Below are 70,349 nucleotides of genomic sequence, written 5' to 3'. Positions count from 1 at the left end.
GAGGCTATCGTCCGCCTGCAAAGATAGATTTTTGCAGACAAACGGCATGTCCTTGGTACTAATTAATAGTACATGTGTTTGTGTTTGTTTTAATATCATTAAATTGTTGTGTGTTTTAGTTATGGCTTTCTTCGGCGTCAGACACACTTTGCCACCATTTGCCAATAAAAAATATCATACTTGTTTAAATTCAGGTGATCAGTTTTGTTTCATATGAGCAAACCTAAGAAAAATCTTGTTGCATACTTTTGAGTCCCTGACTTATGTATGGGATTTAATTTGTGGGGAAGGAAATTTTGTTCCAACCATGACCCCAACCAATCAGTCGTCAAATAAGTCAGACTTGTTTAAACTTAGGTCCCATTCTTTTCTCCAATAAGACTTAGATTAAAATTAAGATTTTCGTGGCACGCTTTCCAAACTACTAAACGGTGTGTTTCGTGCGAAAACTTTCTATATGAAACTTGCTCTCAAATATTATATTAATATATTTTTCAAGTTTGTAACAATTAAAACTCAATCAATCATATGTTAATACCATCTCATTTTGCGTAAAAAACTCAATCTTCATCTTCGTGAGAAAAGAACACCACCTTAGATGTAGCAAATACAGTAAGTGTGGCCGACAACAAAAACATCCCCTTAGTTAATCCTACTATTCCATATTAGTATAAGCCATTTTAGTTTTGTCTGAAGTTTTAATCAAGTTTGTAGGATAATATATCAACATCCACGTTAACAAATAAATACACTATGAAGATATATTTTGCAGTGGATTAATGAAACTAATTTGACTCTTTTTTCAATAAACTCGGTCAAAGTAGTTTGACTTATTTGATCGACTTATCATGAGGAAATTAGAATAACTTACAATCACTGAGAGAGTACTACGAATTGTTCAGGTTAGAGATCGAACATGCGTCGTACCCAATTGGGGAGGAAATTAAAGGAGTGCATATATGCATCGATCGATCTATACTGTCGGCACCACACTCACCACACACCTTGATACCTAAAGCTTAATTATGCCTATGTTCGTCACGCTGTGACAAATTAAAGAATATAGTATCGTTTCAATTATACTTTTCAAAGTTAATAAGGCATAACTTTAATTACCTAGCTAATTATTGAATTAATTAAAAACGTAATATTATGAAAGGTTTTGCTGCATGAAGTAAGGAAAGGGATAAAGGGTTAAAAAAGTTAGTTTGGTGGATTATATGTTTATAGCTTTTGTTTCTCAAGTGTTGTGTATAGAATGGTGCCTAGATAGATGACATGCACTTAATTATATATTATCCAAAAGGAAGGAGCTCCTCTAACTTAAAAGTTAGAGGGCTGATACATGTCCAGGAGCCTCCTCCTACCCAAGAGTCTATGCTAGGCTAAACTGTTGGACTTGGTCTAAGAAAAAAAGTGCAGGTATATTTTAAATCAGTAAAAATATTGATCAATTCAGATAAATGATTATGCTAACTACGAGTAGCTAGCTAATAACCTACTCATACAGCTCTATCGTTTGCTTTTACTCCCTCCATCCCATAATTTAAGGGATTTTGAGTTTTTGCTTATATTGTTTGACCACTCATCTTATTAAAAAAATTAGAATTTTTTTTGACTTACTTTATTATCCAAAGTACTTTAAGCACAACTTTTCGTTTTTTTATATTTGCACAAATTTTTTGAATAAGACGAGTGGTCAAATAATACAAACAAAAACTCAAAATCCCTTATATTATAGGACAGAGGGAGTAGCTTATTGGACGCAACCAAAATTTTAAATCTTAATTTTACAGTTGATTTTGTTTGTTTTTTCATCATACATTAATTGTTGTCCAGCATTGTTTTTAAGCTGTAAGAACATAATCTAAAAATTTTACTTATAAAATATTTTTACTGCTAATTAATAGGCATAATATATATGGCTTATAGTTAATTAGTTGTAAGCAAAACAATGGTACTTATTTGGCCTGTACGGCTGTACTTAAACATCGATCAGTTGGCGGCTTGATCTCTACAAATTAAAGAGCAAAGTACATGAAGACCACAGTTTTTCATTATACATGCATATGTGTCCATGTCCATCTGATAAAGTAGGTCGATATGCGCGTACAACCGGATAACGTTTAAAACAACTTTAAATGGGGACTATAGCTAGCAAGATATATGGGGAATATTGGGATATTTTTGGATGCCAACAACTGAAAAAAATTAAAAAATATATGGAATCCCAGCAAAGCTTGAAAGATCCCTACATACGATTATGATAAGGTTTGAATCTGCCATAACTTTTTCAAGACCAGGGCCACATACAAGCATTAGATGCTGATGTATGTGTATCAGTTCATCGTGCACATACACGTATGTATACATATGCATGATTGAATGATTTGTTTAACTAGTATGGTGGTTGCGCAGATTTCGTGGCTACTGTCATTACAAATATTATTCTCACATAAAGGCAAATATACTTTGACAATTTATCATGAAAAGTATATGTATGATATATAGAAATAATGTCTATGTCCAAGAAGCAAATGTGATGGAGTATTACTTTAATAATACAATAGATCAGTGACAGTACAGAAACCTTGCAGTAAATTTGTTTATCTTCTTCCCCATCTTTACCTTTAAACTAATATAGTGCCATTTTCTCAGCACCTCTGATCATGACATCTCAATTATGATTTTTTTTTAGAAAAAAAAGCTAGATACATGTATTATGAACCTCAATAGCATTACTTAAAAAAATAAAATTAAGTATGCTAAGACTGTGTATATTAGTTTAGTTTAATTAGAAATTCTGCCAATTTATCTTATATAATTGTTTTTTTTGTTTCGTTGTGTTTGTCCATTGAAGAAACTAAAGTACAGTAATTGCTATATTTTACAATTTCTGTCACTAACTTAATGCTGGAAAGTTGCCCATTTACATGCATTATTCACTTGGGCAAGCATGTATATTCATGTTGTGTGACCCGATAAGATCGATTTATCAAACGCATACATAACACATACTAACCCCTTCCTAATCAAGTTCCTACTATATATATGTACATCAAACATACTAGCCTATTAAGTCGCGCATTCGCACGACTATAGCTTATTTTTCATATATAATATTATAATATTTTATTTGGATATATACTTATTGGTTTTCATGACACATGACGTTTCACGTTTCTCTGACCATAACTGTTGTCTAGAATTTTTTTTATTTTATCTTCTTTCTTAATTTTATTTGATTGGCCTTCTGTACCAAGGTCCATTCGGCCTAATTGGCCTAATTATTTTGCACTTATCTATATTTGCTCTTACGCTATTTATTTCCAAATATTTAATTTAGCGCAATAGAATAGTATTATATTAGCTTCCATCCAATTTGTTATAAGGATCGAATAACTGATTCATATGTGTTTGGACATAATTTGAATTGGAATTGTGGCATACATTCGTATATTCAGTACTCCCATTTTGAATTGTTGCACGTGTAGAAGCATTAAAAGGTATGTAGTAGAAATCATTTTGAATGGTTGCACGTGTAGAAGCATTAAAAGGTATGTAGGCCGTGTTTAATTAGTTCCTTTTCAAAAAAAAAATTAAGTATACGAACACACATTTGAAATATTAAACATAGACCAATAACAAAACAAATTATATATTCTGCCTATAAATTGCGAGACGAATCTATTAAGCCTAATTAATTCATCATTAACAAATATTTACTGTAGCATCACATTATCAAATTAGGCTCAAAAGATTCGTCTCGAAATTTACATGAAAACTGTGTAATTGGTTTTTTTTCGTCCACATTTAATGCTCCATGCATGTGTCCAAGCATTTAATGTGACAGAATTTTTGGAAGTTTGAAGGGAACTAAACATAGCCGTAGTAGAAATTGCTGGTTTCAGCAAAAAGGAAAGAGCAAGTAAAGAGTACCTTTGTCAGTTAGGAGTACGATATAACTCAAGCGAAAAACTTCCATGCCATTTGGCACAAATTTGCTAGGCTTAATTAGATCAACATAGATTGTTTTAAATACTTTTATTTAGAGGAGATATAGGATAAAGAATATTGATAGGGGCTGAAGTGCAAAAATGGCATAGGCATCACCCTTTTTCCATGAGAGATTCTACTCATTACCACTGAGTTTGGTGCAGTCCAACGATATACCGCTGACTTTATCGACATCCATAATATACCATCGTCTTTCCATTAATATCTACGATTTACTATCACAGCCACAGACGGTTAGTTTGCATTGAGGAAAAGACAAATATGCCCTTAGGAACATGAAGACCAGTGGCACTGAGACCAAGACCAGTGGCACTGAGACCATACCTTGTGGGGCGATATTTCCCCTTGGTTGTGACACGGCGGCGCTAACAACGATAGCAGCGCCAGCAGCAACTCTCCAACAGGGGCATCGTCTCCCGTCGGTTGCGATGGCGGTACTGACGACGACGACGACTCTTCAGCAGAAGCGCCATCTCCCGTTGGTTGCAACGGCGGCGCTGATGACAACATGACTTCAGCAGGGGCGTCGTCTCCTATTTGGGCTAGCGCCGGTGTTGGGGATGGTAATCGGGCCGCCGCTTGGGATGGTGGTCGGGCTAGTGCTAGGGATGGTAGCGCTGGGGATGGCGCGTTGGGGATGGTGGCGCTAGGGATGGCGCGTTGGGGATGGTGGTTGGGCCAGCGCTGAGGAAGGTTGGTGGGGTAGCTGGGTGGAGGGGGGAGGGGCGGGAGGCTCCTCCGGCGAGGGCATACAAGCGGCCGCGGGCGGAGATGCGCGTGGCGGCGCTGGGAAGGGAGGCGGCGTGGTGGTGCTAGGAAGGGCAGCGCTCGAAGAGAAAAAAAAGGCACCGAGGCATCGAACGATTCGTGCTAGGGTTAGATGACTCGAATGTTATTTCGGTTATTACAAAAAAAACTTAACAGTACAAACAGCGCGTAGCTGACAGACCATGGACACGATGATAAATTGTAGAGATTAAGGGAAAGGCGATGGTATATTATGGACGTCGACAAAGTCAGTGGCATATTGTTGAACCGTGCCCCTAACTAAGTGGTACTAAATAGATTCTCTCTTTTTTCTGTTAAAAGCCACTCTGATCAGTAAAATACTCCTTGTTTCTTTCTTGAGTGCCTTTAGTCGTAGAGCAAAGAGCGAGCTCTTTTCTTGCCCCTATATATCTCTATCCCTTCGTTGTTGGTAGCTACTACTCACTCTTTTCTTTTCTTCTACAGTTCCACTGTTGCTGGCGAGCTCTCCTTGAACTCACTGGTTGGCAGGGAGCTATTTCCAAGCTCGTCGGTTGCCGGGAGTGAGATATGCGTTCCGATGAGCATGTATATTCATGTTGTGTGACCCGATAAGATCGATTTATCAAGTGCATACATAACACATACTAACCCCTTCCTAATCAAGTTCCTACTATATGTACATCAATACATATATGAGAGTCCAAGATTTTCTTTATTAAAATGACACATTGGCATATTATAGATTCTTTCCGGCCATTTTATAATTGATTTAATTGTTATTAATGTTCAGTTCGAATCTTTGACCAACAGTATATATATAGTGTGAACGTATTAAATTTTATGCAATTAATATAATCAATGTTGATTATATTTCTAGTACTATAGTATCGAATTGTTATTTCTGAAAAAAGAACTCTTCGGATAATATTTATTTTTAATCTAAAGATATTTCTAACTTGTATTTCTACGTGGACTCTTTCTCTCAATATTATTTATTTATTAAATTTTAAATTTATATATTCTATATTGTAATTTTAATTACATCGATTCTTATTTCAATATTATTTTATTTGTAATCCAAATTTAAGATATTTTAACTTGTATTTCTACGTACGTGGACTCTTTCATTTAATATTATTTATCTTTTAAGTTCTAATTTCATATATTTCTAAATTATATTTTTGTACGAACTCTTCTCTCAATACTATTTAATTTTTAATCCGAATTTTAGATATTTCTAAATTATATTTCTACATGGGCTATTCTTTTAATTTTATTTATCTATTATTCCGAATTTTAGGTATTTTAAATCATATTTCTATGTGGACTCAAAATTTTCTTTCTCTCTAATTAGTGTAAAAAATTTTAAGCCGTGAGAGCGAATGTGATGGCTCTTTTTTCTATTAATTTATTAAGATAATAGATTATTGTTCGTATATATATATGTTTTCCCCCTTTGTTTTGGATTGAAGTTTTCCCGTTGGTTGTCCCCTGCACATGCGGATCGAAGTTATAACTTTAATGTGTTTAGGTGTTTGATTTTCACACCCATATAAAATGATATTATTATGATTATCACTAGAGAAATACACAAGCCGAATTCTAAATGAACAGTCGAATAAGACTAGATAAACACAACCAATTTTATTGGCATCGACATGATTTATATAGAACATACGAGGAAAATAGGCGTATGAATGCACATCATTTGTTGAGATCAGGCAATAATATACAGCTACACCCCTGGGACTTGAATCAGGCAAAAAGAAAATCATATGGTGATTTCTTACCCTTTATGTTCTATAGGTTGCAAGGATCAACAACTATACATTTATAAGCCGTGGTATACAAGACTGATCTGTAATGAGTCCAAACTGACTATACCGGGATTGATATATACGGGAAACACTGACCGATCCCTTCCTGCCTTCCTTGTCATGATCTCCATTGGCACTTGTGTAACCAGACATATATAGGCCCTGTTTAGTTCCAAAGTTTTTTTCCAAACTTTCAATTTTCCATCACATCAAACATTTCATACACACACAACTTTTCTATCACATCGTACCAATTTCAACCAAACTTTCAAACTTCAGTGTGAACTTTTAACTTCTTGTTCTTGCCATCATATATACCTGGTCCTCTGACCACCTAGTCATGAAGAACATGAACAAGCTAGCCATGATCAAACGTTGTTTTTCTCCAAATAAAGGCACAACCTAGAAACACAACAAATTCTCTTTGAACAAAATGTCCACATAATTGACAATTAATTGTGTGTTCATGCGTGTGGATTACCATATATAAAATTAAATCCAATAGTAAAATTTATTGGGTATTTTGTATGGTCAGTCAAATTAGGGCCATACTATATATATTACTCTTATTGTATGCAGATGAATGCTTTCGCCTTACTATATTACTGCATCTCATCTTAAAAAAAGTGGGGGAAAAAAAACTAAAAAACACATTGATTATATCATTGACAATGATGCCCACTAGGAAGGCCAAAGCACATGGCATCGTTCGTACAATACGTTACACGACACAAGATAAATATGTGCATTGCATCACCGTCGACCTATACCCATCAATCGATTAGTCATCACATGTACAGGTACGGAATAAAATTTGATTCCACAATAAAAATAAAACAAAAGCAAAATAGAAAGTCAAAACTAAAGTGATTCCACAATAGAAGATCGATTGAGCCCTAGCTACCATATAAGAATTGAGCTCTTCATGCTCATAATGTGGCGCCCAACAAGCCACGCCTTTGGATATGTAGCCTGCATATGCTCCATCTATATCACCTATCCATTCCACTGTGGTTTTGGAATCCATCAAAATAAAGTTGTTGATGCAGAAAAACAATAAAAAAGAAATGATAAAGTAGCTAGTCACCAAGTGCAAGTAGCTAGAGGGATCTCTCTCTCTCTCTCTCTCTCTCTCTCTCATCCCATCACCATTACCTCACTAGGATAGTGAGTGCATACAGTGTATGTGTGATGCTGCGATCCGAGACCGATCACGATATATTATATCCTATTCATGGATGCTAATCACCTTTATATCTATCTATCACTCTATCTTAGTTGTATGTGTGTACACCCTGATCTCTTGTAAAAGCATACATTTAAATGGATCAAGTAGGAGTTTTGGGGCTTTCCGCACATGCATGAGATCAACTGCAACTTGCTAAATATAATCCAAGCCGCGGTCCATGATGGACTTTAGGCCTAGCTACTTTCATATAATTTAAAACGTGGCTGAGGATAAAAGGGAAATATTGTTAATCTACCAATATGTTGTTTATTATGGTCATAAATAGTAAAAAAACAAAGAATAACTTGTATGTCATAGAAATTTGCTATTAAATTGTCATTTGTTGTCCCATCAAATATATAGATTGGCACTAGGACAATATATAGTAAGTTAACATTGTGACTTTTGAGAATAAGTATATATCTTAACCTGCTCATATATGACATTATGTTTTTGACTAGTTAGTGGCCCGATTAGTTTTTATAGCTACCTGATCATGCACCCAACATATATAAAAGAGACATTTTGCCTTTGAACTTTATTTCCATTTTCAGGATGAACTTTAAGCCTAGATATATGATTAGAAGACTAAAGTAGAGCATGCACATATAGTTAAAACAGATTCTGAACAGAGAAATAAATAAATACTACCTTTGTGGATATTAAAGTGGTTCTTTCTTGCTTTGTTCTTGACTATATTACTTTTGCTCACTCCATATTGTAGTACTTCTTTTTTGCTTTGGCTCCTCTTGAGTCTTGACTTTGGTAGAAAGAACAGGGTTCTTTTAATTAAACAAATATATATATCCCCTTCAGTTGTGAAGAGATCGATGTTATAGAATGCCTTTGTAACTGAAAACAAGGAAGAACTACATGCATGGTGCATTACTGATTTCAAAATTATTTTGGAAGGATAACTTGCATTTTGTGAAATATAACTTAACTGCATTTTGTGGTTTTATTAGCTAGGAGCTCTCGTCTTATCTGAACAAATATTGTTATGGCAATATTTATGACAGACAAACGATGGTGCCAGGAATCTTGACAATTATGAGGTCAAATCTTGCATATATACGCATCATGTGAAGCCCAATATATACTGGCCTTTCAGCATGTAATACAGGATGTGCTCATTTCCTCACTATAGCGCGCAGGTTGGAAAAAAAGATGTAGAGACTTAATTAAGTATCAGAAAAATATTAATATTTGAATTCTCGACTTCCCTACAGAAAATGCAGGTATATATTAATTATAATCGGAACCGTGAACACTCGCGCATATGCAATTGTTTAATCGATGCGTATGTATGCAATATTAATTGATTTTGTTTCCGCTTTTTTGAACTCTTCTTTACATGTACACATGTTTTCTCCATGCATGTCTATCTTGGCTTTCAACCCACTGCAAGTGATGTATAAAAGCCTGCATAATTCAATTAAATCCCCACTCTACAACAAGATGGTAATATTTGTATATCATCACTACTAAAATCCAATAGTTTCTCTATTTATCCCTACCTGGTGTTAACACTAGGCTCTCTAGGGAACAAATTCACGGGAAAATTAATAAAGCGCTTTCTAGAATATATATATGCATCTCAAGAGGTGTGCAATGTATATATGAACACACACGCAAACCCTACCCCTATGAGCATCTTCGAAAACTGGGCCGACAAATCCTGGAGAGATTGACGAAGTCACCACAGGCCGACAAATCCTAGAGAGATTGACGAAGTCACCACAGGCGCCTCGCTGTCGACGGGTACGTCTCCTACCACTGAAAGCACAACGTTGTTAAATCCTGAAAAATTCACTCCCATGGGTAGTTGAACCCAAGACCTCATAGGCTCTTGTAACCACTAGGCTACAGGCCCTTTCGCGTATGAGTAATTATTCTGATATATGTATAAGTGTTTGGTTTGATTTTATATACTCGTTTTCTAATCTGTTTTGATTAATATGCAGGATATAACAAATCTTACAAACATAAGAACATGTATAAGTAATGCATGTGATGGTAGTAAAAAAATAGATCAACATGTGTGTGCGTGACAATTAATTAAAGGATGATCAATGCAATGCAATGCAAGTTTGTACATATATTTAACATGCAATTATCATTGATTATCAACTCTCATACATAATATGTGTACTCACTACTCGTGGGAAAAAGGGCGAGTACACGTGATACATATACATCGACTGGAACTAAACAGGAACATCAAAAATGAAGTTTACACAAACCACACATATGTAGCATGTGAATCTCACTCGGTGCTCGCAAGCTAATCAACCTTATTATTGTCAGAGCAGGATTGAAAAAACCTGCCCTAACGCAAAAGTTGCATGCTAGCGCCACATGTTATTCTATGTAAACACACACTTCACGCTCTCCAGCTATATACTTTTTTATTTTGTTTTCCTGAATGGTACCATAGTCTAGTCTCTCTCTCTCTCTATCTCACGCATGATGACACGGCCTTGATCTACAGCCAGAGGGCTCCCGCATTCTTGAGCATGGGGATCAGCTCACCTCCAAGGTGGAGGGACATGATCTTGTTGGTTCCCCCAACGAGCTTCCCACCAATGAACACCACCGGCACAGGCGGCCCCCTTCCGAGCAGCTTGAGGAGTGCCCTCTCCATCTCCTTGCCCCTAGGGTCTTGGTCCAGCTCATGCACTAGCGCGTTGACACCGAGATCACAGAAGAGGCGTGTCACGGTGTGGCACATGCAGCATGAGCTCAAGGTGAAGATCACCACCGCACGCTCGGATGCTAGCTTCATCACACGGTCCATTTGTGTTGTCTTTCTAACAGCAAGCTAGGTTTGAAACTTAGGGAGTGTGCTCTAGTGAGCTTGTGTAGTAGGCTTATAGCACCTGGTTGCTAGTAGATGTGGTAACTTGGGATGGATTGGTACAACAGGGGGTAGCTTCCTTTTATAGAGTTGCAAAAGATGTTGCTAGGGTTTCCTTAACGGGTTTTGGATCCAGCACAAGCAATAACAAGAAGTGTTTCGAACAGGCCAGCATGATCTAGCTCTAGCTAGAGAGTTATGTTGTACTATACGTACACCCTTGAACATATTATTCTGAAAAGCAATATACTTTAGATTGGATGTTTCTAGACAAATATAAAAATGTTCCTAGGAATAAGCTACTTGCTAACTAAGGTAGGGCCATTCACAACATATCTTTGCCTTAGATTGGTCTACATATTAAAATAAAGTGAAGGGTACGTATATGTACAATATATTTGTGCAGATGGTTTTGGACACAAAAGTTGTGCCCATTGGATAGATTGCTAGAAGGGTTGGCATGCATGAGATCAATTCGGATCATGCATCGAATCGTCTTTTCAACAGGGGCCAAAGAATATTGGAATATTTTGTTTGCGTTGGCCTACAATGAATCTCATATATATGTATGCTTATGGGTGGGAGTCCTTTTCTTTTCCTTTGACATGGCTAAATCTGGCAGGTTAAGCTTTCTCAAGAAGTTGCCTACATTCTTGCAAGTACATACTAATTCTTGCAAAAATTGCACATATATATAGAATTTGAATTTTTTTAGCTTACTCTCCTATCATCTATATGCTAGTTCATCTGTGGATTTTCAGAGGAATTACATGGTTAAGGGTAAGGGTTAACTCGCACTTCATTTGTTTTCTTGATTACATCGTGTTCTGTTCAAGCTAAGCGGTGAAAAGTTTATAAACAATAGCACAAATTCTCGTACTTTTACCATCGTCGATCATGCAAAAGTTTACCAATCTCTTGATCAATCCTTTTTGTTCACCATCAAAATCGTCACCCATATAGCTGAGAATTTTTCTACTATAGCTGGGGGTACATGTATCATGGGCAATTAATTATTAATGGCATATAATTTGGTCCATTTTTTTGATAAATAATATATCTAAAATAAAAGTTATTAAGGATCTACATACTTCGATGAGCTCTCAGTTAGCTTATAAAAGTTATATATATATATATTAATCTAGTCCATTATATTCATTTTTGTACCTTCACTACGTACTTAGATTTGTGGGCTTAATTTCCTGTGGGTGACAATATTTTCTGATAGTCCTGCAGCTGTCCTACAGGAAAAAAAAAACTCATAACCATAACCATATAGAAACCTTCAGACGCGCCAAAATGCTTGGTACAAAGCAGCATGTTCCATATTATGAGCAGTTCATTTTTGGCTAGTTTCAGAACTTCAGATCATTCAGGCCAATTAATTGCAGTGTTGAGCATGCATGCATGCATGCATGCACCTCAGTGTTAGAATGCTACGCTATTAAGCCTGCTAGCTGGTTTCTCTGCTTTCAATAATTCTAGTAGTCCCAAAATATGGTTCATGTATATTACAAGCTAACTCAAGACTGTTTCCTTTTGCTACAACAATTGCATAGAAATATAGATCTCATCTCCTTTATATTCAGTGATGGGTGATAAAACAAGATTACTAAAGCACTATACTGGCTACCATAGAAAGCATATATGGCATTAATTAATTTTCCCAGTTTCATTTGTCTACACCTACCATGCATATATGCACCCCCTTTTGTATTGCCAATATTTAATATCAGTAGTAGTGATACCTTTTGCCTCTTGCAACAGATAGCTTCCTGATGGTATCTAAATTGTTGTACTTTTTAGGAATTTTGGATATTGATATATATGCACAATTTTATCTATCGATCAAATAAAGTTTATAACGTACTTTTCTTTGAATTATGCATATATTTTGATTATGAAGTTCCCTTACTATCAAAACCAATCAAGTACTTGGGTTGAGAACTGAAAATCCCCAATTTCAATTTTTTATATATATTTAGTGATAGTGAAGAAAATTAACAAACACAACATATATATGCACACTAACATTATACAGTAATGTATCACTTTTTATTTTGTTTCCTCCCCTCTATGAAATACATTATGTCAGTTTCATGTCAACTCCAGATGTGCCTAGCTAGCTAGATACTACCTAAGAGATCAAAAGCTATAGCAAAGCACAATCAAGATTCTGCAAAGATATATAGATAGAGCCAAAGCATATATTATATAGCAGTACTTTGGTTCCATCCAAAGACAAGCCACTCACACACAAGAATCAATTGGTCGATTAATTCACAAAGAAACCTAAAAGAAAAGAAAGATGACGATCAAGAAAAGAATCCACCCAATTGGCAGTGTCGTTATCTCGCAGAGGCGAGTGCAAGGCCACCTGTGCAGTGCTGCATATCACATGTGTTGGTCGGTTGATGAACTCGATCTATCGATCGATCTCAAAGGTTAATCGGAATAAATTAGATACATACGATCTCTTATTTTGTGACTCATCAATTGGTATTAATTAGCTCATGTTACTAAAATAGATCATTGGGACATTATGTACAAAAACCATATTTTTGCTATAATGGTACTGCATTTTATTATTGCAGCAGCAGACACAAAGCATTGTCCACACAGGAGGCCTCTACATCATAGGAGAGGATCCATGACTGGCCAGTTGACATAACTCTCATGATCCTTCATATATAGAGCATGGTGAGCCTTTAAAAGCATGCATGTACCAACACTCCCCCCAAGTTGTTTGTACTAGCTAGCCATGATTTATTTTTTTTTTGCAAATTATTGCATTAAATTGTATCCAATCGCCAAGTTATTATATACACGCAACACAATTTACTATCATAAGAATATGCATTGACATTTTTTATTTATTTTTCTCAAATGCATAGTAAGTAATAGTCAAAAAGGCCTATAATTCAGGGAGGTGCTTATGTGTCCCCCCCCCCCCCCCAAAAAAAAAAAAGAGGAAAATGTTTTTCTCTAGTTTTAAAAGCTTGAGTAAATGTTGGAGACTACCACTTGCCCCTTCAGATTATTTTAGATGTATTATATTATAGAGATGCTAAAAGGATCGACCACATTCGCTTTAATATTAGTAGCAAATACACTCTAGTTTTTTGAATAAGCCATAGTCTCTAGCTCTGCACAAAATTCAGCTAGTTAATTCAATTGAAGGGTGAGAGTACACATGAGTACTTCTCATTATATATAATTTATGGGATATATATAGATATCCTTATTCTCCTTGGTGAGATCCACTACATTATTGTAATTTTTTTTCTCGAAAAATACATGTGGATTATTATTGTGTTTCGATTCATTAAAAAGAAGAATATGGCTGGCTAAGTAAACTTAAGTTTATTGTGAGTTCAACTCCATGACTTTCTCATAGGATGTTCTAACCTCTAAAAAAAGGATATTTATTTATTTGAATTAATATATGGACTGTATATAAGATGTTCTGAGTGCCTAGCTCTTTGACAAATGACGATCGAGATAGTCGAAGAGTATTAATTTAGAGTAGAGCACTACATATATACTGCAGCTGTGCAGCAAGTGGCCGGCCTGGATAGCGATGGACAGCACCCATCCATACCGGCCAGAATGATGTACTTGACGTGACTACGTACGTGTAAAGATATGCTCGATCAATCTGATGAGATTTTAGCTTAATTAGAATATCTATCATCAAGATATTATTCTAGAGTTCATAGTCAACAGAAAACCTGAAGCAGACATAGCCTCGTATTTTCGCTTATACTTATATTTATATATAAGCCAAAATTTAAATTTTTAACTTTAAATTTAGAATTGATTTTAGAGTTTTCTCATCGTAGTTTATTTTTCAGTCTTTGCTTTTAGATCGCTAAGAATATGTATATAAAGTTTTATATACAAATTATTTTTCATTTGGAAATATGTCATTTGGCTTATTCCGTGAATAAGCCAAACGATAGAGTCCTCAGTCCTCACACCTTCTCATGCTTAGGTAACATAAAGTGGCCAGTTTGTTCTAGAAGCTTCCACATAATTAACCTACTTCTTCCCTCCTGGATAGGAGTGGCAACCGAAAAACTGAATCGAACTAACCGAGGCTAAATATTTTGGTCAGTGATTCTTACTAGCCGAAATTAACTCAGTCATTGGGTAATTAGTCTCCGTTAACCGAACTGACCAAATAGACTGAAATATTAGCTAGAAGCCTATTAAGTATTATGTGTAATGTGAATGTGTTAATGTTAAGTTGGACTTGTTATGATGCTATATATCTCAGTGACATTTTACTATCAAAACGTGTCCTAAGAGAAGGGAAGTATTACCTACAAATTTAATTGTGATCTGTGTGATTTTGTTATCTCTTGAAACTGTCAACTATTTTTGTCATGACCGAAGACCGAACCGAACTAACTGAAACTGAATTACTTGGTCTTGACTATTTTGCCATGCAAATCGGTTTTTAGTTTTAGGTGGCCGAAAATTTAAAAGACTAAAATACCGAACCGAATTGTTCAGTTTGACCGAATGCTTACTCATGGTTTTTGATATGTTTCGAGTCAGACTTTAAAATATTTGAATAGTAATATACTCCCTCCATCTACTTTTGATAGTCATATTTCCAAATCTGAAAATTTTATTTTTGATAGGCATATTTCAATCCAACAACTTATCATCTTAATGGCTTTCTTCGATTTAATGCGTGACTCTCCATTCTTTCACACAAGATTGGCTACATGGGCATCGAGAAATGTAAATATTAATGAATCGCTTGTTTACGAGGAATGACTAGTAGCATATTTAAATGGATGATTAGGACAATCACTTATCGTTGGTCTGTGTGCCAAAATAAAATATGACTATCAAAAGTAGATGGAGAGAGTATTTCTTAAATATTTCTATTAGATGTATGTAAACTATAAATGTAGATTTTCCTCAAAAAGTACTTTCATAATACTATCACATTATAGGATTTTCAAAAATTTTGCAATAGAGAATAATGGTCAAAATTGCATTTTACAAATCCAAAAATACTCCCTCTGTCCCAAAATGAAAGCATTTATAATTATAGAGTACCTGCTTTTGTAACTAGAGAAAGTACTACCTCTCTTATCAAATCTCAAAAGGATGATGTTTTGGATATTGACACAATCTCTATGCAAATGTTTTATCATTACTTTCTCAAATTATATATTTATAAAAATATTAAGAATATAACTATATGAAAGAGTTTTTCATGAAAAAACTACTAATATGATTTTTCACATTTCAAATCCTAACATTTTTTCATCTATTATATGCATATGTAGCCAATGTGGCAAACAGGGTTGTTTTCAGCGTTGCCTGATTATTGGAAAATAAACTGCCATCCTTTGACCAATTACAATAGCGCACCAATGGCATGCTATTCTACGAGCAGAAAGCCTAGTAGAGAAGCTGTAACATAAATCATCATACAAGATACAGTCCGTCACAAATTCAGTCAAGCAGGGTGAGTACTGTACAAATGTATGTCTACAGTGACAAAGATATGGAATCGCAAACCTTGCAATGCATGCGCTGGATGACTGAAAGTCATAGATATTGCAAATTTGGTGATACGGTGCATGCCGACTTCAGCATGAAAATTAAATACCATGGTGCCAGCTTAGCTACTCCTCCAAGCACATTTCTACAGAGAAATTGTCGGCAATCGACGACAAGAACGGTGTCGAAAACGACGGCGAATACCAAGACGGTACGGCCGCCACGCTCCATCTTGCGACACATGGAACTGATTCCGGCCAGCTGATCGAGTAGCTTTCGAAGTAACCAGGGATCAGTGCCCTCAGGTTCAGAATAGCATCCATTTGCACAGCTCGCTCTCTACCTTATCGGTGGCATGGAATGGAATCTGTCCAACTTATCTGCTTCTTTTCTCTCAAGATTTGGCTGCCTCTGCTTTGCAAACCACATCATCATCGGCCTGACCTTATCAGATATGAGGCGTCGCGATGCCGAAATCCGACGGTGCAATCTTTGCTTTTCAATATCCTCGCTGAATTCTTCCTGCAAAACCTCTCCACGGGCTAAAGCTGACAAGGTTAGAGAGAGAGAGATAGCAAAAGATGCTATGTCATTGTTGCTACCTGTATGATGCTGAAGGCATAAGCAGAAAGTACGATATTATCTGACATTTTATTTTCCTTCTCTCATATTTTAGTGCATGACGCAAACATCCAGCAGGACAAGAGAATGATATCCTTATCCTTTATATCTGCATTGACAGCTCTCACCTGGTAAAATAAGATGTAGAGGAGAGAAAAAGCTAGTGTTCTGTAGAGCAATCTCCACTGCTCCAGAGACCAGAATCTTATTGTTCTCTTTGGTGTTTGATCAGCCCTTGACTCCTCACATTCTCAAGGGGTATTCAGTACTCTTTGGCTCCTGCAAGAAGAGAATGTAAGATTTAGCCCCTCATAACGAAACTCGTGGCACCTCATTGCAGCAGAATAAAATTCTGAGGTTTACATGTGTGACAACAATCATAGCTTAATTAATTCATCATAGGTTCAAGCCAATGCATTTTGTACAACTGGGGCTCAAATTGTAGTAGATGTAGCTAGTATTACTAATTTGCTATTTATTTTTTACCTTTGTATTTTCATTATCTTCCATAGTATTGCGGGCTTGCGGCTGTGTGAGAATGCATTTCAGCACTGTGCTTGTGATTGCATTCCAACACTGTACCCATGATTCTTTAACATGTGCAACACAAGACCTAACCTACATTGCAGCAATATGCCTTAAAGTCAGTCCATGATGTGCCGACACCTTAGAGGAACTTATGCCTTGGCCTGCGCCATGCTATTTGTGCAAGTGGGAGACCTAACAATCTCTATTTTTATGATAGGCATGAGCATGAGCCACCTTACCTGAAACCTAAACCAGGCTAGCTTCAGCAATTTGGCAGTCTCGGATCCTAACATATCACATATCCATTTTAATGATTTACACTCCAATTTGAACATGATGCATTTGATGTCAATGATCCTATCCAGCCTAGATGAATATAATGCCTATGGCTCTATCATCATCTCTCATCTTCACCTCCAACGAATCCTCTTTTGACGTGATGTACTGATTTGGATGCTTTCTTACTTTTGTTCTTCCAAGACGCGTAATGTTTTCGGAGAAAGAGCCATGGTATTTCAGAACCACAATTTGTTCAAAGGATAGCAAGCATTTCTCAATCTTCAAACGCATAGCTGACACGAAAGGATGCATGCACGTCTGCAACAAAGGATAAGATGAAAGGCATAGAGCATATGGAAAATATCTATCAAATATATGCATATGTAATCCCAAACTGAAACTGGAGCATCTAAATCTTTCAAATCCATGGTACTAACAGAGTGACCATGAAGTGTCTCCCCTCAGGATTTGTACTTGATCAGAGGCCCCAAATGTCAGAGATGATACATCCCCTTGGCTTCCAAATGGCTTCATATATGCACACCATTATCATCAGTATGGTGCCACTAGAGCTGTGTACAGAGAACCAATTCACTATACTAGATTGTACGATCGTTGATGCTGAAAAGAGGAGGATGATGGGTACCTTGGATTGATTCGATGACGAACTGCATACACAGATGCCTTAACAGGATGATGGTACCACTCAGCATCAACCGCGTTGCTGTATGTCAAAGCAGTGGTGCACCCACGCCTTCAGAGGATCCTCTGGAATCAACGTGTAACGCAGTGTGTCGCGTCATCACGCTCGAGAATGGTTCCCGTGCTTCTTGATCTCTTCCGTATGCCACTCCTTTAGCAGCATGTAAAACATAAGAAACACAATGGAAGATTAACTCTAGGTTCTTCAGTACAGCAGTCCATCTCATGAAAACTAAACCAGAACACACTAGCAGAAAGGGGAATCAGTAACTTTGGATTTGTTGTATAGTATAGTAACAATCTTGGTCATGGCATGGATTCAATAAACTTATGTCAAGTGCGTAGCATGATGCTAACTTGCTAAGTCCATTGGTGGATGCAAGAAATGGATTATGGCATACATTTACATTATATTTCTGATGCTCAATGTTCAAGCTGTTCATGTGAATTGCCTACTGAAGCAGGAAGCAAGAAGCAGGAAGGTCACCTGCAGTATTCTCCCATGGCCAGCCCAAAAATCATGTGGAACGGAATAAAATCCCTGCACCCGATGCCCTCTTGAGCAAATCGTCGAACACCTTGAATCCCCTCCCAATGCGCCGGCTCTCTCGGCTGCTACACAAACATAGCACAAAATCATTGGTTAATGTAGGAGACGGCGATCTCGGATTTCCGCGTCGAGGCCGTCCTTGATCCTCCTGTTAGATCGATCGCGTCGCCGCTCGCTCCCTTCTTCCCGCCGCGCCACCCGATCGAGCTGCGGCCTGCAGCGCCCGCACGATGGGGAGCTCGGCGCGAAGCCGGAGGTATAGCTCCATGGCGGCCGGCCGAAGGAGGAGTTCCGTGCAACAATGCCGATGGACGGATGGCGCCGGAGCTCCGGTGGCTGGCGGCCGGCGGCGAGCGGGCCAGCGGGTTGTTCGATTGAAATCGTGTGCTTCAGAAAACAAAAAAATTGAAGAAAATGAGGGTAAAACCGTAAAATGAGACTGGTCCATTACGTGGCTAATTAGCCCGGTACATTTCGGCCCAGTAAAATATGGAATTCGGTCCATTTGGGCCTACCAAGTTAGGCCCACTAAAATTTGAAGCCCGATCTATCGGCCAACCCAATTTCAAACCGATAAAAAATTCGGCCCTGAGAAATCTGTAAAACGTGGCCGAAAAAAATGTAAATGTGCATGAATATGTACAATATAAGAGTAATAATAATAATAATAAATATAGCAAGCCAATAATATGTACGTAATTTATTTTTAATAATAATTCAGCGGCTTGATATGCTAACGAAATTTAATTTTGTTTGTGCGACAAAAAATGTTGGAGAATTCTGTACCTTGTTTTTTTTTCAGAAATTGTGTACTTCTTTTTTACTTGTTTTTTAAAAAACTGTTTTGACTTGTTAAGTGATTAACAACCTATTAAATATGTGAGTTAATATATTGTCTTCCAAAGGCTAATTAAAATGATTATTAGCTTATTGAATCTTAAGTTGATAAGTTTGCCCACTTACTGTAAAACGAAGACAAATCTGAACCAACATACAATCATCAACATGTAGAGTACGCATACCCATTTTCCATGGATTGCAATCATCAACATTCAGCTCCTGGATAACATGATGGGTTTCACTTTCACCCACACTGATAACAGCCATGGCTGTGATTAAAGATTCAACACAACATATGGTATCATCACAATAGCTTTTGTCTAGTAGCAGTTCCAACACATGAAGATTCAAGGAATCAATTGAATCTTGAAGAATTGGGTAGGCACTTGGATAGGCTAGCCGCAAAACAATGTTCCTTCTACTACTTGTATATGTATGAATCTGGGACTTGATTGTCTAAACTGTAGATCTTGTTGGGCACCAACATGGCATGTTATCTACGGATTGTTTTCGGACGAATCTGACGTCGAGGGAGAACTGCTTCCTGATAAATCCGCAGGCCGTGATGTCGATCGAGTATTGTACGAGTTGCAGTGGCTGCACTTGTGGCCAATCACATGGAAGTCCACTTCTGAGACCTTGTTGCAGTCATTACAGAGCACCCAAACCTAGTAATTTTCACAAGGAAAGAACACCTTGTTAGCCTAAATCTGGGTATTGTGTGTGATTTGCATGATAGTGATCGTCAACAGTATATATAATAATGAAGGTCCCTGCTTTTGCTGCATATTTTTGGATGATTTATCAAAAAAAAAAAGGCAGCAGAAAAAGGTTTCGAGGTGAGTTCTGACTTCTGAATTTCTTAGCAAAGCATAACCTTCAGTTTGGCAATGAAAGCAAGGTGAACTGTGTAGCTAAATCAGAAAAAGAATACCTTGTAACGGTAGACGGGAGGCATGATTGTTGCTTCAATCTACAAAAGAACACATCGTCTTGTTATTATTTAACAAAGCACCAATCATATCTAAAATGTTCAAATCAAATCATCATAAAAGTGTATGATAGATGCTACTGGAGTGCCAATATGCCTGACTAGTTTTACTGGACACAACTCATCTCCAATGGAACGTATTTCCTGATTTCCGGGCAGGAGGATCATCAACTAGTTTTGTTCTAATAATGTTTCAGATTGTTTCTTTCACTGCAGTGTGAATATGCCGAGTTTGTTTGACCGTGACACTTTACTTATAATCTGTAGAAAAGAAATACATACCTCTTGATCTAACAATGCCCAGTGATGTGTCATATCAAGAGCTGTCTTGGAGCATATTGGACAAGTGTATCTGTATAATCCAAATAGCCAGGAACTAGTTATATCTCCAAAAAAAGGCAAGAACTGGTTACAGTGTCAGAGAAGTATTAAGCAAATGAATAATGGCAACAAGTGGAGGGATTTACTTGTTATGTTCCACCATCTCAGAAAAGCATTCCATGTGCATCGTGTGTCCACAGTCGAGAACTCGTGTTCCTTTTAATGAATCAAATAGATACTGCACAGGAAGTTCAGTTTTATCATCTTGCTAAGTTGCTAACCAGGAAGGAAAGAGTGCAAGTTCTCAAAGTTACCTCATAACAAATTGGGCAATTCTGCCTCATTGAGTTCTCCACACACTGATGGTTATCACGCAGAGCAACAGCATAACAAGACCCTACGTGTTGCAGCAAAATTAATTAATAGATACTACATATAACCATTACCAGAAAAAAAAATAGTCATCATATTGACATTTTTAGGATAGAAACTAGAAAGCTATGCAATAAAATAAGTCATCTGGGCAACAATTTTTTTTAATTACCAAATTCAGTATCACCTAAATAGACTATGATTGCATTTATGGCATATTGACATGATCTACATACCACACTTGTTAGTTAAAAATGATCAGCACAAATTGGAAAGATTTATCTTAAAGTGACATATCACACTAGTGCAGACAAAGCATACCGCACTTTGCGCAGTGGAAGTAGTTTTCCTTGCCACCAACCCTGGTTGATTAAGCGGATACAGAATTAGAACTATGATTCACAAGATAATTGCTGAGCTATTGTTTCATGCTCACCTGCATATGCCACAATCGTAGCAATGAAACTGCCCTTTCTCTGTCTGTAGCAAAAAGACGAATGCATCAGTTGAGAACGGATAAGAACCACCCAAAAAGCATATAACCACAGAAAATAAATTTAAGAACCTACATCATCATCATAAAACTTGCATACATCACAAAAGTACTCTCCCATATTGACACCACAGTTTATGCACACTTGTGACACCTGAAAAACAAAATAAAGTCAGTGTATGTATAAATGGTCTCATCGCATGACACTGGTATTGTAAACAGTATCTTCTAGAAATTAAGTCGCACCGGCTGTTCAGTATCACAGAGTAGACATACTACCTGCAGGAAAGAATAAAGTCAACCTTATGGAATTTCTGAACCTAATAAAGTATCAATTGTACAAACCAAACTAGAAAGGACATGAGAGGTGTACTTTTTCAACATCCTGGCGGCAAATGGTATGCCGATCACCTGAAGCCTACAATGAGAACAATATCAATACCATCAAACCTAGTTAAACTCAACAGTTAAAACAGTTTTGTTCTTTAGTTTCTCTTTTTAACTTCTGCAAGGGATTACAGAACTCCATTATGTGCCCTTATTCTCAAATGATTTTGAAGCTCCATGTTGGAAGTAACTATCGACAAGTTAAGTCTTTTTTTTATGTTCTACCCTGATTGACTCAACACCCTGCGACTTGCATTTCATTGGTCTCTATACCACCAACTTTCTTTTCATGCATAAGTTCAAACAAGAAAAGTTGTTCAAAAGGCTAAACTGGGGAAAAGGAGTCAAGTACTAAAACTAGCGCATTTATAGGAACTAAAATACCAATTCCATATGAAGGAATCAGCTCAAACTTGTCAGCTTGCCATTCAAGACTTGATGTTTGGATGATTGGGGGATCTAGTTCCATATCCAACCAGGCAAGAACTACCAAACAATACTAGTACTAGATAGCATGGCAGTGCACTAACTAAATACTAATCACTTGGCATCCCATGGAAATCCCCTTCTACATGAACAAGATAAACAACCGCAGCAGCAGAGCATGGTTACCGTGGCATCGTTGTGGCAATGGCGGCAAGCGAACACCTCGCCGCAGCAGGGCGCCACGATCTTGCATCTCCTCCTGTAATGCTCGCACCTGCACACAACAAGAGATGGCGCGGGGAGGGGGGCAGATTTACTCAGTGAAATTCAGCAACCAAAAAGCAAAAGCATAGATCAGCAAATCCAGCAGAACAAGCGAAACAAAGATTGAAACAGCTAGCGAGCGGAAACAGCACAGCACCCCCTACGAAGAACAGAATCATCCCACACCTCACCGCGAAAGAACAAATCAAGAACCCGTGGGGAAGAGGGGAAAAAAGGAGGAGGTCCCCGCGAAATCTCACCCGTGCTCCATCTTGCCCACGTCGCGGAGGGGGACGACGGCGTCGCCCTCCCCGGCCACCACCTCGCCCTCACCGGGGAAGTGCGCCCCTCCCATCCTCCCCGACGGCGGAGGCGGCGGCGGCGAGGGGAGTGGAAGAGGGGTTTGGATGTAAAAAGGAGGAAGCGGAGGGGGCTAGGGGTAAAAATGGCTGCGATGGAAATTGGCCGGGCTAGGCCACTCACGCTTTTATTGGTGCAGAAGATGAGAGGGCGTTATCGGTTTGCGGGCTGCCGGGCTGGGCCCACTTTGCATTAATTGCTAACTGTGCCATGTTCAATCTCATCAATGGGGAGGAAAAGAAAAGGAATGAAATTTGAGGGATAGTCAGGGGTTCTTTTGGATTGGTGCTATTTCGAACAGTTTTTTTTATAAAGTTGTTAAATATATGTATACATTTAGTTTTTTACTAAATTTTAGTAAGAAAAAAAATATATGTTAAAACTTAACAATACTATTAAAATTTTAATAAGGTTTATTTTGGTTATAATCTAAACAGCTCTCTCAATCATTCGGTTAAGATCGTGGTTTTGACATGGAGAAGGAGGTTTTGGTTGTGTTCGGCCATGGCTACTGGCCACAGCTGTAGCCGGAGAAAAAAAAAGCAGCCGAACACACCCTTTGTAAACGAAGGCAACCTCTCATATAAATCATTAGTTTCCAAAAAAAAGAACTCTCAAAGATATTTAGAACAGTGTAAACGAGACTAGTAGTGTTTACAGCTAGATGTGCTCTTAATTATTTGATGCAGCTAAGGTTGTGGGTTGTGATCATGAAGAATGTCTTTTATGTTAGAGGCCATATCCTGTGAAAATGCACCAAATGTTGCAAACTTGGAAATACTAATCTCCACCGTTGCATCCAATCTGAACGACCATGATAAGCTCCCATCCACTCTCTCACCTGTTGGATGCACTTTTGCAGAAAACCGCCCGCACCTGGCTGCATATGTTACAAAAAAAACCCTATACTCATCTTCTTTATAGATTCTATCCCTCTCATCTTGTAATGTACTGCTACCATGATTTGTTCCAACAAAGCTCACTGGTCGACTCCTATGGCCAGCGAGACGGCGGTCGCCGGTCTTGAGCTGCGCCATGAGCCACTCCATCTCGGCGCGCTTCAAGACCGCCTTCACCTTCACCCCGCCGCCGCCGCCGCAGCCGTCTCTTCTCCATCCTCCTCCTCCTCCTCCTCTGCTGGTTCTTCCCTCAGCAGGTGGACGAATCCATCCTCCGCGGTGGCGATGGCGAACGGCATCGGCGCTACCCAATCCCCTAAGGCCGTTAGCAACCTCGCCCCCGACCGCTCCCCTGACCTGGACATTGAGTTGCAGGGCTACGAAGGGAATCAAGTCCCAACCAGATCTGGGCCAAGGTATTCTCTTCTCCCTGATGATGGATCTGTGCATTGGAGCCTGGTGAGGTAGAGCAAGGATTGGAGGGAGAGCACATAAGTGCTCTTGGTTTTTTTTCTCTGATTTCTTAGTTAGAAATGTGCAATAACCCTGGAATTGTTCTCTGATTGGAGGGAGAGCATGAGAATATTGCTTGCATGCTGGAATTCTATAAATGTAACTCACACATCATAGTCCCTGAAATGTTTTTTAGTTTCTAAAATGTATATGGATCTCTATTTGGGAAAGTCACTCTGGATGCTTGTGCTTTTTATTATATAATTTTTTTTACAAATGCATGTGCATCTATCCAAAAAGATTCATGTACAAGTTTAATTTGATTACGCGAGATGTTGCTCCTATTATCTCTTTGTGCAACTAACAACATACCATGAATAAGTATGTGCATCTGATCACAAATAAGAAACATTCTACATCTGGGCATGCCAATGAGAAACATTCAGTAGCAGTTGAATTTTGTTTTGTGTCTCACAAGGAATAGTTGTTTTTTTTCCTATAGAGAACATCTGCAAATTGTGCATAGGAAGATTCAAATGTGGGGAGGAGGATGTTGACTTGAAAAGAAGATGGAAGATGGAAAGAAGATGGAAGCTGAGACTGTTTAAGATTACTCATTTGATTTTTTTTCAAGGAGTTGAGAGATTTGGGGACTGATAGCTCTAGAGCACTAGTGATAATATAATTTCAAGAATGGGATAATTGGGGCATACCATCTTATGCAGATATTGTGTTCTTCTTTTGTATGATCAATGCATGTCTAAAAGCTTTCAAATTACTCTGGTGTTATCCTGTGAGAAGTAGTCTTTTTATATGGATGACAAACAACCTACCGGCTTGAGGTGAGTTTATTGGCCAGGGATTCCCCCTCGTCACCAAAGTGTCCCTGGGTGAGTTTCTCCATCTTCTCCATCTTCCCCAATCATGGGTTGCAACAAAAGAACACTACTGCACCCAATGCAAGTGGGCAAGCTTGTGCAGAGGAACACAACAAATCAAATGCATAAGGAACAAATCAGGTCAAGAACAAATGGGAGCACACCTCGATTATGACTGAAGACCAGCCCCATCTGCCACCGCCACCCCAAACCCTAACCCTAGATGAACACTTGTTGAGCTTTTGTCCATACCTCTGGAGCAGGAATGGAGGAGGAAGATTGGATGCGAGGAGGAAGCTCGAGGGAGTCAGGGAAGCACATAATCGTGGGGATTTCTCATCAGTTCGAATCGGAAGGAGGGGGTAGGGGACTAGCTGAGGGTGAGACCTTTTCTTTTAGATGGAGAGGAGCTGAGAATTGAGGTGGGGATTTTGGAATTGAGAGCGGGATAACATGGTCCTGATATTTTCAGTAAAACATATGTTAAGTGGGGTGGTAAACGTAAAATGTACAGTTGGAAGGGGTACATTATGATCTCATCCCTTGGAATAGGATCTAACGGTTGGTTTGCATATTTCCAACATTTACCCTGTTTGCACCTGATATGCCCTCTTTATGTTATTCACTGTGAAATGATAGAAATGATAAGTATTGTGGTGTCATAATGTTACAGGATACGACCACAATATATACAGGACAAAGGTTGTGTTCTGTCCCACGAGCTCCCAACTCATTTCTCTCATTTTCCACGTGCACGTTTTTTAAACTGCTAAACGGTACTCCCTCCGTCTCAAAAAAAGACAAACCCTGGTTTCCGTGCCCAATGTTTGACCGTCCGTCTTATTTGAAAAAATTATGAAAAAAATTAAAAAGACAAGTCACGCACAAAGTATTAATCATGTTTTATCATCTAACAACAATAAAAATACGAATTATAAAAAAATTTCATATAAGACGGACAGTCAAAGTTGGACACGCAAACCCAGGGTTTGCCTTTTTTTTGGGACGGAGGGAGTACGTGTTTTACAAAAAGTTAATTTTGGAAAGTTGCTTTAAAAATCATATTAATCCATTTTTCAAATTTTTTATAGCTAATACTTAATTAATCACGTATTAATCTATCACTCCGTCTGTTTTTCATGCAGAGGGGAGGGGTTTTCAACCCCTACAAAAGAACGCGGCCTAAAGAGTATTTCAGTCTTTGCGTATTTATACTCGTTTCAAAAATAGTAGTGATAGTGTTGGTTCTGTCACACCACCATCATCAACTCTCCACATTTTTTAAGGAGAAATCACATCTTAACCGTCTCGTACCAATTATTTATGAGAAAGTAAATGGACATTGTGAGGCTAAATGGTTTGTATGTCAGTACATGCAACAATTAAGAGATGATATGGTCCTCATCGTTTGGCTTTTTCCCAATAAGCCAAAACGGCTTATTAGGGAATAAAAATGAATTTATAGATAAATTTTTTATAGATGTGTTCTTAATAACTTAAAAGCCAATGCTAAAGAAACTACGTTGAAAATATATTAAAATCAACCTCAAAATTAACTTTAAAAATTTAAAATTTGGTTTTTTCTTTGGCTGACATCCGATGGGAGCCGATATATATAGAAAATGATGGTAATAATGACTTAATAATTATTATTTTTAATTGAAATCCTGTTGCAACGCACGCATGGAGGTCAAATGTATTGTTATTTACATATAGATAATAGATTCTGGATGTTATCTAAGGTTGTGTACATGGAAAATACTTTGAAAGAAACATATTATCTCCGTATAATTTCAATCGCTTCTATGCAGAAAACATGCTACAACAGCATGCCCTTGCAACAATTTTTATTTCTATTAATCACTTGCCAGTCTTTCCGTTTCGATTATACTTATTATAAGCGGGACACAGCTAAAAAATAATTTATAGGTAAACTTTTTAATATATATGTTCCTAGCGATTTTAAAGTAAATCCTGAGAAACCAACTACGACGAAGAAATCCAGAATCAACTTTAAAAAATAAATTATTGGCAACGTTGTTTTTTTGGAGGAGGGACATGTACAATGAGCGGCACACAGTAACAAAAAACTTCAGGTGGTCAGAGAACAGTGCTGGGTGCCAGTGATCGACAGTTTGCCAACCAGGAGGCCATCTTTCTCATCTCCGGTCAGAACTCAAAAGCCAGGCAAATCCTACTGGAAACTCTGGAAGAGAGAGGTTTGGGTGACAACTGACAACGGAAACGGAAAGAAAGAGGACGAGAGACCATGAGATGAGATGCGCACGATCGACGGCATGGGCCGCACGAAAGCGCCACCGGCACGCCAGCTGAGGCGGATCGTTCCATCAGCCGCTGCCGGATGCATTGCATCTCTTCTTCTCTTCTCCGGAGTGCGTTTACTTGACGCTAAAATTAGAAGTTTGGTTGAAATTAGAATGATGCGATGAAAAAGTTAAAAGTTTGTGCGTAAGAAAGTTCTGATGTGATGAAAAAGTTAGAAGTTTCAAAAAAAAAAAAGTTTGGCACTAAACAAGGGCTTGCTCTCCTCCTCCACCGCCGGCTCATGCAGTGGTGCTACAGTGCTCTTCTTTTTTACTCCACCGCTTGATTGATTCTCTCGCCCAACTTGGCTTCCGCAATACACTCGTCTCTACCTCACAATACAGTAATTTAAAATCGGATAGAATATTTTATAGTACAATAAATAAATTCATTTGATCATAAAATATCTCATCCGTTCTAAGTTTTGTCTAAATTTATTGTACTATAAAATTATCTCATCTGATCCTAAACTACTATTTCATGTGGCGGAGAGAGTAGTAGTTTGTAGTGTAGTGAGTTATTTGTTCTCTTTCTAAAGGAATTATTAACACGGTATAAACACAAACGTTCTTATATACACGCACACACTTGCATCCTTATAAATACATACATGTATACTGTGAACACTTTCAATTGAACCGGCATATTTTTAAGATTATAAAGTCATCATATGTATATAGCTGTTAATAAATACATCACTATGACTAAAAGAATAATTAGTCATTACTACAGTAGATAACTTAGTTGTAAGCTACTGCTTGTTGAGTCCATTTATATAATCAAGTTGACAATCTTTAATAATAACTTGTGTGTAATTAAGGTTCTAAATCTCCAGCAAAGCCTTTTAGCGGTTGAGCTCTCCAGCAGCTATAGCGGGCTATAGCTGCAACTAAGACATTTAGTGGTTTTTGAAAATATTAGGAAAAAAAAAATCAAAATTTTGATAGAATTTGGACTAAAAATCGACATATCATATATCACTTACTTGATTGCACATAAAGGACGATTGGTGAAAGGGACGGTGAGGAATGGTGTCCGTTTGTTGTTGGGAAGAGGCAGTAGTCGTCGCCGGGAGAAGCAGCACCCGCTGCAGGGAGAAGCAGCCGCCATTGCGGGAGAAACAACAATCGTCGTCGCCGGGAGAAGCAGCAGCTGCCGTCACTGCTTGGGGGAGGAGCCACCGCCACCAGGAGAAGCAGCAGCCACCGCCGCTGCTTGGGTGAGGAGCTGCCGCCGCAAGATGTCTCACAGAGCATGAGCGGGAGAGGATAGGAGCCAACTGGAGGATTAGGGTTCGTTGTTGGGCCAAACTTCATGGGCCACATACGTCAAAAGCCCATTTTCAGTTTTGCTTTCTAGTTTTTTAGCCACAACTAAGTGCAGCTATATTTGACTAATTTAGCGGCTATCTCCGGCTAAGTGCTGCTATTAGCGGCCGATAAATCATAGCGTTAAAATTGAAATATCCTAGTTGTTTCCCTCCCAATCCGCTATCTCCGGCTATAGCCGAAGATTTAGAACATTGTGTATAATACCCGATGGTGATTGCGTTGACTCTCTTGTTTAAATTTTTAATCGCCAATCATTCTTACTACATCATTTTTGGTGTTCAATTATGTTCACAGTATCATAATTTTAAGATAGCATGGAGTTTTAAATACAAGGGCTGAATCACAGAAATGAGAAGAAAAAAAAAACAAGATTTCAACAGTAATGAAAGTTAAAAAACAATAAAGGAATGGTCATTTGAATAAACCACGGGTAGAACATAGGGATCAAATGAAATAGATGTACTCAAAGTAAATTTTCAAACAGATCGAAGCTCTTACTAATTTTCCTCCAAAATTTATTTACGTGGAGTCATTCCTTACGAATTCAAAAAGTCAAATACAAAAAATTTTCTATGGAATTTTAATCATATCGAATCTGTCCACAAATCCTTTGTTTCGATGTAAGGATGAAGCCACGTTGTCAACCTTTATTCTTTTTTTGAGCTTGTCAACCTTTATTCTGTCTTTGATTCGTGGTTGTTTTGTCAACCTTTATTCTTTGTTTGTCTGTCTTTATACTTCGCCCGTGGTCTTCATCTCGTCTTTGCGCAACGAACCGCCGATGGATGGCTGTAACATTGGGCTGGGCAGGCATGGCTGCGTCTCAAAATACTACTCCCTCCGTCCCACAATATAACGGATTTTGAGTTTTTCTTGCAACGTTTGATCACTCGTCTTATTTAATTTTTTTTGCAAATATAAAAAGTGAAAAGTTATGTTTAAAGTATTGTAGATAATAAAGTAAGTCACAAATAAAATAAATAATAATTTCAAAATTTTTTGAATAAGACAAGTGTTTAAACGTTGTAAGTAAAAACTCAAAATCTCTTATATTATGGAACGGAAAGAGTATCAGGATGGATGTATTCATAACTGGACCATTTCTGACCTCTCAGTGTCACAGTCGCATCCACAATGTCACTTGGCATCTACCGGATTATACCTCTTTATCCAGAAAAAAAAACCTATGATTTGATTAAAAATAAAAAAAATAAAACCTGATTCGTAGTTAGGATATGATTTATTTATTTATTTTTACTTATGGTGTACTCCCTCCATCCTTAAACATTTGACGTTGTTGACTTTTTTTAATATATTTGACCACTCGTCTTATTCAAATAATTATTAATTTTTTTCCTATCATTTGATTTATTGTTAAATACACTTTTATGTATATATATAGTTTTACATATTTCATAAAAAAAATTGAATAAGACGAACGGTTAAACATGTTTAAAAAAGTCAACGACGTCGAACAAAGGAGGGAGTATATATTTAGGCTCTGTGAATCTTGTTTTGACATTAAATTTATATTGATTCTTTCCTCATAAACGACTGTATATTTGATTTATCTATAAATACTATTAGAATATGAATTCCTTAGCAGCCATCTACAGTATGACCGATATGAACAACGGATTATATATCGACTGACAAAGCTCGCAACTATAAGTCGTTTTTCACCTCTGAAGTTGAAGCAATGGATCGACCTTGCTATTTTCTCCGATGTTAGCAGTACTACTCTGCGTTGGTATTGGTTGGTAATACTTGTCCTTTTCGATAAGTACTTAGTTTCCAAAAAAAAAACAAATTTATCATTATTTTTCTATTGTACTTTATTCCTCCAAAAATAAGTTAATCTAGTATGCGATGTGACATATCCTACTACGAATCTGGATAGTGTCTATAGAAATATCAACAAATAGATGATTTTTATTAAGGTATTGTTTTATGACTAATATATACATATGGTCTCCATATTTCCAAGGAACATATTTAGGAATTATTTGTAGTCAAACATTTTAAAGACCTCACCATTATCCAAAACGATAAATATTATCAACCTAGTAATATGTAATGAGAGTACTAACGGAACGTAGGAATCTTGCCATAAAACTTCAAAAGGGTTGTATAGCTTCATCGGGTTTCATCGGTTGAAAAAGACTTATTATAAACCGTAAATACTTATTAGAGACAAAAAAAAATAATTTGTCTATAATTTTTATAATTTTTATATGTGTTCTTAGCAACTTAAAAACCAATGTTGCAAAAAAAACTATGTTGAAAATATTTTAAAATCAACTTTAAAATTAGATTTGAAAATTTAATCTTTTACTTTGAGTTATTCTTTGTCAGACCTACCCATGGCTCACCGTTGCTAGCTTCACCTCAAATCCCCAATCCTAGATATTAATCCGTTTCACAGCTTCACCGTTGCTAGCTGCTAGCCAGCGACAAGCCCAGAACCCAGAAAGGAGGAACACTTTACACTTTAGATATTACTCTCTCCACCCCGTAACCGTCCTATAATATAGCAAACTAAAATCAAATAGAACACTACATAATGCAATAAATGCGGGCATAACTATATTATGAGGCAGAGTGAGTAATATTTATACATTTAATATTGTTAAAATACTCCTAGTTCATTGACCCTTCATCTACTAATTACACTTCCCCCTCCCATACCAAGTACCCTGCTTTAGAAAATGTGTGGATAAATAGATCATTTTAAAGGTGAGCATAATTCACACCTCTGGAATAGTTAAGACGTGTTAAAATACTCTTGGGTGAAACAAACTAAAAGAACAGAAACATAAATACGAGAAATAATGAACAGTAATTTAATGGAAAAGAAGAAAACATAGAGGCGCAGTACTCTGCAGTTAACAACGTAGCACGCTCACTTCACATTATCGGCTTATTGTCACCCTGAAACAATCTTTCACTCTACAACATCTAGGTATGGACTAATGATGACCAGCTAAAAAAATTAATGGCTGTATTGTACAAATTAAGATCCGAGATCTTGGTATGAGATGCTTGTATACATTGTAAGACCATGAGAAAACCGAAACTGAACTCTCGTCAGGCATAATCTTGCAGTAGAGACACTTGTTGGCTGACGATAACCCAAGGCCATGACCAAAAAACTTCGACAGGTTCCATCAAAGGCATTAACAAAGTCAAAGCTACGTACTTGCTGCTGCAGTGGTTTGCCCATCAGGCTGAGCTGGTGCTGAGGAGGTCCCAGAATCATCGTTCGCCACTGGAGGTGGTCCGTTAGCTGGGGTCCCATTGTCGGTGGCTGTTGTCCCCGCGCTCTCGTCGATCGACTGCTTTCTTTCGATGCCTTCCGATTGCTTACGTTCAATGGCTCCAGACTGTTTTCTCTCAATGCTGCCTGATTGCCTCCGTTCGATGCTGATCCCTGAGCTGTTGGACCTTGCAGGTACAGTCAGCAGCTGGCTGACTGCGTCGAATGTGCTTCGTCGCTCTGTGATCAATATTGCTCCATTGGGGTAGCATCGGCCAAAACATGCAGAGCAGTAAGGATATGCGACCTGCGAGGATAAATTAATATGTAATCCTTCTCTAGGTGTATAGAAACACCACCTGGTCATAATTTGGAATATTATTTGTTTGAGGAATTGGACAAAAATACTCCTTTTTCCAGAGGCCCCTTACCTCAATAAATGCCTGGCAAAGTGAAAGGAAAAGAGAGGACTCATTTCCACGCAGCATCCGCATGGCATTGTATCTGACTAGGGAGTCAGAAACGGCTTGTAATCCCTTCACCACCTCCTCGGCAAGTACATTTTTCAAGCTCAATGGTGCGCACGGTCTTAGCTCATTCATTGCCGCTGAAACACCTGCACAGAAAGTTAAAACAAATGACATATCAACTTTTATACAGCCATCACAACACATGACCATTAGATTCAACATGATGGTGTATAAATTCAATATTTCATTTAAGTGTAGAATTACCATGTGCAGGGGAATGAGAGGGAGAGAGAGATCAACAAAACTTACCATTGACAAAGACTGCAAGAGGTGGATGCTCCATTAAAACAGAAGGCGGCGTCACATCATCAGAAGTCTCATCCACAACTCCATTCGCTACAAAGCCAACAGATGGCATTGGAACCCAACGATGTGAATCCAGAACAACCTAACATGATAGAAGGTAAAATGGTGAAATTAAAATAATGTTTGAGGAAGAAAGTATAGACATTTGAAAATGTGGACTACAGCTGAAAACACTAAGTAAAATAGTACCATCTACCATGAAGCCTGTAACCTAAATTCATTCTATTATCTAGATAAGAAGTAAATAGCACATCCACATCGATAACGATTGTGCACATTTTGCATTACCTGAAAATTCTCGACTGCTGTACCCATGTTCTTTGAAAACAAATTTAACACAGCTCTGCATGCAGATAACATCATCAATAAGAATAGGTTCTGTTTGCAGCGTGAATACTCTAATAAAATTTACAAGAAAATGCTAATTACTTTTCAAAAATTGGTGGAAGTAAGCCACGGAAATCCAGTCCAACCAAGCCAAGGCCCATTGCACAATACTGCAAGATGAAACAAGTGATGCAAATTTATGATGAATCAAATGATCCCAATCAAACTCCTGTTACTCACTAGCAGAAGCTTACCATGCACTGTTCACGAATGTTGGAGAGAGAGCCACCTTCCGTTATATTTGGCAACATAACTTGAAGAGTGGTAAGATGATTACTTATTTGGTGCATTGCCCAGCTGAAAAGCAATCCACCATCGTAGTTCTCATCACTTCCGGACTTATCATTGTTGAATATTGCTCGATATTGATTGACAACATCAAATAGATGTGTTCTGTGGTAACCCACCATGCCTGTTAGATACCCATATACATTCCTTTGGTCCAGGTCATCAAGAATCCCAGAAAGCCAAGCTTCCCTGCATCTCAAGAACTAGAAACTATATCAGAATTAGGAGAGAGAAAAATACTCGATATGTATCATCCAATGAATTTGACTCAGTGAAATATCATTATTATCAATTAAAATTCCTCCAATAGTAGTTTGTAGTAATCTGGACCAACACTTTGAACTAAATGAAATGTCATTATTACAATTAAAATTCCTCCATTAGTAGTTTATATACTCTGGACCACCGCTTTGAAGTAAGGGTTTAGGGTAACAAATGAATTACTCATAAATTCAAAATTAAATGTAAAAGCATTATACTGACGTATAATTCTATTCAGATTATTCCCCGCAAAAAAAAAATCCAGATTACATCAGAAGTTCAGAATACCTGTAAACGCAATTCTGATTCACTGAACACTCCAATGCGGCGCAAATGTGCAACAATACGGAGGCATTCAGGCAACTGTAGACAGTCAAATGACCAGGAGTTAGACATAGATGTGCTAAGAGGAGACAAAACCAAGTAAATTTGGAAAAGAAATGAAATTAGTTGCACAACAAAGAACTCGGTTATATACAGGATACAATCTTTACAATGTTCAACTTGCATAGAACAGATGGAGCAAATGAAAAATACGATAATGGTTTAACCAATGACAGATTGTTAGTGCACCAACATAATCACCTGAATATTTGATCGAAGCTTCTGGAGAAGCTGAGAAATTAATGACTGTATTGTCTTCTTGACTTCAACAGCTAAGCCTTGGATAACAGGTAAACTTCAATCGAAAAGGCATACAGTTAAATTAATTGCAAATTACAAAGGCCATAATAAAGATTATGTCAAATGACTTACTCAGGGTGCAACTTTGATATTTTACTAACAAAGGCTTCCAGGTCAAGTGCCTCATCATAGTTCCCATTTCGTATACATCTGTGAGCATGTAGATTGTTAAATGTAATTCTTCATGATTCGTCAATTGTACAAATCAAACCATGTTTTACTGAACAAAATGGATCTGTAGCATACAGAAATTAGAGAAGAATCGAGAACTAAACAGCATATCAACAACATCAAACAACACAAGATGACTGAAGGTCTTTAAGAAATTATAAAAAAAAATGGCACATACGTGTCCATCAGTTGTGGGATTTCAAGCAGATCAAGCAGTGTGCTGTGATTGGCTAGTAATGTCTGATTGAGCTTCCTCTCTTCTAAAATTTGCTGTGCTGACTCAACAAACTCGGTGCAGCCAGATGTTAAATTCGGTATCTCCTCTATCTGTAATAAATAAATGTACAAAGTGCACAAAAAAGGGTCAAATATTACATGCCATACTGCTGAGAAAACCTAAATTGCATAAAAATGCATCTCACTAGACAATTTTTTTTAAAAAAAAAAGCATGAAGAAGAGAAAAGGTTGCATTGTTGGTCTATAGTATAACTAAAAGTCTAAAATAATCCACATGAAAAAAATCGGGATATGCAACTTTCAGAAGTCAGAAAATGTCTTAACTTGCACGAGCACAGAAGAGAGCACACCAACATCCATTGACAGAAAAAAGAAAAACATTTACCTAATTATTTGACTTTAAAAGCTGACTAATAAACAAGCAATCAGTGATAACAATACATTGCCATAAAGTGGTACCTCAAATCCAAGTCATTTTGCACAATCTTTACATGTACCTAGAAATCTCTCATCAACGCAAATAACAATGGCAGTGCAGAAAGTGCTCAAGGTGACGACAACACTCTGAACATTTTGGGCATCTGGAACAAGCTTCTAGGACGGCAGTAAGAAAGATCTATGTTCTACTAAAAGTGATCAGATCATCCTGTGGTATTATAAGTTTACAACAATACTAACTTAAAATTTCCAGTCAACTGCACCCCAACAGAAATATAGAGCACCAGATATTTTATAGAAGTTGCCATTAAAACCCCCATTAATTGATAGTGCTGTGGCTTATCCATCATAAAATCTGCATAAGATGAGACATCTAAACAACAACAATCTGATCTGCCCTAGATGTGAGAACAAGAACTCCGCTGTGAACCTTTTGAATGATTGAATCCATGAGCAAATATCCATGTCTATTTCATCCTATGAAACTAATGTCACCAGCATACCTGCAACAATTAGCAGTTTGGCTGTCCCTATAGAAGAGAAGCTAGTGCCATGGCATCCTGAGGTATGCTGTGATCTTTTTACACACGAATAGGTAGGACGGGATCGAAATTACACACTATCCCATCTAAAGTAGTGAAAGTACTAACTTTCAAGCTCTCTCATTGAGCCACGTAATAATTAAATGGGGACCGTTGGATACACCAAAAGAGGAAATATCAACCGTTGGATCCATAGACAGTTGTAGACTCATAGTCAACTAATCAACTTCCATGAGAACCTTCTGGAGTGTTCAAGCTGAAGCCTGATTGATCTCCAAGCAACCCATATCGAGAGAGCTAGGGACAATACCAATTAAGAGTCAAACAAAATCAAAAGAAAATGCTAAAAAAATTACTTGTCCCTGGTCTTGTAGGTTGCCAGATCCTCCTCGCCATGGTAAAAAGAAAAGGGGAAAAAAGAAGTGAGTTAAAAAAAATACAACATACATTCCTCCTACTACCTATGTCTCTAGCCTATAGGACGTCATAAAACCAAACTCTCTCATGTATTATCACGGCTAGCGATTTACGTCACAAGCTACTTATATTGACGAGACAAAGTAGTAGCGTGAACGATGGTACAAATGCATATATTACGACGGATATATTATGTGGTACTATGCAGACAAATATGCATTGGCTTGGAACATTGAATGTGCGAGGCTCTCGCATGAGGACAGATTCAATGTATTTAATTTGTCACAAATTCCAAATCTATTTTGTCTAAAAAAATCCAAATGTGTTTAGTTATTTGATCAACTGAGTCGTTCAAAACATTGTAAATATTAAGTTACCTAGAATTGTGTGTGTTAAAATGAAATTAAATCTAAGTTTTTCAATATTTCTAAGACTTAAGATAATTTTGGTTTGATATATGAATATAAGATTTCCAATAAATTTTACAAGTTGAGCATAGTAAAGGTTAATCATTGAGTATATTTTAGAAAACCACAATTATTTGTCAAAACTACCAGTTCGTAGCAGATTGATTTAGCTCATCATTTCTAAAGTTGTAGTAAAGTGATACACCAAATAATTGAAGTTCTATGAAATTTAACCTTAATTATTTATTGTCATCATAACATGGTCATCATAAATTAAGAAATTGTAGATTGACTTCCTTCAAACTATGTTCCCTAGACACTTATTTCTATTATTGATACAAATAGCATAGTAAGATATTAATTCCATAATAGAGATGGAGGTCATGGTCACGCGAACGCGTGACACCATTGGCTAGTATTAGTGAAAGTTCCTACATGGTACAGCCCACAGCAATCAATTACAGGCATTACCAAGCCCATGCAATTCTCAGTGGCCACCAAACTGAAATGGCCTGAGCAAGAAGAGAAGTCTTCACTGACTCAAAACTAATAAGATGAAAAATCAACCAGGGCCAGGCTATAATATTGCAGATGAAAACACAGAAGCAAATCTAAGCATTAAATTTCACGAACATCAAAGTCTGGATCTAGTTACTTCAGTCTACAGCATCAGGCAACAGATTTGGATCACTCGACATCCCATTTCCACCTGAAGCAGAACCATCAATCCGATCACTCCACCTCACATTGCCACACAACAGAGAAAGTGGGGGATCTACTCGTCCCAAATCACAGAGCAACCGTAATTTCTCGTACTACGGGACAAAAAGGGATCCAGCCGCATTACCAGTGCCTCGAGGTGCCTGTCGAACCCCTCGAGCTGCGCGCGGACGAAGGAGAGCGCCTCGGATGCGGCGATGAAGGCCCCGTAGTTCTCCACCGCCACCTCCTGCATCTGCCGCCGCACCCGCTCCGCGTCCACCCGCAGCAGCTCCGGCTCCTGCGCACCCACCACCACAACCCATCAGATCACCATCGCCATCGAGAAGAGGAAGCAGCAGCAGCAGCAGCGGGGGCGGGGGCGGGAACTACCTTGTGGAGGCGCTCGATGGAGAAGGAGAGGAGCTCGGAGACGTAGGGCTGGTAGGCGGCGCCGGCGAGCGGGAGGACGGAGGCGCCGGACATGTCGGCGGCGGCGGCGGAGGAGGAGGAGGAGGAGGGCTCCGGCGTGGCGCGGTGGCCGGCGTCGAGGACGTCCATGGCGGTGGGGCGAGATCTGGAGAGAGAGAGTAGTGGAGGAGGAGGAGTAGGAGGGAGAGGGAGAAGAAGGGTGGGGGATTTTGCGGATGAGACCTTGGGGTTTTTACTGATTTTGCACTTTGCTCCTTTGGAAAGTTTTGGACTTCTGCTTTGGAAATTTACCTTACAAGTTAGTACTCGTATTAGTTAATGTCCATTTTTCCATGTAGTCGAGAATATGATGGGATAAACATCTCAATAAATTCTTTTAGTAATAATATGGAATATTGTCTTTTATGTAGCAAATATTTAAAGCGAGGAAAAATGGCTATGATCATTGGAAACAGCTCCCGAGGCGGTTTTATTGGGTGGAATATAGGACATTTTTGTCAAAATTTTGAACCTCAGTTGATTTTTTTTCAAGTCGATAGGTTTTACTGAGTGGACACTGCATCAATATCGACCCGTTATTAAGGTGCTATAACCACTATTTCACATATACAACTCGTTATGTTTCCTTCGCTATTTTAACGGTGCAATATTGCGATGGTCTCCTACCGCTTTTGTGGATGCTACCAACCACTGTTTATTACATATATATTAGTATAATATATCAGCTACACACAAATACTATCTCAACACTGAATTTAGATTAAAAAATATCAATATCTAAACCTGCCAAACCCTAAAATAGTAGACTATAGCTAAACAATCAAATGATGGGTGGCACGGCTCCAGCTACAACTTCATATCTCTTAAACTAAAGCCCAACCAAATATTTTCATCTTTATCTAAATGGGAGTAGAACTAGCTGGAGCGTTTTCACAAAGGGTGTTTTTGTCAGCCCTATTTCAGCTGTGGCATAGCAATTTGTGTCACCGCAAGCAGCTGTGTCAACCAAACACACCTAAAATGAACTAACAGATATGGATGGGTTTAGATCGCTCCACAACTTTTCTCTAGATCTAACTTCTGAAGGTAAATTTAAAAGTTGAAGCCCTATCAAACAACTCGGAAGTAATTTGATGATAGCACAAGTTTATAACCGATGACAAAGCATGATCACTGCCTAGTACCTAGGATAAATTTTCATTTTTTGTGATCTTGAAAAGAAAAGGAAAAAGTACACTGAAGGTCCCTCAACTTGTCCTCGAGTTACAAAATCATCCCCCAACCGCAAAACCAGATACAACGCATCCCCCAACTTACAAAACCAGTGCAGAGTTACGTCCCTTGGCGGTTTTAACTCTGGTTTTATCCGACGTGGCAGCTGACTTAGCGCGGGACCCACGTGGGCCCCACACGTCAAGGTGACCACGTCATCATCTCCTCTTTCCCCTCTTCTCTCCCTTCATCCTCTCTCTCTCTTTCGGTAGTCCGCGTCCGTGTCGCCGCGCCCGGAACCGCCTGTGCTCGGCATCTCGGCGCGCTGGCTACGACGGAGACTACCATCCTGGTGCCAACACCACTGTACTCGTCTGCCTCGTCGCACTCTGACGGAGCTCGTGGCCCCTCACCGGGAGACTGCGCAAGCCCCCCTTTGCCGGTTCGACCAGGGGCTTAGGGTGCAATCTCAAGCTCTCTCTCTCTCTCTGTATGTGGAAAGATCACCCGCCCGCAAGACACACGAGACACGGTGATGTATACAGGTTCGGGCCGCTGCGAAGCGTAATACCCTACTCCTGTGTTTTTGTGGATTTGTGTATGGACAAGTTACAAAAGATTAACTTCCTTTCCCCTCAGCCTTCCAAAAGGGAAAAAGTCCCCTCTCTAAATGGGCAAGGTCCTCCTTTTATATCTCAAGGGGATACCACATGCACCTTTCTCTTTCCAAACTGGACTGTTCTTTTTCTCTTTAATGGGCGGAGATCGGTACGGTTTCCATCCGGGAGCCCTTCTGATGGGACAGCCCACACCTACCTCCACTCCTGCCGGGGGCAGGCGCGTCGTGGGAACGTGGCTGTGCGCTGACAACATGAGCAGTGTCAGACCGGTCACAAATCGGTCATTCTTGTCCACCGCGTGTCAGCTTAGCAACATGCATGTTTGCCCTTCTTCACACAACATCTTGCCTGTAATGGTTAGGATGAAGCCTGGTAAAAATCTAACCAGGGCTAACGTGCCATCTCTAAGAGATTACACGCTAGCTCCGGCTTGAGACGAGTGCCTAGAGGCTTTCGTCTTGATGGGATGGGGCAAGGCGTGCGTCAGACCGCCAGTCGCCACCTAACCCGTGATCTGACCGGTCTGTGTCTGGTCACAGACCGGATAAAGGAACGCGCTGCACTACGCTGCATGCAGCGTGACACGTTCGACCAGACCGCAATAAATGTGGTTAGGCGAGGCTTACCGTGTTCACCCAACCCATTCATGTGGCGCTAACTCCACAAGGGGTCGGGGCGCCTCGGCCCTCGGGGCCGGGGCAGGAGTCACCCGACCCCCCCTCGGGGAAATTAGGAGGAGGGCGGACACCTCACCCTCGGGCCCGACGTCCCCGAAGGTGCCAGGCCACGTGGGCGATTGTGTCTGCCTCAAGCCTCTGGTCACGATACTCCCGGTCCCATATCACCGACAGTAGCCCCCGGCGTTATGCCAGGGCGATCGCCCTTCTCAAGGGAAGCGGTCGGGCGTGACGCCACTCCTAAAGCTTGGTGACAGGTGGGACCGGTCTCCATGGTTGGGCAGAAACCCAACGGTCTCAAATCATGCACATCGGTAATGGTGACTTGGCTGTCCATAATGGGCGGTCTCTTGAAGACTGCCACATTACTTGAGCGACGCACGAATCTGGGCGAGCCGATTTGCTTCGCCTGGAGATATGGTGATGATGCTTTTCTCGGAGCCATCAGAATAGCGTATAGCATCTTCTGGGCCCGAGGGTATCGGGTTTTGGCGTCCCGGAGGTCCTCACTAACAAAGTAAACAGGCCGCTGCACCTTTCGGCGGGGCCGATCCTCTTCGCTAAGGGCCGTATCCCCGGGGTGCTCTTCGTCCAAGTGGCCTCTCGGGGCACACTCGTCTCCTGCGCTGATGACCTCGGGGTCCGAAGATGACAGGTGCGGCCTTCCCACAGTGGCCTCGGGGCCGCCCTGGGGGTCGGGGGCTCCTGGCGTCGTCAGACACGCGGGCAAAGGGCCAGCTCCGGTCGTCAGGGGCCTCAGGCCTCCGTTCGGCTCGGGGGCCTCTTCTCCCTGCTCTCTCCCGGGTCGAATCAGCACAGGGTTAGCCTCGGGGTCAAAGGGTGGTAGGTGCGGCCTTCCCGCAGTGGCCTCGGGGCCTTCCTGAGGGTCGGGGGCACCCAGCACCGTCTGACAAGCGGGCAGAGGGCCGACTCCGGTCGTCGGGGGCCTTAGGCCACCGTTCGACTCGGGGGCCTCTCCTCCCTGCCTGCTCCCGGGCCAAGTCGGCACAGAGTGGGGGTGCGCAGAATGAGGATTGTCCTCATCGCGCTCCACAACCAACGCTGCACTAACTACTTGGGGGGTCGCCGCTAAGTAAAGTAGCAGGGGCTCATTTGGCTCCGGGGCGACTAGAACCGGGGGAGAGCTGAGATATGCCTTTAACCGAGTGAGGGCATGTTCAGCTTCCTCCGTCCAAGTAAACGGTCCCGAGCGCTTGAGGAGCTTAAACAAGGGTAGCGCCTTCTCTCCCAGCCTTGATATGAAACGACTTAGGGCGGCCATGCAACCGGTAACGCATTGCACATCCCTAAGTTTGCTGGGGGGGCGCATCCGCTCGATAGCTCGAATCTTCTCGGGGTTGGCCTCAATGCCTCGGGCAGAGACCAAGAACCCGAGAAGCTTGCCCGCAGGTACACCAAACACACACTTATCGGGGTTCAGCTTTATGCGGGCGGAGCGGAGGTTCTCAAAAGTTTCCGCTAGATCTGAAAGTAAAGTTCCTTGGTTGCGCGTTTTTACAACCAAGTCATCGACATAAGCCTCAACATTACGTCCTATTTGGCTACCCAAAGAAATTCGAGTAGTTCGTTGAAAAGTAGGACCTGCATTCTTTAACCCGAAGGGCATTGATGTATAACAATAGGTTCCTACGGGGGTAATAAACGCAGTTTTTTCCTCATCCTCCCTAGCCATGCGAATCTGATGGTAACCAGAGTATGCATCTAGAAAACACAAAAGGTCGCACCCCGCAGTGGAGTCGACGATCTGATCTATGCGAGGCAGGGGGTAAGGATCCTTAGGACATGCCTTGTTAAGGTCGGTGTAGTCAATGCACATCCGAAGCTTGCCGTTCGCCTTGGGAACGACCACCGGGTTCGCCAGCCACTCCGGATGGATGACTTCACGGATGAATCCGGCCTCGAGAAGCCTCGCCACCTCCTCGCGGATGAAGGCTTGACGTTCCGGGGCCTGCCGCCGCACTTTCTGCCGGACCGGCCTTGCGCCCGGCCGCACGGCGAGACGGTGCTCAATCACCTCCCTGGGGACCCCGGGCATGTCCGCTGGTCTCCATGCGAAGACGTCAGCGTTTGCCCGCAGGAAGGAGACGAGCGCGTCTTCCTATTTGCCATCCAGAAGACCACCGATCCGTGTGGTCTTGGATGGGCCGTCGCCCAAGGCAACCTCCTTGACCGGGACCTCGTCGCATGTGGCAATCCGCTGCCTCGGGGCGGTGGGGGCGGAAGTGCCAAGCCTCTCGTCACCACCCTCGGGCTTGGTCGCAGCAGCGAGGTGGTCCGCGCGCTGCTCCATGCAAGCGAGCGCGACTTTAAGGTCGCCACGGACAGAGATGGGGCCACCGGGGCCCGGCATCTTCATCTGGAGGTAGGCGTAGTGGACCGCCGCCATAAACTTCACCAACACGGGCCTCCCCAGGACCGCGTTGTAGGGCAGACTGAGGTCCGCCACATCGAAGTTCACCCGCTCCGTGCGGAAGTTGGCTGATCCACCAAAGGTGACCGGTAGGTCGATGTGACCTAACGGCCATGTGTGCCCCGGCGTCACACCGATGATCGGTTGAGACGGCTGGAGCACCATCCCCGGGGCCTTGATAGCATCAAAGGCCGCGGGGGAAAGGATGTTGAGAGCCGCTCCTCCATCTATGAGGACACGCCCCAACTTCACATTGCAGATGGTGGGGGAAACCACCATCGCAATCTGCCCTCCCCGGGCAACACACGGTGGGTGGTCGGTCTGGTCAAAGGTGAGGGCCACCTCCGACCACCGCGCCCGACGCGTCGCCTCATGAGTAGGGGCCGCGGCGAGAAGCTCTCGCCTCATGGCCTTGAAACTCCGGCGAGAAACGTGAGCACACGCTCCCCCGTCGACAGTGGCAATGGTGGCCCCAGGTTCTTGGAAACCTAGGTCATCATCACCGTCATCGATGTCAGCGGCGGGGGCCTTCTGTTTGGCCTCACTTCGCCGTTTACCGGAGGGAAATGCCGCGGACTTGCCCTCACGGCGTTCCTGCCTCCTGTCCTCCTCCCACTTCCTCGTTCGCTCAGCCAAGTTTTTGACTGCGCGACAGTCCGCGAGATCGTGGAGGGAGGTGTTGTGGACGGAGCACCACTTGCTGGCTGGGCGCTCCCTGCTGGGAGTACCAGCCTCTTTCTTTTTGTCGCTCGCAGGCCTCCCCTTTCGGGTGGCCCGCGGAGCGCCCTCGACGGCGAGGACGTGACCCTCGTCGCCGGAATGGACCGACCTTTTCTTCCTCCTCCTGTCACGCCGCCCTGTCTGAGCGGCGGATCCGGGGGCGGCCGAAGCTGCCACACCGGAACCGGAGGGGTTCCAGGTCCAGGCCTCCTCCTTACGAGCCACTCGGTCCGCGAGCTGAAAAAGCTCTGCGGTAGTCTGGGGCTCTTTGGAGGCAATCTTTTCGAGCATGCGGTTGTGCCGCACACCCCCCCTGAACGCGTAGATCACCGCGTGTGCAGGGATGCAAGGTATAGTATTGCGGACTTGGCAGAAACGCTGAATGTACGAGCGAAGGGATTCATCATCCCCTCGCTGTACTGCGTGCAAGTCCGCTTCTTCACCTGGGCGTGGATAGGTGCCTTGAAAGTTCATGGTGAACTGTTGGCACAGATCCTCCCAGGAGTGGACCGACGCGGGTGGCAGGTTCATTAGCCAACCCCGCGCCTGTCCCTTCAGGGCCATGGGAAAGAAATTCGCCATGACCCTGTCGTCTCCCCCAGCGGCCTCGATCCCGGTCGTATAGACCTGGAGAAACTCGGTGGGGTTGACGCTCCCATCATACTTCTCGGTGATGGTGGGCCGGAACCTTGGGGGCCAACGGACATTCCGAAGACTCGCCACAAAGGCTCTACAGCCAACACCACCAACCGGGGGCACGGAGGGCTGATCCTCACGTCCATGTCGAGGTGACACCCTGGACGAAGAGGCACCCTCCGTTGCGCGGGGAGTACGCCGATCACTACGTCGACGCTCGATGTCGAGGCGGGCATCCGGCTCTTCATGCTGATCCTCCCGAGTCGGAGGCGCCGACGAGGGAGTGGTAGCCGAATGGCGTGCAGCAGCCGCCGCTCGCCGCGCCCTCCGTCTTGACGACGCGGAACCAGTAGTGGCGGCGCCGGAGGTCTTGGTGGTGGCGGACCGTCCGCCAGCACCCAGGCGTTGCTGTGCCGTCATGACCAAGTTGGCCACGTCGTCCAGCCATCGCTGGGCTGGAGACTCCGGGTCAGGGACGACAGGCGGGTGACGTAGGAGCGCGCCAACAGCCTGAAGCGCGCCCTGAGGCGTGCTGCCGTCGCCGTAGACGAGGAGGCGACGCTCCCCATCTCGCCGTTCTCCTGCACCACCCGCGACTGGCGATGCTGCGGATTTTTTGACTCTCTCGAGCGCCCCCCCCCCGCTTGGGACTTTGGCGTGGAGGAGGTGGGGGAGTACGAGCTCGACGGCGCGGGTTTGGCTCCCCGTCGTCGCCGCTCACACTCGGAGAGAGGTCGTGCGCCTTTGCTTGCTCAGCCATTAGGCTGGACAAGGGAAGCTTGGCGCACACGGAAGAGTGTGAGAGCTCAGAAAACACACACTGAGCCCCCTACCTGGCGCGCCAGATGACGGAGCTCGTGGCCCCTCACCGGGAGACTGCGCAAGCCCCCCTTTGCCGGTTCGACCAGGGGCTTAGGGTGCAATCTCAAGCTCTCTCTCTCTCTGTATGTGGAAAGATCACCCGCCCGCAAGACACACGAGACACGGCGATGTATACAGGTTCGGGCCGCTGCGAAGCGTAATACCCTACTCCTGTGTTTTTGTGGATTTGTGTATGGACAAGTTACAAAAGATTAACTTCCTTTCCCCTCAGCCTTCCAAAAGGGAAAAAGTCCCCTCTCTAAATGGGCAAGGTCCTCCTTTTATATCTCAAGGGGATACCACATGCACCTTTCTCTTTCCAAACTGGACTGTTCTTTTTCTCTTTAATGGGCGGAGATCGGTACGGTTTCCATCCGGGAGCCCTTCTGATGGGACAGCCCACACCTACCTCCACTCCTGCCGGGGGCAGGCGCGTCGTGGGAACGTGGCTGTGCGCTGACAACATGAGCAGTGTCAGACCGGTCACAAATCGGTCATTCTTGTCCACCGCGTGTCAGCTTAGCAACATGCATGTTTGCCCTTCTTCACACAACATCTTGCCTGTAATGGTTAGGATGAAGCCTGGTAAAAATCTAACCAGGGCTAACGTGCCATCTCTAAGAGATTACACGCTAGCTCCGGCTTGAGACGAGTGCCTAGAGGCTTTCGTCTTGATGGGATGGGGCAAGGCGTGCGTCAGACCGCCAGTCGCCACCTAACCCGTGATCTGACCGGTCTGTGTCTGGTCACAGACCGGATAAAGGAACGCGCTGCACTACGCTGCATGCAGCGTGACACGTTCGACCAGACCGCAATAAATGTGGTTAGGCGAGGCTTACCGTGTTCACCCAACCCATTCATGTGGCGCTAACTCCACAAGGGGTCGGGGCGCCTCGGCCCTCGGGGCCGGGGCAGGAGTCACCCGACCCCCCCTCGGGGAAATTAGGAGGAGGGCGGACACCTCACCCTCGGGCCCGACGTCCCCGAAGGTGCCAGGCCACGTGGGCGATTGTGTCTGCCTCAAGCCTCTGGTCACGATACTCCCGGTCCCATATCACCGACACACTCGAATCCCGAGAGCATTGCCGAGGCCGAGGCTGACGCGAACGCCGACTACGAGGAAGGCGGAGCACTCGTGCTCCCACCGGAGGTGGGTGAGAGGAGGAGGGCAGGAGAGATAGATGAATCAGCGGCTCCAGCTCCGCGAAGCCATCCCTCACAGCCGCGCTCGTCGCCGACTCCACCCCCACCGTTGCCTCCGCTGTCGGAGCGCCGGCTCGTCGTGCTACGTGCGCACGGGGCGACCGTGGCGTGGTGGTCAGGGGACTGATTCAGATAAGTAATATACATGCATAACCCCACAATCAACTGCTAAAACCACAAACCCAGATCCCCAAATCGACACATGTATGACAAGAACTGATCCATCACTAGTGCAGCAATTAACCCAACTGCAGAAACGACGGGCTACACTTGCACCTCGTACTGAACATTCCGGTGAAATCAACAATCAAACAAACATGTTGATCTAAGGAAAGGCACTAAGCTTCAAAGAAAACCGTTGAAATGTCCAGAACTCCAGATCCCCTAGAAGCAACCCACCCAACAACAGGAAGTAAGCCAAACCAAACAGGGAAGACAGGAGAGGAGGTTAGCAGGTGGTTACTAATGGTGGCTTTGCCGTCAGGGAACTAGACCATCTCCCTTGGTGCCGAGGAAGGCGTGGAGGATGCGCGCCACGGCCTCGCCGGCGGCGACATTGGCCAGCCTTCTGCGCGTCGAGTACTCGAGTCGAGCCTCCACAGCGCCGGCTCGTCGTGCTACGTGCGCACGGGCGACTGTGCCGTGGTGGTCAGGGGAGTAGAGCAGTATCTCTACATCGTCGTCGCCGCCGCCTCCCATGTCGTTGCTGTCGCCGCCGCTTGAGAAGGGAGGCGGGAGCCTCCACCTCCAAGGGGCTCCGAGTCCGCCAATTCCACCGCCGCGGGCGCCCGGAAGCCCCGCCTCCACCTCCGTGCGGCCGTGCCCACCGCCGTGGTGCCTGGCCCCGCCTCTGCCTCCGCCTCCGCACCCAACGCCGCGGCGCCCGCCCGCGCGGGGCCGCTTCGCCGCCGGCGGCGACGCAGCGTCGTCGACGCCATTCGTGACCGGCCGCCGCCCTCGCCTTCTCCGGCGTCGCTGCCGCCTCGTCGCCTGCCGCCTCCTCCTTTCCCCCGGCAGCCTCCGCCTCAGCCGAGAAGAAAAGAAAAGAGCGAGAGAGAGAAAGGAAGGGAAGAGAGAGGGTGATGACGTGGCGACGCTGACATGTGGGACCTAATGGGTCCCACGCTGACTCGACCGCCATATAGGACAAAACCAGGTTCAAAACCACCCAAGTACCTAAAATGAATGGTTTTGTAAGTTAAGGGATGTCTTATATCTGGTTTTGTGGTTTTGTGGTTAGGGGATGATTTTGTAACTAGATGACAAGTTGAGGGACCTGCGGTGTACTTTTTCTAAAAGAAAAAGGAAGAAAATGAAGCCCAAAAACAGCGGCAAAAAAGAGGCCTCTTTCCCCAGCCCAAGCCCAAGCCCAAGCCTAATCGCTGGTACGAAGCACAACTGCACGAGAGCTTTTCCTCGCGATTTCCAGCGCCGCCGCCCGCCGCGCCGCCTTCTCTCGCCTCTAGGGTTCCGCCGTTTTCCGCGGCGCGCCACCGCCGCCGCGGCGCCGCCCGTCACCGCAGGAGCCGGCAATGAAGCGTCCACCGCCACGCGAAGACGGCGCTGGAAGCGGAGGAGGAGACGGGGCCAAGAAAGGGAAGGGGAGGTGGGGCGGCGGAGGGAGGAGGCGGAACGAGCAGCGGCTGGGGAGCGGCGGCGGCGGCGCCCTGTCCCTCGCCGCCTTCGCCTACGCCAAGTCCAGGAACACCGGCTACAACCCGGCCCTCATCAGTGAGTAGTACTACCAATCACTAACTATCCTCGCGCCCCCTTGATCTGATTTCGACCAAGAAACTAGAGGCTAGAGCATCATTTTTTTCGACCAGGGTGCTCGAGGATTTGGTGGACGCGGATTAACTGATTAGTTATGCACCATTAGTTACATCGTGGATCACATGCATTCGTGTGCAAAGGCTTAGGATTGAAGAAAGAAAAAAAACCAGTGAATTTGTTGTTGGTATTAGTTTGGTCAGAACACCTTGATTAGGGACTCGGTTCTGTACTAAATAAACTTTGTGGCCAGATCGCCGGAGTTCGGGAAGAGGTTGGTAAAGTTTAGTAGGAAATTAGCGAGTGCATTTTTCGAAGAACTAATGGAACAGAACTAATAGTAGAATTGGCTCAGTTTGGTCAGACCTCCTTGATTAGGGAGGGAATCAATTGTGTGCTAATAAACTTGTGACCGGAGTTTGGGAGTAGGTCAGTTAAGATTAGTAGGAAATTGGGAGTTGCATTTTTCGGAGGCCGTAATTGAATAAGAGAATAAAAATCCGTCTAGGCTGTTCAGGCTAGCAACTGATTAGGCGTTTGTTCCTTTTGGTTCAAGAATAATTTGACGGGGAAAATGCATCCAATTCGCTCATGTAAAAGCGGACACAGTTATCTGTAGTCATATGCTTGCACGAAGGAAGATGCATCGGCAAACAATGCATATTATTCGATCTACTTAAACATGTTCGACCAAATGATGGGGGGCACTAATTCTTAAAAGTGGAGTTTCCATAATATTTTCTTTGTTTCAAAAGTTTTACATAAACCGTCTCGGTGTCTATGGCAATTTTTGTTATTTGGTTTCTGATATAACAGTGTTCTAAGTTGCCAATGGAACTATTATAATATTAGCCATTGTTCTTATCCGCAGAGAAGCAGAAAGAGTTCTACAAGAATGCTAAATTGATTAGCAAGTACAAGAGGTCAAAGAAGCAACAAAATCAGTCAAGCAATCCTCCACCATTTCCAATTCCAAAGGTAATCTTTGACATCATAACTATTTTCAGTTATAATAGTTCAACCAAAGTGGATAAAGATTCTATATTAGGATTCCTAGATAATATTTAAGCTCAAACCTGGCAATAACTGTTGTTAATATATACTGATAGTATTTAAGCTCAAACCTAGCAATAACTGTTGTTAATATATACTTTTACAGATTAGGCAGTTAAGATGTTTTAATGGCTTAATGCAATTTAAACTTGTAGGAAGGAGGTGATGATGCAAACAATGCATCAAAGCTGCATAGCAAGAAGAAGAAGCGCGTTGCACCAAGCTTAAACGAAGAGTATGAGAAAAAACGGGCAGAGGATGAGAAGGCAAAGAAGGAGCGGGAAGCGATAATTCAGGCAAAGAGGGAGGAGCGGGAGAGGTCTGAAGCAAGGCGGAGAGATTTAAGGGAGAAGATGTTCAAGAAAACAAGATCTGGGCAGCCTGTGATGAAATACAGGATCCAGCATCTGTTGGAGACTGCATTAGAAAGCTCAAACAAGTAAATGTTGCTACAAAAATGCTGTACTGATTGCTATAAGCAAATTTTGTAGATCAATGCAGTGACCTGTTTGTTTCAACTGGCTTCTGTAACTCTAGCACTCTACCATGTAAATCTTTGGTGATTTTCATTTCCATGCTGATGGTGCACGCACTTTTGGTTTCTCTCTCATACGATGCAAGATGATTGGATAATAAAGAAACAGAGATGACTGGATTGCCAGTGATGATACCAGTGCTAATTCATGCTAGGAGTATCTTGATATATAATATCTCAATGGAGATGTTTGAGTTTGAGAATTAGGCCAAACTTAATACTAATCTCTTTTCTAAACTAGCATTGAAATGTATATAAAGTGGTATGCATTACTTCAATTAGTATGCAGCACTTGGAACATCATTCTGTCAACGCAAATGATTAAGTATTTGCTTCATTTGCAAGAGTGACCCAAGTTGCAAACTAGTGTATAATATTATCATCAATATGTCACATGACAAACTATTTGACTAACAACCATAAGTATTATCACCATGCATTATTTCAATCAGTGTGCAGCAGTTGGGACTTGGGAGAGACTTTGGATCGTTCAGTCAACGCCCTGATCAAGTCTAGTATTTGCTTCATTGGCAAGGGTGACCCAAGTTGTCAATTAGCATACACTGTCAGTAGTATGTTCACCTGACAAACTATTTGACTACTAATGACAGCCATAGTACTACTATTATTGACATGTTTAATTGTTCAGATGAAACAGTTCTGCTATTAATTTACCGGTCAACTAATTTTACGTTAAATTTGCAGGGTGTTTTTTTTTTAAAAAAAATGAATTCGCTCATTCTGCACGATCTTGAATGATTGGTTGAAATAGGTTTAAGACGTTACAACTCACCAAACCAACTTGTTCTTAGCATTAACTCTTCTTCCTTGAGCTATCTAACTAGCTTAGCTAGCTATCAATTTCATCAGCCATGGCCGAGCGGCGGCGGCGAACTAATGACAAACTATTTGACTACTAACGACAGCCATAGTACTACTATTATTGACATGTTTAATTGTTCAGATGAAACAGTTCTACTATTAATTTACAGGTCAACTAATTTTACATTAAATTTGCAGGGTGTTTTTTTTTAAAAAAAACTACTTCCTCCGTTTCATATTAGAGCGGGTACAATAGCAGACTATTAGCCAGCTATAAACATATTTTAATGAGATAAAAGATGAGAGAGAAGAGCAGTGAGATACAGATCTGTAGCCAGCTGCAGCACGGACTTCAAGACACAGTGTGTGTATGATAGGTGGGACCATATATTAATAGTATAGTAAGTAACTATTGTATGAATTGGCTATTAGATTGGCTATAGGTGAATTGGAGCTAGTAATGGGCTATACTATTGAACTTGCTCTTATAAGACTTTCTAGCATTACCCACATTTATATACATGTTAATGAATCTAGACATATAAATGTGTATCTACATTCATTAACATCTATATAAATGTGGACAATGTTAGAAAGTCTTATAACTTAAAACGGTTATAACGGATGTGGTATGAATTGCTCTCATTCTGCACGATGTTGCATGATTGGTTGAAATAGATTTAATTAAGACGTTGCAACTTACCTAACCAACTTGTTCTTAGCGTTAACTCTTCTTCCTCGAGCTATCTAGCATTCTAGCTAGCTAGCTTAGCTATCCTTGAGGTTTCACTTGTTGATCGATTTCATCAGCCATGGCCGGCGGCGGCGGCAGCGAGGAGGAGGGGCACAGCGCGTCGGAGGCGGCGAGCATCGTGTTCCGCATCGTGACGGTGGGGCTGTCGCTGGCGTCGGCGATCACGACGGCGGCGTCGACGCAGTGCGTCCGCGGCGACGACGGCCGCGTCGCCGCCACGGACTCGTACAGCGACTACCACTCGTTCAGGTACGCGGCGGCGGCGGACCTGGTGTCGGCGGTGCTGCAGGGGGTGGCGATCTACCTGGAGGCGGTGAGGAAGGAGGAGGCGGCGAGGGTGGTGGAGCTCATCGACAAGCTCGTCCAGGCGCTGACGTCCTCGTCGGCCGCGCTGCTGCTCGCCGTCGCCGACATCACCTCCTGCGGCCTCCCGCGCTCCTCCCGCAGCCGCGGCGGCGGACGGCGGCAGGGCGGCGGCCTCTGCAGCCAGCCCGGCCGGTTCTGCGGCCAGGTCCGCGTGTCGTCGGCCTTCTCCCTTCTCGCCGCGACCTCCTTCTCCGTCTCCGTCTACACCAGGCACGCCGCCAAGCGCGCCGCCGCCGTCACGCCGCCGCCGACGACGAAGAAGAAGAAACCGCAGTCCTCCCGTCGTCCGCCCTCCAGGACACCTCCACCGGAACGACGAGAGTCCCCTTCGCCGCTGAGGGGTCGTCCGCGCACGCCGCCGCCGCCGCGGCCGCGGCCGCCGACGACGCCGCCGCGGCCGTACGTGGGGTGCCCGAGGCTGACGATCCCGTGCAGCTGCGAGAACCCCGAGCTGTGCTCCGCCTTCTTCTAGAATATTCTAGAAGCTACACCACGCCGCGCCGCCGGATGCCGGCGATGGAAGCTTTGTGTATTACAGCTAAATTACCTACTGCTTCATTTTTTTTTTGAAATATAATATATCAACATGGTAATGTGCTTTTGTCTTAAACTATATTTCTATAGTACGGAGTATAAATTTTCAACATCCTAGCAAGATTCTTGAAATTAATTACTTATATATGTACTTGTAGTTTCGCTCATTTCGCCTTAATTTTCAATTAAACATATGTATATGGTAGATTGTACTTAATTTAAGATTTTCAATTGGCCTAATGAAATTCTCGCTTCTACTTCCTTCGGTGCTTTTTAATTTCACATATTTTACTGTTTTTTACTTTGTAGAAACTTAGGACACCATAGTGTCACTTACCACAATTTTGATTTAGATTTAACTTGTTGTAATTGCATTTATTTTAAAAAAAATATAGTGAAAAGCAGGAAGTCCAATTATTTCTTCATTTTGCCGCCCCTTCATTTTTTATTTATTCAGTGTTCTACTACTCCAATCATTAATATTTTGGCCAAACAAAGGCTATCATATCAATTAAGCTAATCAGCTAGCCACAGCTTTAGAAATAAAGAGTGACAATTTGCCGTCTGGTTCATTGGACACGCGCTTGATAAAATGTCATCATATAAGTTGCAATTTCTAGAATGTCATCCATCTAATTGGTTGCCACCTTGATGAGATTTGCTAATTTGGAGGTTTTCACCATTTTGTTTACATATTAGATTAGGGATTTTGTCCCTCAGATTACGGATTGAAGGAAACCAAATCCGTTGTGGCCTTGTGGGGGGTTTTAAACTATTTGCCACTCCGTACTATCCAGATGTCAATCTTCCAAATTTTTTTTACATAAATAAACACAGGAGAGAGAGGTTTTCCCTAAAATTAGTTTGCCATGTTGTCGCCTCCGCATGTTCTATCATCCCAAGGTAGGACTGAAAACGGGGCGGGTATTTCCCGACCGCCCGCCCGGCCACATTATTTCGGGTCAAATTCGGGTCGGGAATTCGGGTACCCGGACCCTTACACGGATACAGGGTTCGAATACGGGTAATTTTTTGCGGATATGAGATCGGGTTCGGGAGAGCGGTATCCGACGGATACGGATTATCCGGGAAATTATGCGGGTATTACCCGATAATCTATCCGTATATTACCCGGATAGATGGACAGCAGCCCAACAGGCTGTTAATTACATATTTATGTGTTGCATTTAAAAATATATTTTGGACCTGCAATCTTTAAATGAACAATCTGTTGGTTCCACTTTGGATTTTGAGAGAGTTAAGGAGCACCACATTATATTAACTGAATGTTATGTTCTTTTTAGGGTCAGGCAACGAATAGTGTTTGAAGCTGAGCATGTTGCTGATTGGAGAGCTGGAGTTTTTGGTGATTGAATCTGAACATGCTGGCCTTTGGGATGACTGTATTGGTAATATGTGATCAGTAGTCATATAAGTGTATCTTTTGGCTTGATTGTATACCTTATGTGAACTACTTTGGTACTACTTAGTAGTTAGTACTATTACTTATGGAGTTATGGTGATGCTCTTAGTATTTACTAGTATGATACTACTTATTATGGTGAACTATAGTGTACAGCATTGAGTCTGAAGCTATCAAGCTATGAATGTCTACTTTTGCTACTACTTTGGTACAGTTTTGCTGATAGGCATTACGATGCCATAAGCCCCTAATATATTCATAATAGACATATAGGAAATGGCTGAATGGCTATTGTCTATGTGGTATATTTGGTTGTTGCTTTGACTTGATATCTAAATAAATATTCGTAATCGATAGAGTTCGTATCCGTCTTGGTACGTATTCGTTCCGTATTTATGCCCGATATTATCCGTGCTTCTATTCGTATCCGATAATATCCGTGCCCGACCCGATTCCGATTATAAAATATGGGTTAGGATATGGGAAGGATGAGATCCGACCGAACCCGACCCGATTTCACCCCTATCCCAAGGCATTGATGGTGGTGGCTGCTCCTCTTGGACAGTGCCCCTCCCCCACCGCTCCAAAGCAAAAAGGGCGTATGCAAAAGGATTTTTTATATGATTTTTAAATGTATTTCTTGGTTCCAAATGGACACATAGGAAAAATAATTCATAAGGTTTTTAGTTAAAAATGTGTAGTAAGGACTAGATGGGTCGTGACCCAGTATCCTCATTCATAGGCATCATTCATAGGCATGTATCTTAAGCTTCTCATCACAGTATGGTTCTTTAGATACTTTCTTCCTTATAACTTCTTCCATTTTAAAATATAAGAGATTTTGATTCGATGTGACATACTCCCTCAGTCCAAAAAAAAAACCCTGGTTTTCGTGTCCAACGTTTGACCGTTCGTCTTATTTGAAAAAATTATAAAAAAATTAAAAAGACAAGTCACGCATAAAATATTAATCATGTCTTATCATCTAACAAAAATGAAAATACAAATTATAAAAAAATTTTATATAAGACGGACAGTCAAAGTTGGACACGGAAACCCAGAGTTTGCCTTTTTTAGGACGGAGGGAGTATCTTAGTAGTATGCATCTGTTTATATACTACTCCCTCCATCCCATAATACAAATGATTTTGAGTTTTTGCTTGCACTGTTTGACCACTTGTCTTATTCAAAAAATTTGTGCAAATATAATAAACGAAAAGTTGTGCTTAAAGTACTATGGATGATAAAGTAAGTAAAAAAATAAATAATAATTTTAAATTTTTTTAATAAGACGAGTATTCAAACAGTACAAGTAAAAACTCAAAATCTCTTATATTATGGGACGGATGGAGTATATTGCAACAAAAGGGAAGGGAGTATTTTTTTAAAAGAACTCTTTTAAATCAAATCTTTTAACTTTGTAGTAATATTTAATCATTTAGGACATCTAATTTAATTATTCCAACCAAAGTTTTAAATCTCCGGCTAAGCCTCTTAGCTGCTGACCTTCTCAACAGCTAAGCACAGCTATAGCTGGAGATAGCTGTAGCTAAGCCATTTAGCTGTTTTTGCAAATAAATAAATAAATAAAAGACATGATCTTGGCATAACTTCATAACCATTACCAATTGATACATAACCAGTTCAAATGAGTACATTACAGGTTCATAGGAGTACATTACATCACAGGCTAAGTGGTTAACAGAATACTGAAACATCAGTTTCACAAAAGTACAACATTACACAAAGGTCATCAAGAATTCTGGATAGTGGATACTAAATTACTAATATGAGGCAATATTGCAATCTTCATTTCTTCTAGTCATCAATCATCGGTCTCAGAGACATAGGGAGAGGGAGAGGGTAACTTATCAGAATCAGAAGTATGCATTGGAATACCATCATCACAATCTTCTGAGTCGGATGATGGAGCTTCAGGATGCACTGGGGCATTGCGCATCAAAGACTGTAGGCTTCTGACTTTCCTCTTCTTAGTGTGCACAGGCCTTTTCCTTTTAGCTGGTGCTGGTGCTTGTGGTGTTGTGTGCTGCTGTGACTCTTTTGCACATTGTTGATCCATTTCACTTGATGAAGGCACAACACCAGTAATGAATTCATTGTCACCATCTGCCACAACATCATCCACTTCCTTCTCTATAGGATCTCTACCCTTGTTCTCTCTCTTATTTCTTAACTTGGAGTTAAATTTAACAAACACCAGATCTCGCATCCTTTCATGAAGTAGCCTGTTGCGCTTCTTTGTATGAACCTATAAGCCAAGTAGTGAACACAAAGCTGTAGGTCAGATCTAAATTCCATAAATAAGCATTATAATTCAAAATAGACAGCATGCACATAAAGCTACAGGTCACAAATTTCTTTTTACCTGTTCAAAAACTGACCAGTTCCTCTCACAAGCTAAGGAGCTGCAGGTCAAACTCAAAATCCTTGCAGCCAACTTCCTAAGATTTGGTGTGCTTGTGCCATGGTTCAGCCACCATTTTGCTGCATAAACATTACACAAATTACAACAAAAATGATATTCAGCAATAAAATTAAGTTCACATGTTGAGATCTGAACCTGGATTGAAATTTTTGTTCTTTCGCTGCCTTACGGCAATTTCGTGTCCAAAACTCCCATGCTGATCTTGATACAAGTTGAGTCCTTCAATTATTTTGTCTTGGATATCTTCATCATCAACCAACTTGTCAATACAGGAAATCACACCTGCTCTAAATGATCCATCACTCTCGATCTCTTGCTTATTTGGGTAGTAGTAGTAGGGGTTCAAATAGTACCCAGCCAGGTGTAGTGGAGTCTTGAGCTTGTTGTCCCATCTTTTATCAATGATATCCCAAACTTCTATGAAGCGGCTCTTATCATTATCGAATCTCTGAGAAATTTCTTTCTTCGCCTCAAGCATTAAACCATGGAAGAATCCCATTGATGGTACATCGCTGTCCATTCTTCTCAACACGTTAGCCAATGGCTCAAAGTAATTAACTGCAATGTCAACATTTTTCCAAAAGGTTTCAGATCTGATCACTTTGCTGGCTTTCTTCCCCTTGGCCTGCTTCAAGTAACCCAATTGCTCCATCTCATCTGATTTAAATAGTCTTACTAACTCTTTTTTGTTGTCTAACAAGCTTTTTAGATTCAAATAAGCTGTGGCAAATCGTGTAACCCCAGAGCGAACCAAGTCTCTGTTAAGAAACTTTCTCATCAAATCCAACACCCTAGTATGAGCATACAAGAAAACAGTCACTTGTCTTGCATTAGCAATGGTTTCCTCAACTGGTCCAAGCTTCCCAATATCCTCGAGCATGAGATCCAAGCAATGAGCAGCACATCCATTCCAAAATATTGATGGTCTTTTTGCTGTCAATAGACTTGCTGCAGTTGTGTTGACGCTAGCATTATCAGTCACCACTTGGACAACATGTTGTTCCCCTATCTCTTCTATGTACCTGTCCACAAGTTCAAAGATATATTTGCCATCTTTCCTGTCACCTGAGCATTCCACTGAATCTAAGAAGAGTACCCCATGAGCACTATGCACAACTAAATTCATCACTCCCCTACCCTTCCTATCTGTCCATGCATCTGTCATGATAGAACAACCTGTGAGCTCCCATGATTCCTTGTGCTCCTTGAATCCATCCATCACCTGTTCCTTCCTTTTCTCTAAGAACGATCCACTCATCTCATAGGGACTAGGCCCTTTCAGACTTCTACCAAATTGTCCAATGGCCTCTAACATATGAGCAAAGCTAGGAAGGGTTACTGTGTTGTGTGGAATACTAGCTTCATAGAATCACTGACATATGTACTCACAAGTTCTATTCCTCCTCTCTTCTCTTTTATGAGTTGTCAATGCTGTTTGAACCTTATTGCTTAGCTTAATTACTCTTTGTGTCATACTGGCAGATTCTTCTATAGAAGGAGGCTTGTAGTACTTGTCAATAGTATGACCACCTGCTACAGATCTAGAGCTACTAGATCCTGTTGTCTCCTTTGGCTTCACCACAAGAACATTATTGCCATGATCTGAACCTTCACTGCCACTTTCACAATCTGAATTTTCTATGTCAACTTCAGCTCTGGCCACTTCCTTTTCTTTGTTTTTCTGTTCCTTTTCACTAGTCTTCTTGGTAAGCAAATCAAACATCTCTTGCTGCACTGGACTTGGAACTTTCTGACACTTAGTAGTATTGAAACCTTTAATTCCAGCAAGATGGTACTTAATTCTTGTAATTCCAGCAGTGCAGACCTTGTCACAATACTTGCACCGTAGGTGATGTTTCTTGGTTATGTCTGGGCAGAAACAGTGAGCCCATGCAGGATCATCTGAGTTGATACCAGCTTGTTTTGGTCCAGCTTCTACTGAGACAGAGGCAGCACTGGACGGATTACCTATACAAAAAGCAAACTTAGCCCACATTAATGCTAGCGTCAAAGCTGCCTAAGCATCAAAATAATGCAAACTGATATAGCACGTATTATCATTACCACCTAAACAGGCGAAACAAGCAAACGAGAGATCTCAGGGAGTAAGAAAATAATTCACATATAGTAAGATCTACATCATAAGGCAAGTATCTGAAATTAGAGGTAACAAATATTGACAACTTGTTCACATATTGTAAGATCTGCAACATACAAGCAAAAAAGAGAGGAGGATGTGAGAACTGACCGGATTGTTGTGCCATGCCGTCACCTTTGGTGCTGCTGCTTCAGTGCTTCGGAGACGTTGCACTGACGGACCTCCTCGTCGGACTTGCGCCGCTGCTTAGTTGCCTTCAAAGCCGCCGCCGCTGGTTGGACGCCCGCTCGAAGCAGCAGCCGGCGCCGGTCGCCTCCACGAGCCGCCTGCGTTGGTCGATCCGCTTGAAGCCACCGCCGCCGCCGGACGCCTCTGCGCCGCCGCCGCCGGCCGCCTCCACTTTTCTTGCAGCTGGAGAGTGAGCGCTTCGAAGTTGGAATGGATAGTGTGCTGCTGGGAGCTTACGAGCTAGGGTTTGCAGCACTTTACCCACCTCTCGACTCTGGTCTAGTTGGGCCGGTTTCCTCTTGGGCCAGACTGGCCGCGTTTTACAATTTAGCTACGCTAAATTACAGCCAGTTTAGCGGCTATTGCCGGCTAAATGGCGCTATTAGCGTCCCGCTATTCTTAGCGCTAAAAACTGCATCTCTTAGCTCCGTCCGTTCCCAGCAGCTATCTCCAGCTATAGCGGCAGCTATAGCCGGAGATTTAAAACTTTGATTCCAACATAGGAGTATCATACATTCAAAACATTTGTGTGTGTAGAGGTGACATCCTGACAGGTGAGCTGCAATGCCAAAACTTCAGCAGGCCAAAAAAAAAAAGGAAAAAAAAACACTAACCATGAGAGCAGAGCCTGCGCCTCCTTGTCTTGTCCCTTTGGGAAGAGAAGCCCCTTTCCCAAAGTAGCAACTTCTTTTGGTCTCTCAGTCTCCACTGCCACACCCGCCATGGCCACCCCACCCCTGCACCCTTCCATTTCCAGCTTCACGACAACCACCAAAAGCCGACCTCCTCCTCCTCTCTCTCTCTCTCCTCTCTCTACTGAGCCGCCTGAGCAGCAGCTCACATGGCGCTGCAGAACACCACAAACCAAAACGCCAAAGCCAAAGCTGCCCCTGCTCTGCTTCTCCTCCTTGTTGAATAATCTTTGACGACGCTCATGGCGGGAGGACGCGGGCTGGAGCTGTCGCTGGCCTGCGCGGCGCCGAGCCCGGCGGATTTTGGGGAGGAGGAGGAGGAGCTCCGGCGCCCGCCTCCGCCGCCGCGGTGGCAGCAGCAGCCGACCATGGCCGCGCTGCTCCCCGGCATCCGCTCCCGGGTTCGTCTCCTCTCTCTCCTCGCCTCGTCGTCTTCTTCCTCCGGTTTCTTGGCCAACGGCGGCGAGGGAGATCGTCGTTTGATCTTGTCAATGGGTGGATGGGGGAGATCGTCGTTTGATCGGCATCTTGATACTCCATCCTTTCCATAATATAAGGATTTTGTGTTTTTGCTTATAATGTTTGACCACTCGTCTTATTCAAAAAATTTATGCAAATATAAAAAACGAAAAGTTGCGCTTAAAGTATTTTAGATAATAAAGTAAGTAAAAATAAATAAATAATAATAATCCTAAATTTTTTTAATAAGACGAATGGTCAAATAGTGTAAGCAAAAACGCAAAATCTATTATATTATAGGACGGAGGGAGTATATATTATCTCAATGGAGAGAATTAGGCTAAAATTAGGGTCTGTTTGGTAGAGCTCCAACTCCCAACTCCTAGCTCTAAACTCCAACTCCAGTTGGAGCTAGCTTCATAGGAGCTGTAGGTGGTCTGAAAAGTGTTTGGCTAACTTGCTCAGCTATAGAGATCCTGAAAGAGATGATAGGGGGTAGATAGACAATACTACCCTTGTGTTTTTTCACTGTTGACTTTATGTAGGATTAATAATATGCACTTTTCCAGCAAAATTTCATCACAGTGGCTTATTTCCCCTCGTCGTTAATAATTTCAACATGTTTAGTAATTCTATAATAATTCAAAAAATTGGTACTCGAAAAAATTGATACTCAAGTTGTTGCATGACATGTATTTAATAATATAAATGTCTAGTAATAATAACTAGAAGCATTGTCATCGAAAGATAAAGCAAAAGACCACGGAACAACACAAAATATGGCATATGTCCATCATCCTGCAATACAACCGGCTAGGTCATCACGAAATACATCCATGGATACATCACTTTGACCCTCAGTAGATGTATCCGATGCATCTTGAGAAAGCACATATCTCCTAAATCTAGATGGAATGGTAGGCACATAATCTGGATTCCTCTCAAACCTATGAAAATGCCTATCCGGTGCATCATGATCACGAATGAAATTATGCAATGCCATTGTTGCCGCCACAACCATTTTCTGTTTCCACATTGGAAAGCTAGGTATTTTGAGTAGAATCCACCACTTCATCTTCCATACACCAAAGCATCTCTCAATGATGGTGCGCAGACTCGAGTGTAAGAAGTTGAATTTTTCTTTCTCACCACTCGGTGCTGTACCTCTTCGAAATTCTGGGACATGGTATCTTTGTCCCTTATATGGCGCTAAGTACCCTGGGCAATTTGGATAGCCAGCATCGACAAGATAATATTTCCCTAGAACACAAATGTATAGAAATATATCAATTTATATACTCATTTGAAAAAAAAACAAAAACCAAGACATAGCAAGTGTTATTTACCTTGTGGAGGATGAGGAAAGATAGTTAAATCAGTTTGAAGTGCAGTAAATAACACGGTTATGTCATGCATTGACCCAGGTTGCCCAATAAATGCATAGGTAAATCGCATATCATGATCACAAATAGCCATCACATTTTGAGTTGTTGATTTAGATCTACCGATATATCTAATCTTCTCATCATCTGGAACTACTGCAAGGATATGAGTCCCATCAACCGCTCCAATACAATCTTTAAAATGTGACCACATGCGACGATCTTTCCTAATTCTGTCATGGGCAGTAGGAAAGTTTGGATCCTTTGGACGTACAATGTCACGTCCCAAATCCACCACGGCATAGAGAACTTATTCAAATTTTCTTGAAATTGTCTCACCAGAATGCTTGAAACGGTTTTGTGCTCTTTGGTTTGATGAACCATCACCTAGTATGTAGAGAAAAATTGCAAGTGCCTCTAATGTGTGCATGTGCATAGTAGGTTCCAACTTATATTTACTAACCAAACGATCATGTAATGCAACAAAGGTGTGGCCATTCATACGAAGCATCTTGTAGCATTCACCTGGTGTGGCCAAAGTTTCTTGCACCCATCCCATTCCGCTGAGGCGTGATGTCCTAGGCTCAGCCTTATTCAAGTAGAGAGAGTAATAGTTCTTTGCAATTCTTCGAGTTGTAGAAAAATTGCCTACAGCAGTTTCAAACAATTCCATGGCAAGCAAATCAAATTCATATTCTTCATCTGAAGAACCATCTTCACTATCACTTGACATCTACACAATAAGAATAAAAAAAATATTAGAACACAGATATATCAACATTCATAAATATATAGCTGAAAATAAGTCAAACAGTAATGCGTAACAAGTTCAAAGTAGGTCTGAAAATAAGTTCACATTCATAGGCATACACCATTAATCAACAAGGTGATTTTATCCAACAACAGTGCATGACATAGGTACTCAAGTTCAGAACTGAATACAACTCAAACAAACAAAGTGATACAACCCATAAATTGTTCACAATTAAATTTAACCCATACAAACATATGTCTCAAACACATGATAGTTCTGAAATGCATTGACAGAACTTGATTAAAGGGATACAATTCATAGCCACACCACATTCAACTAATTTCCGTACTTCACTTCATACTTCTTCTTAAGCCATGCAAAGCGACCTGCAGGAGTGCACAAAGAATTAACAAACATTTCCCTTTGATCCTTCTTGATAAATATTTCAGTTGCAATGAAATGTTCATTTGTCCCTTCAACGGCACAACATTCCTCCACCAAGGCCATAACATCCTTTATAGAACAACCCGGAGGATCCTCTCTTGTTTTAGTGAAGGACTGAATGGATGACAAAGTCTGTGCAGAGAGTTCATTACTCTTGGACATCTCCTCTACCATCTTTTGAGATCCACTCTTGCTCTTTTTGGACTTATCCACCTTTGAGCCACCACCTCTCTTTCGTTTTGCACTTGGTTCATCATCCTCCGTCTCTTCATCAATCTCATTATCATCAGCAATATGAATTGCCTCATTGGTGGGTGTTGGTATGGTGCTTTGCCCTAAAGACCAATGGTCGGCACCGGTATTGCGAATATCTTCAAACATTTTCTGCAGTAGCTCTTCATTTTGCAAGCCAGCTTTCATAAACTTGGTGCATCCTGGTATATCCTACATGACATGGCATTATAAAATGGTTTAGAACAATTAATTTGGCACAATAGTTATCAATTTAACACAATATTTTCAACTACTTACTCCTTTCAGTTGCTTCCAATGTTCCACAGTAGCTGTAACAGTTTCCTTTGTGTTATCCCATCCTAATCCTGTTTGAGATGTCAACTTTTTCCAACAATTGTACTCAACCCTATGCTTATCCCACTTATTCTTAATTTGAAGTCTAGTGTACCTTAAACCTGTTCTTACTGCAAATTTCTCAATGACTTCATTATACCCAGGATTAGATAAATGGGTATTTGGACGATTAGCCGCAGCTACTTGCTCAACAAAAATCTCACAGACAACTCTAGTGTTGTAGTCATTCCAATCAGCAGAGTCCATGGGCATTTTAACACCCTTCGAAGGCACATTTTGAGCCATGCCTGTCATCCACTCACTCACACCAATCTTTTTTTCAATACTAACATATATCATAGGTTCAAATTTACTACTAAACATATATCATAGTTACTACCCATACATGACATGAGCAGAAATTAAAGGTATACAAATCAGTTTATTTTGCAAGATAACATGAGCTAGCAGCACGAAAGTGACATGAGCAAAAATGAAATGAGCCAGCAGTAGAGTACATGGACATATCCTTGTGCTTCAACAATGATTAAAGGAGCCAGGCAATCAAAATGCTCATGAACAGCACCACACAAAATTTTTTTTAGGCCCTTGTGACATACAAGGGTGGTAAAGAACAGCAACAGAGGCTCAAAAAGGAAATCTTGCACACAGTGGTAAAAGGAGATCTTGCACACAGTGGTTTACTAGGGTTTAGGATACCTTGCACACAGATCTGGAGAAATACTTGCAAACCGCCACTGTCACCGTGATCCAAACCCTGCCGCCGTCACTGTGCTGCGTCCACACCGAAAAACGCTGTCGCCTACACACCAAAAGTTTCTGTCACCTCGAGAGAGAAGGGAGGGAGAGGGAGCAGCGGCACTGCCGCGCGCTGAGAGGAGAAGGGAGGGAGAAGGGCGCTCTACCGCCGTGCGCCGAGAGGAGGAGGGAGGGAGCAGCGCGCTGCCGTGCGCCGTCGCAGTCGCCGCCGCGTCGAGGAGGCAGTCACCGCCGCCTCACTCGTCTCCCCTCTCTCCTTTCGCGATAAGGCCCGAGGGAGACGGCTGGATGAGAATGCCCGAACCGGTTCGGCTGGATAGGGTAGTGCGATGGCATTTTCTTGTAAATTCGACGAAAGGGGATGGGTGGCGCTGTAATTATTTTCGGAGTGGAGCTGTGGAGCCACGTTTTGGCCGCTCCATCTCGCTAGTACAAATTGTTGGAGCAATTCATCCCGCTCCGCTCCAAGTTTTGGTGAATCTAGACCGTTCGTCATAGCTCCGGCTCCAGGTAAGTTGGAGTTGGGAGCTAGTGCTGTGCCAAACGGGGCCTTAATATCTTGTTCTAACTAGCATTGAAATGTATATAAAGTGGTATGCATTATTTCAATTAGTATGCAGCACTTGGAACATCATTCTGTCAACGCAAATGATGAAATATTTTCTTCATTTGCAAGAGTGACCCAAGTTGCCAACTAGTGTATAATACTATCACCAATATGTCACATGATAAACTATTTGACTAACAACCATAAGTACTATCATCATGCATTATTTCAATCAGTGTGCCGCAGTTGGGAGAGACTTTGCATCGTTCAGTCAACGCACTAATCAAGTATTTGCTTCATTTACAAGAATGACCCAAGTTGTCAGCTACTAATATACTGTCAGTAATTAGTAGAAGTATGTTCACCTGACAAACTATTTGACTACTAATAACAACCAAAGTGCTTCAATTCCTTTCCATCACATCAACCTGTCATACATACACAACTTTTCAGTTGTATCATTTTTAATTTTAACCAAAATCCAAACTTTACGCTGAACTAAACACAGACTAATTTTGCATTAAATTTGCAGGGTGTCAATTGAATTTGCTCATTCTGCACGATGTTGCATGATTGGTTGGAATAGGTTTAATTAAGACGTTACAACTTACCTAACCAACTTGTTCTAGTACAGCCACTACTAGCTCCAATTCATTTATAGCAAATGTAATAATCAATTCATACAATATATACACTTACTATACTATTCATATATGGTCCCACCTGTCATACACAGTGTGTCTTAGAGTGCATGCTACAGCTGGCTACAAATTTGTAGCGTCTTGGAGTCCATGCTACAGCTGGCTACAAATCTGTAGCCCGCTGCTCTTCTCTCTTATCGTTTATCTCATTAAAGTTGGCTAGCGTTAACTCTTCTTCCTCGAGCTATCTAACTAGTGTAGCTAATAGCTAGCTATCAATTTCTTCAGCTATGACCGCCGGCGGCGGCGGCGGCGAAGGCGGCAAGGAGGAGGGGCACAGCGCGTCGGAGGCGGTGAGCATCGTGCTCCGCATCGTGACGGTGGGGTTGTCGCTGGCGTCGGCGATCACGACGGCGGCGTCGACGCAGTGCGTCCGCGGCGACGACGGCCGCGTCGCCGCCACGGACTCGTACAGCGACTACCACTCGTTCAGATACGTGGCGGCGGCGGACCTGGTGTCGGCGGTGCTGCAGGGGGTGGCGATCTACCTGGAGGCGGTGAGGAAGGAGGAGGCGGCGAGGGTGGTGGAGCTCATCGACAAGCTCGTCCAGGCGCTGACGTCCTCGTCGGCCGCGCTGCTGCTCGCCGTCGCCGACATCACCTCCTGCGGCCTCCCGCGCTCCTCCCGCGGCGGCCGCGGCGGCCGCGGCGGCGGACGGCGGCAGGGCGGCGGCCTCTGCAGCCAGCCCGGCCGGTTCTGCGGCCAGGTCCGCGTGTCGTCGGCCTTCTCCCTTCTCGCCGCGACCTCCTTCTCCGTCTCCGTCTACACCAGGCACGCCGCCAAGCGCGCCGCCGCCGTCATGCCGCCGCCGACGACGAAGAAGAAGAAACCGCAGTCCTCCCGTCGTCCGCCCGCCAGGACACCTCCACCGGAACGACGAGAGTCCCCTTCGCCGCCGAGGGGTCGTCCGCGCACGCCGCCGCCGCCGCCTGGTTCACCGAAGAAGCCGGCGACTCCGGGCGCGGTGGTGGTGGAGCAGCCGGGCCCTCCCACGGATCACCGCGAAGCAGGCGAACTGGTCATGGTGGACGTGGTGGTGTGGCCGCCGACGATGCCTCTTAGCTGCTGACCTTCTCAACAGCTAAGCACAGCTATTGCTGGAGATAGCTGCAGCTAAGCCATTTAGCTGTTTTTGCAAATAAATAAATAAATAAAAGACATGATCTTGGCATAACTTCATAACCATTACCAATTGATACATAACCAGTTCAAATGAGTACATTACAGGTTCATAGGAGTACATTACATCACAGGCTAAGTGGTTAACAGAATACTGAAACATCAGTTTCACAAAAGTACAGCATTACACAAAGGTCATCAAGAATTCTGGATAGTGGATACTAAATTACTAATATGAGGCAATATTGCAATCTTCATTTCTTCTAGTCATCAATCATCGGTCTCAGAGACATAGGGAGAGGGAGAGGGTGACTTATCAGAATCAGAAGTATGCATTGGAATACCATCATCACAATCTTCTGAGTCGGATGATGGAGCTTCAGGATGCACTGGGGCATTGCGCATCAAAGACTGTAGGCTTCTGACTTTCCTCTTCTTAGTGTGCACAGGCCTTTTCCTTTTAGCTGGTGCTGGTGCTTGTGGTGTTGTGTGCTGCTGTGACTCTTTTGCACATTGTTGATCCATTTCACTTGATGAAGGCACAACACCAGTAATGAATTCATTGTCACCATCTGCCACAACATCATCCACTTCCTTCTCTATAGGATCTCTACCCTTGTTCTCTCTCTTATTTCTTAACTTGGAGTTAAATTTAACAAACACCAGATCTCGCATCCTTTCATGAAGTAGCCTGTTGCGCTTCTTTGTATGAACCTATAAGCCAAGTAGTGAACACAAAGCTGTAGGTCAGATCTAAATTCCATAAATAAGCATTATAATTCAAAATAGACAGCATGCACATAAAGCTACATGTCACAAATTTCTTTTTACCTGCTCAAAAACTGACCAGTTCCTCTCACAAGCTGAGGAGCTGCAGGTCAAACTCAAAATCCTTGCAGCCAACTTCCTAAGATTTGGTGTGCTTGTGCCATGGTTCAGCCACCATTTTGCTGCATAAACATTACACAAATTACAACAAAAATGATATTCAGCAATAAAATTAAGTTCACATGTTGAGATCTGAACCTGGATTGAAATTTTTGTTCTTTCGCTGCCTTACGGCAATTTCGTGTCCAAAACTCCCATGCTGATCTTGATACAAGTTGAGTCCTTCAATTATTTTGTCTTGGATATCTTCATCATCAACCAACTTGTCAATACAGGAAATCACACCTGCTCTAAATGATCCATCACTCTCGATCTCTTGCTTATTTGGGTAGTAGTAGTAGGGGTTCAAATAGTACCCAGCCAGGTGTAGTGGAGTCTTGAGCTTGTTGTCCCATCTTTTATCAATGATATCCCAAACTTCTATGAAGCGGCTCTTATCATTATCGAATCTCTGAGAAATTTCTTTCTTCGCCTCAAGCATTAAACCATGGAAGAATCCCATTGATGGTACATCGCTGTCCATTCTTCTCAACACGTTAGCCAATGGCTCAAAGTAATTAACTGCAATGTCAACATTTTTCCAAAAGGTTTCAGATCTGATCACTTTGCTGGCTTTCTTCCCCTTGGCCTGCTTCAAGTAACCCAATTGCTCCATCTCATCTGATTTAAATAGTCTTACTAACTCTTTTTTGTTGTCTAACAAGCTTTTTAGATTCAAATAAGCTGTGGCAAATCGTGTAACCCCAGAGCGAACCAAGTCTCTGTTAAGAAACTTTCTCATCAAATCCAACACCCTAGTATGAGCATACAAGAAAACAGTCACTTGTCTTGCATTAGCAATGGTTTCCTCAACTGGTCCAAGCTTCCCAATATCCTCGAGCATGAGATCCAAGCAATGAGCAGCACATCCATTCCAAAATATTGATGGTCTTTTTGCTGTCAATAGACTTGCTGCAGTTGTGTTGACGCTAGCATTATCAGTCACCACTTGGACAACATGTTGTTCCCCTATCTCTTCTATGTACCTGTCCACAAGTTCAAAGATATATTTGCCATCTTTCCTGTCACCTGAGCATTCCACTGAATCTAAGAAGAGTACCCCATGAGCACTATGCACAACTAAATTCATCACTCCCCTACCCTTCCTATCTGTCCATGCATCTGTCATGATAAAACAACCTGTGAGCTCCCATGATTCCTTGTGCTCCTTGAATCCATCCATCACCTGTTCCTTCCTTTTCTGTAAGAACGATCCACTCATCTCATAGGGACTAGGCCCTTTCAGACTTCTACCAAATTGTCCAATGGCCTCTAACATATGAGCAAAGCTAGGAAGGGTTACTGTGTTGTGTGGAATACTAGCTTCATAGAATCACTGACATATGTACTCACAAGTTCTATTCCTCCTCTCCTCTTTTATGAGTTGTCAATGCTGTTTGAACCTTATTGCTTAGCTTAATTACTCTTTGTGTCATACTGGCAGATTCTTCTATAGAAGGAGGCTTGTAGTACTTGTCAATAGTATGACCACCTGCTACAGATCTAGAGCTACTAGATCCTGTTGTCTCCTTTGGCTTCACCACAAGAACATTATTGCCATGATCTGAACCTTCACTGCCACTTTCACAATCTGAATTTTCTATGTCAACTTCAGCTCTGGCCACTTCCTTTTCTTTGTTTTTCTGTTCCTTTTCACTAGTCTTCTTGGTAAGCAAATCAAACATCTCTTGCTGCACTGGACTTGGAACTTTCTGACACTTAGTAGTATTGAAACCTTTAATTCCAGCAAGATGGTACTTAATTCTTGTAATTCCAGCAGTGCAGACCTTGTCACAATACTTGCACCGTAGGTGATGTTTCTTGGTTATGTCTGGGCAGAAACAGTGAGCCCATGCAGGATCATCTGAGTTGATACCAGCTTGTTTTGGTCCAGCTTCTACTGAGACAGAGGCAGCACTGGACGGATTACCTATACAAAAAGCAAACTTAGCCCACATTAATGCTAGCGTCAAAGCTGCCTAAGCATCAAAATAATGCAAACTGATATAGCACGTATTATCATTACCACCTAAACAGGCGAAACAAGCAAACGAGAGATCTCAGGGAGTAAGAAAATAATTCACATATAGTAAGATCTACATCATAAGGCAAGTATCTGAAATTAGAGGTAACAAATATTGACAACTTGTTCACATATTGTAAGATCTGCAACATACAAGCAAAAAAGAGAGGAGGATGTGAGAACTGACCGGATTGTTGTGCCATGCCGTCACCTTTGGTGCTGCTGCTTCAGTGCTTCGGAGACGTTGCACTGACGGACCTCCTCGTCGGACTTGCACCGCTGCTTAGTTGCCTTCAAAGCCGCCGCCGCTGGTTGGACGCCCGCTCGAAGCAGCAGCCGGCGCCGGTCGCCTCCACGAGCCGCCTGCGTTGGTCGATCCGCTTGAAGCCACCGCCGCCGCCGGACGCCTCTGCGCCGCCGCCGCCGGCCGCCTCCACTTTTCTTGCAGCTGGAGAGTGAGCGCTTCGAAGTTGGAATGGATAGTGTGCTGCTGGGAGCTTACGAGCTAGGGTTTGCAGCACTTTACCCACCTCTCGACTCTGGTCTAGTTGGGCCGGTTTCCTCTTGGGCCAGACTGGCCGCGTTTTACAATTTAGCTACGCTAAATTACAGCCAGTTTAGCGGCTATTGCCGGCTAAATGGCGCTATTAGCGTCCCGCTATTCTTAGCGCTAAAAACTGCATCTCTTAGCTCCGTCCGTTCCCAGCAGCTATCTCCAGCTATAGCGGCAGCTATAGCCGGAGATTTAAAACTTTGATTCCAACATAGGAGTATCATACATTCAAAACATTTGTGTGTGTAGAGGTGACATCCTGACAGGTGAGCTGCAATGCCAAAACTTCAGCAGGCCAAAAAAAAAAAAGGAAAAAAAAACACTAACCATGAGAGCAGAGCCTGCGCCTCCTTGTCTTGTCCCTTTGGGAAGAGAAGCCCCTTTCCCAAAGTAGCAACTTCTTTTGGTCTCTCAGTCTCCACTGCCACACCCGCCATGGCCACCCCACCCCTGCACCCTTCCATTTCCAGCTTCACGACAACCACCAAAAGCCGACCTCCTCCTCCTCTCTCTCTCTCTCCTCTCTCTACTGAGCCGCCTGAGCAGCAGCTCACATGGCGCTGCAGAACACCACAAACCAAAACGCCAAAGCCAAAGCTGCCCCTGCTCTGCTTCTCCTCCTTGTTGAATAATCTTTGACGACGCTCATGGCGGGAGGACGCGGGCTGGAGCTGTCGCTGGCCTGCGCGGCGCCGAGCCCGGCGGATTTTGGGGAGGAGGAGGAGGAGCTCCGGCGCCCG

The 70,349-nt window shown here is 42.4% G+C and overlaps 7 protein-coding genes and 2 long non-coding RNA genes across 10 annotated transcripts; 3 read left to right on the top strand and 6 right to left on the bottom strand.

Moving 5' to 3' along the window:
• Positions 1–9,909: 9,909 nt before the first annotated feature.
• On the bottom strand, positions 9,910–10,709 carry LOC4352425 (putative glutaredoxin-C14). Its single transcript, NM_001423557.1, has one exon. The coding sequence runs from the start codon at positions 10,607–10,609 to the stop codon at positions 10,298–10,300; it is 312 nt and encodes a 103-aa protein (NP_001410486.1). The 5' UTR covers positions 10,610–10,709; the 3' UTR covers positions 9,910–10,297.
• Positions 10,710–16,094: 5,385 nt separating this feature from the next.
• Positions 16,095–19,266, bottom strand: LOC136354636 (uncharacterized). Of its 2 annotated transcripts, XR_010738194.1 has the most exons (7): positions 18,813–19,266; positions 18,270–18,476; positions 18,061–18,195; positions 17,584–17,941; positions 17,303–17,434; positions 16,945–17,095; positions 16,095–16,737 (listed from the first exon to the last, which is right to left on the bottom strand). It is a non-coding gene; the product is annotated as an uncharacterized lncRNA (long non-coding RNA). The 2 variants fall into 2 exon arrangements; XR_010738195.1 differs by lacking the exon at positions 17,303–17,434 and having other exon boundaries at positions 17,810–17,941; positions 18,813–19,128.
• A 645-nt stretch (positions 19,267–19,911) lies between these two features.
• Positions 19,912–23,441, bottom strand: LOC4352424 (E3 ubiquitin-protein ligase MIEL1). Its single transcript, XM_015762846.3, has 12 exons — positions 23,230–23,441; positions 22,892–22,979; positions 22,266–22,310; positions 22,139–22,171; positions 21,969–22,046; positions 21,836–21,879; positions 21,721–21,761; positions 21,342–21,424; positions 21,174–21,265; positions 20,989–21,058; positions 20,650–20,688; positions 19,912–20,383 (listed from the first exon to the last, which is right to left on the bottom strand). The coding sequence occupies exons 1-12, from the start codon at positions 23,322–23,324 to the stop codon at positions 20,213–20,215; spliced, it is 879 nt and encodes a 292-aa protein (XP_015618332.1). The 5' UTR covers positions 23,325–23,441; the 3' UTR covers positions 19,912–20,212.
• A 1,061-nt stretch (positions 23,442–24,502) lies between these two features.
• On the top strand, positions 24,503–25,434 carry LOC107279807 (uncharacterized). Its single transcript, XR_010738511.1, has 2 exons — positions 24,503–24,644; positions 25,184–25,434. It is a non-coding gene; the product is annotated as an uncharacterized lncRNA (long non-coding RNA).
• Positions 25,435–32,095: 6,661 nt separating this feature from the next.
• Positions 32,096–38,434, bottom strand: LOC4352423 (conserved oligomeric Golgi complex subunit 8). Its single transcript, XM_015765144.3, has 12 exons — positions 38,233–38,434; positions 37,988–38,140; positions 35,277–35,425; positions 35,000–35,077; positions 34,829–34,922; positions 34,532–34,606; positions 33,889–34,185; positions 33,737–33,804; positions 33,596–33,650; positions 33,251–33,389; positions 32,903–33,087; positions 32,096–32,778 (listed from the first exon to the last, which is right to left on the bottom strand). Exons 1-12 carry the CDS (start codon positions 38,398–38,400, stop codon positions 32,407–32,409), a joined length of 1,833 nt encoding a protein of 610 aa, XP_015620630.1. The 5' UTR covers positions 38,401–38,434; the 3' UTR covers positions 32,096–32,406.
• A 9,562-nt stretch (positions 38,435–47,996) lies between these two features.
• Positions 47,997–50,119, top strand: LOC4352422 (rRNA-processing protein FYV7). The gene is made up of 3 exons (XM_015763254.3): positions 47,997–48,362; positions 49,273–49,379; positions 49,610–50,119. Exons 1-3 carry the CDS (start codon positions 48,164–48,166, stop codon positions 49,895–49,897), a joined length of 594 nt encoding a protein of 197 aa, XP_015618740.1. The 5' UTR covers positions 47,997–48,163; the 3' UTR covers positions 49,898–50,119.
• A 1,376-nt stretch (positions 50,120–51,495) lies between these two features.
• Positions 51,496–54,160, top strand: LOC136354633 (CASP-like protein 1U1). Its single transcript, XM_066306148.1, has 2 exons — positions 51,496–52,460; positions 53,770–54,160. The coding sequence occupies exon 1, from the start codon at positions 51,624–51,626 to the stop codon at positions 52,401–52,403; it is 780 nt and encodes a 259-aa protein (XP_066162245.1). The 5' UTR covers positions 51,496–51,623; the 3' UTR covers positions 52,404–52,460; positions 53,770–54,160.
• A 1,553-nt stretch (positions 54,161–55,713) lies between these two features.
• On the bottom strand, positions 55,714–57,978 carry LOC112937329 (uncharacterized). The gene is made up of 3 exons (XM_066306100.1): positions 56,617–57,978; positions 56,275–56,393; positions 55,714–56,157 (listed from the first exon to the last, which is right to left on the bottom strand). Exons 1-3 carry the CDS (start codon positions 57,647–57,649, stop codon positions 55,714–55,716), a joined length of 1,596 nt encoding a protein of 531 aa, XP_066162197.1. The 5' UTR covers positions 57,650–57,978.
• An 8,398-nt stretch (positions 57,979–66,376) lies between these two features.
• On the bottom strand, positions 66,377–68,344 carry LOC112937328 (uncharacterized). The gene is made up of 3 exons (XM_066306099.1): positions 67,280–68,344; positions 66,938–67,056; positions 66,377–66,820 (listed from the first exon to the last, which is right to left on the bottom strand). Exons 1-3 carry the CDS (start codon positions 68,310–68,312, stop codon positions 66,377–66,379), a joined length of 1,596 nt encoding a protein of 531 aa, XP_066162196.1. The 5' UTR covers positions 68,313–68,344.
• Between the last annotated feature and the right edge of the window lie 2,005 nt (positions 68,345–70,349).

The sequence above is a fragment of the Oryza sativa genome, chromosome 12 (assembly GCF_034140825.1).
Source record: "Oryza sativa Japonica Group chromosome 12, ASM3414082v1".
NCBI lineage: Eukaryota > Viridiplantae > Streptophyta > Magnoliopsida > Poales > Poaceae > Oryza > Oryza sativa.
Note: the sequence above shows the minus strand (reverse complement) of the source record. Positions and strands in the feature narration are given on the sequence as shown.

Coding starts and splice junctions, on each gene's coding strand:
- LOC4352425 (NM_001423557.1), bottom strand. CDS start 10,609: ATGGACCGTGTGATGAAGCTAGCATCCGAGCGTGCGGTGGTGATCTTC.
- LOC4352424 (XM_015762846.3), bottom strand. CDS start 23,324: ATGGGAGGGGCGCACTTCCCCGGTGAGGGCGAGGTGGTGGCCGGGGAG. Junction 22,980..23,229: donor GTGGGCAAGATGGAGCACGG/GTGAGATTTCGC, acceptor TGTTGTGTGCAG/GTGCGAGCATTACAGGAGGA. Junction 22,172..22,265: donor GCCGCCAGGATGTTGAAAAA/GTACACCTCTCA, acceptor TCTTTCCTGCAG/GTAGTATGTCTACTCTGTGA.
- LOC4352422 (XM_015763254.3), top strand. CDS start 48,164: ATGAAGCGTCCACCGCCACGCGAAGACGGCGCTGGAAGCGGAGGAGGA. Junction 48,363..49,272: donor CTACAACCCGGCCCTCATCA/GTGAGTAGTACT, acceptor TCTTATCCGCAG/AGAAGCAGAAAGAGTTCTAC. Junction 49,380..49,609: donor CACCATTTCCAATTCCAAAG/GTAATCTTTGAC, acceptor TTAAACTTGTAG/GAAGGAGGTGATGATGCAAA.
- LOC112937329 (XM_066306100.1), bottom strand. CDS start 57,649: ATGTTAGAGGCCATTGGACAATTTGGTAGAAGTCTGAAAGGGCCTAGT. Junction 56,394..56,616: donor TGATGGATCATTTAGAGCAG/GTGTGATTTCCT, acceptor ATGTTTATGCAG/CAAAATGGTGGCTGAACCAT. Junction 56,158..56,274: donor ACTGGTCAGTTTTTGAACAG/GTAAAAAGAAAT, acceptor CTTGGCTTATAG/GTTCATACAAAGAAGCGCAA.
- LOC4352423 (XM_015765144.3), bottom strand. CDS start 38,400: ATGGACGTCCTCGACGCCGGCCACCGCGCCACGCCGGAGCCCTCCTCC. Junction 35,426..37,987: donor ACAGGCACCTCGAGGCACTG/GTAATGCGGCTG, acceptor TATTTATTACAG/ATAGAGGAGATACCGAATTT. Junction 35,078..35,276: donor ATCCCACAACTGATGGACAC/GTATGTGCCATT, acceptor ACATGCTCACAG/ATGTATACGAAATGGGAACT.
- LOC136354633 (XM_066306148.1), top strand. CDS start 51,624: ATGGCCGGCGGCGGCGGCAGCGAGGAGGAGGGGCACAGCGCGTCGGAG.
- LOC112937328 (XM_066306099.1), bottom strand. CDS start 68,312: ATGTTAGAGGCCATTGGACAATTTGGTAGAAGTCTGAAAGGGCCTAGT. Junction 67,057..67,279: donor TGATGGATCATTTAGAGCAG/GTGTGATTTCCT, acceptor ATGTTTATGCAG/CAAAATGGTGGCTGAACCAT. Junction 66,821..66,937: donor ACTGGTCAGTTTTTGAGCAG/GTAAAAAGAAAT, acceptor CTTGGCTTATAG/GTTCATACAAAGAAGCGCAA.